Raw genomic sequence first — 72,089 nt, 5'->3', positions numbered from 1 at the left:
GCCAAGTGGAGTGATCACCTATCCACATATTCCCTATTCAATATTTTTCATAAGTCCTATAGAAAGCACCTAGGCTAGAATCCCAATGGCATCATGCTTAGAACACGTCTTTGCTATACAGGAACTCTACTTGTTCCTCTCTCTTCACTATCAGCTTTTAAGTTTTTTTCTAAAAGATTACCATCCAGGATGTCCAAGAAAGTCATTGTTTAAGTCCATGAGACAAAAGTCCTGAAAGTTACAGCCCCATGGTGTTTTGAGACATTGATTTTTGAGAGTCCCCCCAGCTACGGATGAACCTGATGTGAGAAAACCTCCTCACTCTCTCCAACTTCCAACTTCCTGTACCATCATATATGGCATTAAGTGAAAGAAAGGAATTATTCAACGTTTGTTTCAGAGCGCTCTTAAAATACACAAATATTAAATGATATCTCTTAAGGAACCTAGCATTATATAATCTTACACAGTATTGCATGAGATTTTTTTTTCCTGTTAGGCATAACCTTTTAACTCATTGCCATTTTAGAGAAAAAAAAACTTCCTTGGTCCCCTAGCTAGGCTAACTAATTACACAAAACAATATAGATGTAGCTAAGTCTATGATGGTAGTAAAAACTGTCCACAATCTCTAGCAGAAGCAGATAGAGCAGAACAACAGGACGCTCACCTGGGTTTCTGGCCACTACTTCAACTACCGGTAATCTTGGTAATTGTTAGAAAATATGTTAGAAAAAATGTTAGAAAATATAAAAAAATGAAAAGTTGACTAAAAGAAATTCCAACATGCAGCTTCCTTAAGGTCATCCTCCATGGTGGTACTCTGTGGTGATGTAGCTGTTTGTATGTCCTATGCTTCTGTAAGAAGCTTCTCCCCAGTACTTTGTAAAAAAGTCTGATAAATTTATGGTTTATTATCAATGGAATTCTGAATTCACCTTTGGACCTTTAGTCTTCTTCATAAAAAATATTTCAAAACAGATTTCAAAGAAAGCTCAAGCCCAATTCTATCCATATTTGAGAGAAACTTCAGCAGTGTAAACAAGATGTAGATTCCAGCAGCTTGGAGAGGGAACAAGATAGTGAGAAGGTGTTGTATTTTAAAATAAACATGGACTGACCCATGACTCCAGCTGCATATGTAGCAGAGGATGGCATGGTTGGGCACCAATGGAAGGAAAAGGCCTTGGTCCTGCCAAGGTTGAACCCCCAATATAGGGGAATGTGTGTGTGTGTGTGTGTGTGTGTGTGTGTGTGTGTGTGTGTGTGTAACAGGGGGAGTCTAGGGAGGGGAACACCCTTATAAAAGAAGGGAAGGGGGATGGGATAGGGGGCTTATGTCAAGGAAACCAGGAAAGGGAATAACATTTAAAATGTAAATTAAAAAATATTCAATAAAAGAAAAAAACAATATAAAAAAGACAAATATGAAGTCAGTGGAAAAGTGAGAAATGTCAGAAGGTCAGAGGAAGGTTGCTATGGGTTCTGACAAGTATACAAAACAAGAAATAATTACTTAGTGTATAACAATGAGCTCAGGTCAGAGAACTTCAAATTCTCTTGTATGCCAAAATTACATACATGTGGATAATTACATCATAGACACAGCATTGGAAATAAATGTATGAACAGCTTAATTAATTAAAAGAGGCAAACAGGAGCCTGGGAGGTGGCTGGGAAGCACTGAATTGAGGACATTTACATAACACTTGCCTCTTTAACATTTATTTACCATTATTTTTGTCAATTAGATGAATCCCTGGGGAGAGGGCTTTTTAGTAATCCCTAACTGTCCACTCCCACTATTTGGGCAGAATTTATTTACCAAGATGGGGCACAGATACATTTTACCCTTGAAAGAGCCAAAATATTAAATTCCTGTGCTGATTGTGAAATTGATTGATCAATACAGATTGCTTGAAACTCCCAGAGAACCAAGCCATGATGCCAAGGTCTGACTACTGCACTTTCTGTCTGTCTGGACTAAAACAGGATGGAGGTGACTAGCTAAACAATGACTCTCCCCACCTTGTGTTCACTGAGTTCAAACAAGGGGGAACTCTAGTGTGGGTCTGGCAGTACCCCATTATCTAAGGAAACCCAAGAAGGGGTCACACCTCACATCAGATGGCTATTAGATTTCGGATCTTACCAATTTGCCATTCAACCTGGAATACACCTGTTACTGGTCTGCAAGCCTAATTCCATTGACTACACTCAAGTGGAAGATATGAGAGAAGTTAACAAATGGATGATGGCCATTCACCCTAATGCGGAGTGCTCTGCTACCAGACCATGTTTGGTCTTTAGTACTAGACTTAAAGGATGTTTTCTTTAGCATCCATTTAGTCCCCAAAAGTCAAGATTATTTTGCTTTCAAATAGAATGACTCTGACAAAGGAATTGATGGATCAGACTCCCCCAAGTCATTACCTAGATGTCACCATATAGAAGAATGAAAATTGGTCCATATTTATTCTACTGTACAAAATTCAAGTCCAAGTGGATCAAATACCTCAGAATAAAATCAAATACATTGAATCTAATAACAGACTAAGGATGTAGTGGCTTTGAACATACTGTCACAGATGACAGCTTTCTGAACAGGACACTCAGAACATCAATCAATAAATGCAACCTCATGAAACTGACCCACTTCTATAAGGAAAAAGGACAGCACTAGTACTACAAAATGACAGCCTACAGAATAGGAAAATGTTTTAACCAACTTCACATTGAATAGAGAGCTAAGATTGAATATATATGAAGAATTTAAGTAACTAGACATTAACAAATCAAACAATCCAATTAAAAATGGGGTACAGATACAATGAGAGAATTCTTATTAGAGGAATCTCTAATGGCTGAGACAACCTTAGTAATCTTGATCAAATGCAAATCAAAACTGTTATGAGACTCCATCTTACACCTGTCAGAAGGGCAAAGGTCAAAAACATAAGTGACAGCTCATGCTGGTGAGGATGTGGAGCAAAGGGAATACCCACCCCTCTGTTGCTGGTGGGAGTGCAAATTTATACAGCCACTATGGAAATAAATACTGCAGTTTCCTTATAAAACTGGTATCTCAAGTCCCAGCTATACTACTCTTGAACATATACCCAAAGGATCCTCCAGCTTACAACAAGGACAAAAGCTCAACCAAGTTAGTTTTGGCTTTATTCATAATGGTCTTAAACTAAAAGCAACCTAGGTGTCCCTCAGTTAAGAAATGGATTAAAAACAATGTGGTATCTTTGCACAGTGGAACATTAATCAACTGTTACAAACAATGACATCATGACATTTACAAGCAAGTGGATGGAACTAGACAATGGACAATCATCCTGAGTGAAGTCATTCAGACCCAAAAAGACAAACATGATATGCACTCACTTAAGAGGATATTAACCACTATGTAAAGGATACTTGTGCTATGATCAAGAGACTCAAAGAGGCTAAATAATAAGGAGGATTCAATGGGTGATACAAATTCCTCCATGGAAAGGGGAAATAAAACAAATTTGCAGGTGGACTGGGGTAGATAAGGATGAGGTGGGGTGGTAGAATGACTGGAGAGAGAGTACTGCAAGAGATGACTAGCATTGGGTGCACTGAAAAATCCTTGGAATCTATCAGAGAACCCCAGTGAAGTCACCTTCTAATGGGAGATACGGAGCCTGAACTGGCCATCTTCTATAACCAAACAAGCATACTAGGAACTAAACTGTAACGTCAACCTACCATCAATACCTTCGATCAACAATCTGTTCAGACACTTGTGGGAGTTGCCAACTAATGACTGTTCTGCTTGTAGTCCATGGTATAAAAGGGATCTGTGGCTGATATGGCTTGGATTTCCAGTAACCCAGGCAGGTCAGCCTAGAGACCTAGGATAGAATCAAATATAACTGGCAAAAAAAAAAATCAATGAAATGATTCTTAGTAATATTCTGCTATGCTCATAGATCACTGCCAAGCCCCATTGTCATTAGAGAGACTTTACCAAGTAATTGATAGAAACAGAAGGCAGAGACACAGCCAAACATTAGGTGAGCCAGGGGAACACTGCAGTAGGTGGGGAAAGATTGTATGAGCCAGAGGAGCAAAGTACAAAGAACTCTATACCAAACCATAATAACAGGGTGCATAGAATCAACTAAGCTGGGCTCATAGGGTGTCAGATAGGTGGTGATGACAAAATAACATGTTTCCACCAAAGTACACATTGGTGAACCAACTAACTTATTGGGACTGGTTATAGAAGAGGAATTTTCTTTCCCAAAATATCTCCCACGTATGAATATGTTTGGGCTTCCCTAACAAATCCCTTACCGTTCCATTTTTTTCACAGAGCACATCTCTCTGGAAATGATTCTGAAGGTCTCCTTGCATACTGAAGGAAAAAATTCTACTCCACTCATTCATGTCCTGACTATGATTGTTCCGGCTTTGTACATTCAAGATACAGATCCATTGCACTCAGTTACAAATGCAGAAAAAAAAGAACAAAAAGGATTTGTTTTTAAATCTCTTTTCTTGTTTAGTCAAGAAGAAAGGCCTTTTGTGATCGTTTGTTAAAATTTCATGTTTTGGTTTTTTTTTTTGTTATTGTTTTAATCACTACACAAATGAGTTCAATTTTCCTTGTGCATAAATTAACACCAGTGACTACATTCTGATTTGGTCCAATCCTTTGGGGTTTCCTGAAGAAGCTTAGTTCAAAACAGCCCTCAGAAACCTTGTCGGGCAGGGGGAAAAAAACAAACTTATGTATCAAGAACTATTTGTAACATGAATATGACTTGAAAATACAATATGCAAAACAAGAAAAAACTTTAATTTGTAGTAAGTGAAATACTATTATAGCAGTGCCTTTTAATAACTATGTAACTGGCAAAACAAACAAAAATAATGAAAGAGGTTTGTTTATTATAGGGGAAAAAGGTGTTTTGAGATAGTCTCATAGAGTTAATGTTGCCCTTTGCTATCACCAAATGAGGTATATTTCAGAAAATCAGAAATTTTGGTGCGATTGATATATAGAGAACAGCACACACTCTCATTATAAAATATAAAATTATCAAAATAACATAGGCCCTTATGAAATTTAATCACATATCTGTTGTAAATGTTATAAGCAGCTCCCTCTTTAGAGTCCTTAATTTTTTAAATAAATTCATAAACGGGTTGGGAAGAAGGCTGGAAGACAATATTATTAGATTCTAAGGAGAACAGTGAAAAGAAGCTATAAACCTTGGTACTGGAAGAAATGAGGAAAATGGAGAAGAAGAAAAAAATAAGTTAGGCCTGCAAGTTCAGCAAAAACAATAAAAATGAAAATAAGAATACAAATAAAAAAGAATGGCAGACAGGGAGGATAACTTCCAAAAGATCATGAGAAATCCCCCACAGTACCAGCAAAGCCATGCCCAGGTTTGAGGCAGAATGAAAAGACAAAGGGTAGGAGAATGAAAACAGGCTTCAGTGGTGCATGAACTAAGCTCTGCAAGGGAAGACTAAATACATGATTTAATAAATTAAATAATTATTCCTCCCATCTCCTTAATATTAGGTAAATCAGTTTTATAAGGATGTAGACACCTGGTTAGATAATTGATAGGCCTAGCTTCATTAACTCTTAATTATGGAGATAATGATATACAATGTACTAACCTTTGGAAGAGATCAGAATACAATGTGTTCACAGAGGGCCAGAAAGAGTTTTTATTATTTAGACCCATAGGAAATAGCAGTCTCTTACTGTGCTCCAATAGAGCCTTGGCGTCAATACCCATTTGCCTCTAAACTTACTAACATATTTTTTCCTCAGGAGAGCTGAGACCCATAAAAGTACTTAGGAAATGAGCTAAATTTGGGGAAAAGATAAAACCTATTTTCATTATTAAAATCTAGAGCTAATTACTCAGTTCTGAAGCTGTTCATTAGAAGGGATTAGTCTTTGGAGTGAACTACTATTTCAAGAATAAAATGATAATTTATTATTATTTTACTTATTGAAGAATTTTGATGTTAGGCTACTATTTGAAAATTAGTTGTTAGTAATTCTGTATAGTAAAGAAGGAAGGAGAAAAGTCACTTCAGTGCATACTGCAAAGTGTGAAGTAAAGGAGGAAATCCATTCATGATAAAATATCTTAGAATATCAGGTGGAGGGAAATTATTCTTTAAAACACAAAGAATGTCAACTAGAAGGAGAAACCAGCCCTAATAGTGAAATATAAGTATTTCCCTACAGATTAGGAAATAAATTCTCTCTCTAAACTGTCAAAACAGAAAGAAAATAAATGGAGGAGTATGGGGTTGCATTAGCGATGATCTTAGCTGATTTAACTGTCTATCCATATATGCACTGAATTATAATTGTAGTACAAAGTAAGAATTACACATGTACATAGAAATTCAGTGTGATGGTTCTTTTCTGAGAATGTCAACAATGCTTGGCAACAAGAGCTCCAGGACATAGAAAGTGAAGATGAGACAAACAAACAGAGCAATGCTTAGGGTCCATCTTTCCTTGTTATAACAACAGATATTTGCTTTTAAAGAGATTGGAAATTTAGAATGTACAGTCTGGAGTCTAAGGGAACTAACTGGCATTGAGACATCTTTGTTTCTAAGTCATTTCCTAACTAGACAGATTTTTTTTTAAAAAAGCAGCAACGTGTTTTAATATATGTCATAAACTTTTAAGCAGAAACTTCAAGTCCCCCAGTTGCAGGCCAAATGATTTTTGTATGAGTGATAGTAGTTCCTGTTACATGCTCACAGATCGTTTGCAGATAGGTGGGCCTGGTTCCTGGCTCACTGACAAGCTCCCCACTCTGTTCAGGACCACTAAATGTTGAAATGTGGATGCATACTGAAATAAAGGCAATTCGAGGTGTTGCAAAGGGGGAAAAAAGAAAAAAAGGACTGAGCAAATGAAACACTGGTGATTCTTTCTTAGTCCATTCAAGCCTCATTAAGTTTCAAATTTTTCAAGCTAGCCATATGTACAGCAAAATTCAAAAAGACAGTGAAAATAATCACATGGCAATCACCTGGGGACGGAATTTGCTCACAGTGGTAGAATGTAAATGAGCTGAGTTGATAGCATAAGAATAACGCAAATCCTCAACTGATTGATTTGAAGTATCTTTTCCCACATATGAGCTTACTTTAATGAGAGGAATGGTGGACATGTCAACCTTTAATGAAGTACAATTTTTTAAGCCTTCTCTATTCCTATTTTCAGTCATGGTGACTTCATGCAGGATTTTCTGATAGTATATATCAGTATGATATCATCTTACTAAAATCAATAGGAAATACAGTACAAATTTATTAATCCCAATTAATTAAAGATGAATATTTATGCAAAATTATTTGTATCAAATTGGACAAAGTTGTTTTCATGAATAAGAAAGGCACACAGAGGTTAGCCGGAGTCCCAAACCCGCGGATCCCTGCCGGAAACAGCTCTCTGCTCCCAAACCCCGTGGGAAAGAGACCTCACCGCATGGTCAGGTGGGCACTCCTGAGACTGCAGAGCGGAAGAGACCACCAACACTGCCCACCCCTGCTCACATCCCTGGCCCAAGAGGAAACTGTATAGGGCCTCTGGGTTCCCGTAGAGGAGGGCCCAGGAGCAGTGGGTCTGCTGCTTCTGAGACACCACCACAACATGAAGGGACCTACCGGATAAACAGTTCTCTGCACCCAAATCCTGTGGGAGGGAGAGCTAAACCTTTAGAGAGGCAAACACGCCTGGGAAACCAGAAGAGACTGCACTCTGCACACATCTCTGACGCCTGAGGAAAACACCAAACACCATCTGGAACCCTGATGCACAGAAGCTCCCAGAAAGGGCAGCGCAGAACTTCCTGGTTGCTGCCGCCGCTGAGAGCTCATGAGCAACACCCCACGAGCAAACTTGAGCCTTGGAACCACAGGAAAGACCAACTTTTCTACTGCAAGTGACCTGCCTGGTGAACTCAAGACACAGGCCCACAGGAACAGCTAAAGACCTGTAGATAGGAAAAACTACACGCCCGAAAGCAGAACACTCTGTACCGATAACTGGTTGAAAGAAAACAGGAAAACAGGTCTACAGCACTCCTGACACACAGGCTTATAGGAAAGTCTAGCCACTGTCAGAAATAGCAGAACAAAGTAAAACTATAGATAATCTGATGGCGAGAGGCAAGCGCAGGAACCCAAGCAACAGAAAACAAGACTATATGGCATCATCGGAGCCCAATTCTCCCACCAAAGCAAACATGGAATATTCAAACACACCAGAAAAGCAAGATCTAGTTTCAAAATCATATTTGATCATGATGCTGGGGGACTTAAAGAAAGACGTGAAGAACTCCCTTAGAGAAACAAGGAAAACATTAATAAACAAGTAGAAGCCTACAGAGGAATCACAAAAATCCCTGAAAGAATTCCAGGAAAACATAAATAAACAAGTAGATGCCCATAGAGAGGAGTTACAAAAATCCCTGAAAGAATTCCAGGAAAAACAAAATCAAACAGTTGAAGGAATTAAAAATGGAAATAGAAGCAATCAAAAAAGAACACATGGAGACAACCCTGGATATAGAAAACCAAAAGAAGAGACAAGGAGCTGTAGATATGAGCTTCACCAACAGAATACAAGAAATGGAAGAGAGAATCTCAGGAGCAGAAGATTCCATAAAAATCATTGACACAACTGTCAAAGATAATGTAAAGCAGAAAAAGCTACTGGTCCAAAACATACAGGAAATCCAGGACTCAATGAGAAGATCAAACCTAAGGATAATAGGTATAGAAGAGAATGAAGACTCCCAGCTCAAAGTAAATATCTTCAACAAAATCATAGAAGAAAACTTCCCAAACCTAAAAAAAGAGATACCCATAGGCATACAAGAAGCCTACAGAACTCCAAATAGATTGGACCAGAAAAGAAACACCTCCCGTCACATAATAGTCAAAACAAAAAATGCACAAAATAAAGAAAGAATATTAAAAGCAGTAAGGGAAAAAGGTCAAGTAACATATAAAGGCAGACCTATCAGAATCACACCAGACTTTTCGCCAGAAACTATAAAAGCCAGAAGATCCTAGACAGATGTCATACAGACCCTAAGAGAACACAAATGCCAGCCCAGGTTACTGTATCCTGCAAAACTCTCAATTAACATAGATGGAGAAACCAAGATATTCCATGACAAAACAAAATTTACACAACATCTTTCTACAAATCCAGCACTACAAAGAATAATAAATGGTAAAGCCCAACATAAGGAGGCAAGCTATACCCTAGAAGAAGCAAGAAACTAATTGTCTTGTCAACAAAACAAAGAGAAGAAAAGCACACAAACATAACCTCACATCCAAATATGAATATAACAGGAAGCAATAATCAGTATTCCTTAATATCTCTCAACATCATTGGCCTCAACTCCCCAATAAAAAGACATAGATTAACAAACTGGATACGCAACGAGGACCCTGCATTCTGATGCCTAAAGGAAACACACCTCAGAGACAAAGACAGACACTACCTCACAGTGAAAGACTGGAAAACAAAGTTCCAAGCAAATGGTCGGAAGAAGCAAGCTGGAGTAGCCATTCTAATATCAAATAAAATCAATTTTCAACTAAAATTCATCAAAAAAGATAAGGAAGGACACTTCATATTCATCAAAGGGAAAATCCACAAAGATAAACTCTCAATCCTAAATATCTATGCCCCAAATACAAGGGCACCTACATACATAAAAGAAACCTTACTAAAGCTCAAAACACACATTGCACCTCACACATTAATGGTAGGAGATTTCAACACCCCACTCTCATCAATGGACAGATCATGGAAACAGAAATTAAACAGAGATGTAGACAGACTAAGAGAAGTCATGAGCCAAATGGACTTAACGGATATTTATAGAACATTCTATCCTAAAGCAAAAGGATATACCTTCTTCTCAGCTCCTCATGGTACTTTCTCAAAAATTGACCATATAATTGGTCAAAAAATGGGCCTCAACAGGTACAGAAAGATAGAAATAATCCCATGCGTGCTATTGGACCACCATGGCCTAAAGCTGGTCTTCAATAACAATAAGGGAAGAATGCCCACATATAGGTGGAAGTTGAACAATGCTTTACTCAACGATAACCTGATCAAGCTAGAAATAAAGAAAGAATTAAAGACTTTTTAGAATTTAATGAAAATGAAGGTACAACATACCCAAACTTATGGGACACAATGAAAGCTGTGCTAAGAGGAAAACGCTGAGTGCCTGCAGAAAGAAACAGGAAAAAGCATATGTCACCAGCTTGACAGCATACCTAAAAGCTCTAGAACAAAAAGAAGCAAATACATCCAAGAGGAGTAGAAGGCAGGAAATAATCAAACTCAGAGCTGAAATCAACCAAGTAGAAACAAAAAGGACCATAGAAAGAATCAACAGAACCAAAAGTTGGTTCTTTGAGAAAATCAACAAGATAGATAAACCCTTAGCCAGACTAACAAGAGGACACAGAGAGGGTTTCCATATTAAAAAAATCAGAAATGAAAAGGGAGACATAACTACAGATTCAGAGGAAATTCAAAAAATCATCAGATCTTACTATAAAAGACTATATTCAACAAAACTTGAAAATCTGCAGGAAATGGACAATTTCCTAGACAGATACCAGGTGCCGAAGTTAAATCAGGAACAGATAAACCAGTTAAACAACCCCATAACTCCTAAGGAAATAGAAGCAGTTATTAAAGGTCTCCCAACCAAAAAGAGCCCAGGTCCAGACGGGTTTAGTGCAGAATTCTATCAGACTTTCATAGAAGACCTCATACCAATATTATCCAAACTATTTCACAAAATTGAAACAGATGGATCACTACCGAATTCCTTCTATGAAGCCACAATTACTCTTATACCTAAACCACACAAAGACCCAACAAAGAAAGAGAACCTCAGATCAATTTCCCTTATGAATATCGACGCAAAAATACTCAACAAAATTCTGGCAAACCGAATCCAAGAGCACATCAAAACAATCATCCACCATGATCAAGTAGGCTTCATCCCAGGCATGCAGGGATGGTTTAATATATGGAAAACCATCAACGTGATCCATTATATAAACAAACTGAAAGAACAAAACCACATGATCATTTCATTAGATGCTGAGAAAGCATTTGACAAAATTCAACACCCCTTCATGATAAAAGTTGTGGAAAGAATAGGAATTCAAGGCCCATACCTAAACATAGTAAAAGACATATACAGCAAACCAGTTGCTAACATTAAACTAAATGGAGAAAAACTTGAAGCAATCCCACTAAAATCAGGGACTAGACAAGGCTGCCCACTCTCTTCCTACTTATTCAATATAGTTCTTGAAGTTCTAGTCAGAGCAATCAGACAACAAAAGGAGGACAAGGGGATACAGATTGGTAAAGAAGAAGTAAAAATATCACTATTTGCAGATGATATGATAGTATATTTAAGTGATCCCAAAAGTTCCACCAGAGAACTACTAAAGCTGATAAACAACTTCAGCAAAGTGGCTGGGTATAAAATTAACTCAAATAAATCAGTAGCCTTCCTCTACAAAAAAGAGAAACAAGCCGAGAACGAAATTAGGGAAACGACACCCTTCACAATAGACCCAAATAATATAAAGTACCTCGGTGTGACTTTAACCAAGCAAGTAACAGATTTGTAGAATAAGAACTTCAAGACTCTGAAGAAAGAAATTGAAGAAGACCTCAGGTGATGGAAAGATCTCCCATGCTCATGGATTGGCAGGATTAATATAGTAAAAATGGCCATTTTACCAAAAGTGATCTACAGATTCAATGCAATCCCCATCAAAATACCAATCCAATTCTTCAAAGAGTTAGACAGAACAATTTGCAAATTCATCTGGAATAACAAAAAACCCAGGATAGCTGAAACTATTCTCAACAATAAAAGGACTTCAGGGGGAATCACTATCCGTGAACTCAAGCAGTATTACAAAGCAATAGTGATAAAAACTGCATGGTATTGGTACAGAGACAGACAGATAGACCAAAAAAACAGAATTGAAGGCCCAGAAATGAACGCACACACCTATGGTCACTTGATTTTTGACAAAGGAGCCAAAACCTTCAAATGCAAAAAAGATAGCATTTTCAGCAAATGGTGCTGGTCAAACTGGAGGTCAACATGTAGAAGAATGCAGAACGATCCATGCTTATCACTCTGTACAAAGTTCAAGTCCAAGTGGATCAAGGACCTCCACATCAAACCAGACACACTCAAACTAATAGAAGAAAAACTAGGGAAGCATCTGGAACACATGGGCACTGGAAAAAATTTCCTGAACAAAACACCAATGGCTTATGCTCTAAGATCAAGAATTGACAAATGGGATCTCATAAAACTGTAAAGCTTCTTTAAGGCAAAGGACACTGTGGTTAGGACAAAATGGTAACCAACAGATTGGGAAAAGATCTTTACCAATCCTACAACAGATAGAGGCCTTATATCCAAAATATACAAAGAACTCAAGAAGTTAGACCACAGGGAGACAAATAACCCTATTAAAAATGGGGTTCAGAGCTAAACAAAGAATTCACAGCTGAGGAATGCTAAATGGCTGAGAAACACCTAAAGAAATGTTCAACATCTTTAGTCATAAGGGAAATGCAAATCAAAACAACCCTGAGATTTCACCTCACACCAGTGAGAATGGCTAAGATCAAAAACTCTGGTGACAGCAGATGCTGGCGAGGATGTGGAGAAAGAGGAACACTCCTCCATTGTTGGTGGGATTGCAAACTGGTACAACCATTCTGGAAATCAGTCTGGAGGTTCCTCAGAAAATTGGACATTGAACTGCCTGAGGATCCAGCTATACCTCTCTTGGGCATATACCCAAAAGATGCCCCAACATATAAAAAAGACACGTGCTCCACTATGTTCATCGCAGCCTTATTTATAATAGCCAGAAACTGGAAAGAACCCAGATGCCCTTCAACAGAGGAATGGATACAGAAAATGTGGTACATCTACACAATGGAATATTACTCAGCTATCAAAAACAATGACTTTATGAAATTCGTAGGCAAATGGTTGGAACTGGAAAATATCCTCCTGAGTCAGGTAACCCAATCACAGAAAAACACACATGGTATGCACTCATTGATAAGTGGCTATTAGCCCAAATGCTTGAATTACCCTACATGCCTAGAACACATGAAACTCAAGACGGATGATCAAAATGTGAATGCTTCACTCATTCTTTAAAAGGGGAACAAGAATACCCTTGGCAGGGAGTAGAGAGGCAAAGATTAAAACAGACACAGAAGGAACACCCATTCAGAGCCTGCCCCACATGTGGCCCATACATATACAGCCACCCAATTAGACAAGATGGATGAAACAAAGAAGTGCAGGCAGACAGGAGCCGGATGTAGATCGCTCCTGAGAGACACAGCCAGAATACAGCAAATAGAGAGGCGAATGCCAGCAGCAAACCACTGAACTGAGAATAGGACGCCCGTTGAAGGAATCAGAGAAAGAACTGGAAGAGCTTGAAGGGGCTCAAGACCCCATATGTACAACAATGCCAAGCAACCAGAGCTTCCAGGGACTAAGCCACTACCTAAAGACTATACATGGACTGACCTTGGACTCTGACCTCATAGGTAGCAATGAATATCCTAGTAAGAGCACCAGTGGAAGGGGAAGCCCTGGGTCCTGCTAAGACTGAACCCCCAGTGAACTAGATTGTTGGGGGGAGGGCGGCAATGGGGGGAGGATAGGGGAACACCCATAAAGAAGGGGAGGGGGAGGGATTAGGGGAAAGGGAATAACACTCGAAATGTATATAAGAAATACTCAATTAATAAAAAAATAATAATAATAAAAAGAAAGGCACACAGAACTAAACCCTTAACAAAAATTAAAATCAGGACCTATAGAAAAGGCTCATGGGTTTTCCTTGGTCTCTAGTAGAGAACCTAAGTTCAGTGTCCAGTATCTATACTTGGTGGGTCATTACTACTTGTCAATCTAGCTCTGGAAAATGGGTACCCTCTCCTACTTTTTGCAAGTACCTGTACTCATTTGTGCACACATGTACAGATGCATGAAGTAAATATTTAAAACCGCTTTTAAATATGAAAAACTAAAAAAAGTAAAAAAGAAAATGAAGGACAAAGAACAATGATTTGAATGCAAGTCATGTTAATACTGTTCATATCTATAAAAAAAGCCATTTAACATAACCGTGAAACAGCATAATTCAGATAGTTGAAATGCAGTCCCACACTCCTACCCAGTATTTAATATCAAATGATTCTCTATAGTTATCCAAATCAATATTCAAATCAATAATTTCTACAGGTGCACTTAATAGTCTTTGTTCATTAAACTAATCAAAATTTATGTTGTAGTTATTTGAAGAGAAAGAATTTTATGAATAATGTGATATCAACTGAATAAATATGAAAATTATGTATGCAAACTTTACAAAAGTTAGTTTCAACACAAAAGTATAAATTTACAATTTAATAAACAAGGAACTAATTGATCAACCAAATGTTAACAACTAAAATTCATCTATGTATGCAATAGAAAATAATATTTAAGACATAAAATTAAGACTTATGTTAGTAAAATAATGCATGTTATTTTACTTAAAAAGAAAATCTTATGATGTATTAATACAGCTAGAAAACATTAAGAAAAAAATTAATACTCTTAAAAATGGGATACACATGCACACAAATTTAGAAAAGTTTGATACATATACATTATATTATAATGTAATTTCAATAGTTAGAACTATCATTGTGTTTGTTATGAATGAAAGGAAGATGTTTCAGACCATAAAGAGAAATAAAATTTTCTGGAATTTTACATAAATAAAAGGCATTTAGAAACTAAAATTTTTAATAGCATCTCCATCATAATTAGATGGGTATGTTCCTGCCTTCTTGCAATGAACATTGAAATTGATCTCTATTGTATCAAGAAAATTGTGATAGCTGTTCGGTACAGAGAATGAAAAGCTGTCCTTTGGACAGCTCATGGTTATCACACTCATGAACCCACAGCACCTGTGTTAACACAATACTTTCACATGATCAAGCCAGCTAGAGTCAGGACTTAGATGGGGTGAACAACCCTTGCCAATGACATATTGAGGGGCTTTTGGCATTTGATGGCTACTGGTGAATGAAGAATCATTCATTGGGGGGGGGGGGGTATTGCCTTGGTAATTTGCTTGTGTTTCAATAGATTCCCTTCACGAGTGACACTAGATTCTGATTCTTTGATGAGATCTAAAAGGTAAACAGATGAAGACATGGTGTCAGGAGATGTATTATAGGAAATCTGGTGAGATTTGGTAGAGAATGTAGAGTGCATACAAGTATATTTCTTTACATAAAAAATAAAGAAAAATACGAAAGAACAAATGTTTACTTAAGAAATGTTTACAGAAGAGAGAATATCTCTATAGACAAATTCTAAATAGCTTATAAGCATATAGCTAGAAATAATAGATGAGTTTAAAAGATGTACAAATTTTCTTCACTGTTTAAGAGATCACCTTAAAAGATCATGAGAGAGAATGTAATGTATTATAATATACTTTAAAATGTAAAAGATTATAACTTTAGCTTAGTAATAAATACAAGGTTTTCCACCGACTGAGATTATGTATAGTCAGTTTGAGCTAATTCCTCCCTGTTAAATTATAAGCATTTCTAAATTCCTCAGAAAAACAACCTTAGAATAACTACTTTTAGTCCCCCAAATTCCCAGGAATAGGGGCAAAAACTCTTCAATGGTTTCTTCAAGCTGTACATAATTATTTTTATATTTATTACTAAACTAAAATTACAATCTTTTACATTGGCACAGAATGTATTTGATACAAATTTAGATTTTTAAGATTTGCTTTAATATAAATTTCTCACTGATTTAAAATTAATATTGTTACTCTGATGTACATGTATTGCGCCTATACAACACATTTCAGCATAGATGGCTTATATCCAGTCCTTTTCTGGTATTAAAAAATGAAGCTGAGATGATTAAGCACGTGAGTTTAAGGTAAAATAGCAAATTCATGTCTCTAAGTTTATTGTTAGAATGCTTTCAAGATAATTTATTAAGATAATTAGGCGCTGGGGATTTAGCTCAGTGGTAGAGCGGTTACCTAGGAAGCGCAAGGCCCTGGGTTCGGTCTCCAGCTCCGAAAAAAAAAAAAAAAAAGATAATTAATGGACAACAGTCCAGATTACTTATATAGTTAGATGGTTTCTAAAAAACACCAGAAGTCCACAGAATATGACATTTAATGTTCTTTAACTTTTATTGAGACATGTCCACTCCCACCAGCTCCCCTTTGGTATATTCAAAGAAGAAACTGAAAATCTCCACCTCCATGTGAGGTGATTTATTGTGGCAGACAGGCGCTATGCAAAAATTGCTCCAATTCTTCTACAGACTAATTACTGTCCAGGAAAGGAAACATTGCAGAATAAGTGGGCTGAAAATTTCTGCCAAGCCAGAATGATTAGCCGTTCAAAATTCAGTGTTTCAAAAGTCTGTCTGATGATCCTAGGCCAGAAGCCTGAAGACTTGCTCTCACGTGTTGCTCACAGGGGACTGTGCAAATAGAAAATTGTCTCTATATCCTGTCTCAGTTCTAGAAGCCATGCTAGGCTTCCTATATTTATAGATATATGGCTCATTCTCAGATTACAGGCGGGGTTGAAAACTTAGTATAATCTTATAACCCACTCAGACTATTTAACTTTGAGAATATATATTTAATTAGCTAGTTATCAGATAATACATAAGCTAGCCAGGATATAACAGATTTTAAGCCTTTTAAAAGCTAAAATATATAACTAAATGTTCTGTTTAACTGATAAAAATTGGGCTGGGTGTTAGGTACATCTTATACTTTTAAATTACAAAATGATAATGGTTGTGCTCAACTTATATTTGAGAAAAAGCTTCTGTTTTTTTTTTAATTAAAAGGGTAAAAGAGTAGATTGATGTCATTATTAAGGTGAAGGGAAGTACAGGATAGAACCAGGCCTGTCATTGGATAAGAAGGATGGATGGGTGGGAGAAAAGTTTTAGAGAGGCAGAGGAAGCCAGAGTGAGAATGTGAGAGCACAGAGAACATGGCAGTAGATGTTTAGATGCCTCTCCGTACATATTACAGGCTGTTATGACTATTCTCAAGGGATGGGTGTGTACAGGATTTTGTGCCATCTAGATTGGCAAATTATATCTTATCAATTGGATCAGAAAATATTGCTTGATGTGTTCTTTCATAAGGCAACTTAATTGAGTTTAAGAGAGTGCATGGTGGCCAGATGCATGGGCCTACCAAAGAATTGGGATGTGTTTGCCTGGAGTGGTGGAAACCCAACCAAGAGGGCTGTGAATGAGGGAGGAGCAGCCTGACAGGGTGCTGTGCTGGGAAGAATAGTGTGTCAGAAAGTAGATGGGGCAGCATGGAGCCACTGAGATAAATTATTGCTATTTCCAATGGCACCAGAAATATTAAGGGAGTGAGACAGCTAGGCTATACCTGGGAACCAGTTCTGTTGGGTTTTTTGTTTTGTTTTGTTGTTTTTATTTTTACTGCAGCACATATATTATGTGTCGAGTGTCCTGAAGGGAAAACATGCTTAAGTCCTTGAGTATGAAGTGATTTATTGCATCATGGCCACATATAACCATGATGGGATACTAAAGGCAAAGATAGGAGAGTGAGGATTTTTAATTTCCAAGAAATTATAGGATTTTGGTGTTTCTCAATCATATGATTTTTTTGGGGTAGGATATATATCTTGTGATCTAGACTAATAGATGAATCACAGAAAGAAAAAAGGTGGAGACAGAGTTACCATTAAAGGTTTTTGGGGCCTGGGAATCAGATGCAAGGGACAGAGAGACTACAAGGCCACAGAATGTGTTGCTTATCGATTATATTGAGAGGTTACAAAGGGAATGGCAGGTTTGAGGAAAGCAGCCAGTTAGACAGGACTGTGATCTAATACTTCCCTGCTTATGAAAGAAAATTCAAAAGTCACATCCAGCTGGAAAGTCTTATGAACACTATGAAGTACCTATTAATGTGGGGAGCCAGGACTCCCCTAGGCTGTCTGAAAGACCTGGACAAAAGAATAACTGGAACACTAGTTCTATGCCCTTACCCAGGATCACACTTGTCAAGGCCTGTCTGATGCTGAAGCCAATGTCTTAAAGGAGTCAAGGTTGAGGGAAGAGACTCTTCCCTTAGGTTGTGGTTATCAGTTCTTAGGCAGCTGTAACTGTGGTATCCATGTTCTTTTCGTCAGCATTGTCTGACTTTATCATTTGCTGACTTAGTTGTTCCCCATGTACAACCACCAGTACCCCCAGGACTGCAAATTATAAATATGATTCTACAATTTCTAATACAGAGCAAATAAATTTCAAGCAATCTTCACAAAAATGTTTACTAACAGCAATCACATTTTGAATCAAACAAACAAAAATAAATTGAACACCATGTGCTCCAGCTGTATATCCTGTGAACATAACCCCAAGACACCAAATTACTACAGAGATACTGTACAGTTTCACCCATTGTTGCTAGTTCCCAGCAGGGAGGAAATGCAATTCATATGAATCCTAATGGGGTAACCGCTCTGCTTTTCCTATCAGTTATTTTGCTCTACTGCCACTATGCCATCCTCATCGTGCAATCCTAGATAGCACAGTGATCTATGACTCCAAGATATAATGTTTGACTATGTAATTGCAAACATTGGAAGAGAAATGAAGTCTTAAACACTGCTATATATTTATTTAAATGTCCTTGTTTGTTTTATTCCAGAGACTGTGCTGCAAAAGGTATATACACACTTCTCCGTCATTTCCTCTACTGAAGGCTATGTGGCTCAGTTTTAATTCTCATGTGATAAAGTATCACATTCTCTATCCTATTTCAAGAGATGTATCTCTCTTATTCCTTTTCTATTTATAGAGTCTAAACTGTCTTTATATCAAACTATGCTGTTTATATAACAGGCAAACACAGAAATATCAACTGTGCTTCACAAGGTAAGTATGCAAAATATGGTTTTATAGAATTGCTTATAGTGCATCTACTCCTATTATTTTCTGGTCTATTTAGGTGTGTTTTATAATATCCACCTGCAGAATTACCTATGGAAAATTAGAAACAAAAGCAAAAACAGAAAACAATTAAGGTCTGTGATCAAATCTTAAGCAAACATTCACCACTCTAGGACTAGAAAATTGCTCAGTGGGTAGACATATATGGACCTGGGTGTGAATATTCAGCATGTATACATAATGCCAGGCATAAGGGATAGCTACACATAACTATTACCTCTGAATCCTGAGGGCTCGCTGACCAATTCTCCAATCCCACACTGAATTTCTAGTTCAACAAGAGAACTTATGTCAAGACCAGTGAACAGCACTAAAGAAGACGCTTGAAATCCTTCTCAGAACTCCAAAAACAGATGCACAGACGGGTAAAGCCACACAGTTACAGGCATGCACTACACACTCACATCCACCAACATTCATACAACACACAACACCACAGATACATAGAAAACGGTTAAGGGACTGCAGGGTAATTCTTAATTTGCTGTTGTCACCCAGCATGTATCTTAGATACTGACAATAACCAAGAAAAGACAAGCTGGAAGAGAGTTTATCCATAGTTTTAATTTTTGCTTTATTTTAATTTAATTAAAATGCTTTCGTAATTTTACACAAAATATTATATCCAGATTTATGGGATTCTAGAATCACCCAGGACAAAAACTTTTGAGCATGTCTGAGAGAGAGACATCAGACTGGAAGAGTTCTAGTGCAAAGGCCCTCCAGCCAGAACCTGGAACCCAGATGCCCTTCAACAGAGGAATGGATACAGAAAATGTGGCATATTTGCACAATGAAGTACTACTCAGCTTTTAAAAACAATGACTTCATGAAATTCCTAGGCAAATGGATAGAACTAGGAAATATCATCCTGAGTGAATTAACACAGTTAGTAGATACTAGTCCAAAGCTTGGAATACCCAAGATACAATTCATAGACCATATGATGCTCAAGAAGGAGGAAGAACAAAACGTGTACACTTCAGTCCTTCCTAGAAGGGGAAACAAAATACTCAAGAGGGAGGGAAATATAGGGACACAGAGTGGAGCAGAGACTTGAGGAAAGGCCATCTAGATGCTGCCCCATCTGGGGATCTATCACATATGCAGCCACCAAACCTAGTCAGTATTGCTGATGCCAAGAAGTCCTAATTGATGGGAGCTTGATGTGGATGTCTCCTGAGAGACTCTGCCAGAACCTCACTGATTTAGACAAGCAGGCTTGAAGCTAACCATCGGACTCCATGTGGACTCCAATGAAGGAGTGAAGGAAGAGCTGAATCGGTTTGCAAACCCATAGGAAGAACAACAATATCAACCAACTAGACTAACCAGTGCTCCCAGGGATTAAACTACTAACCAAATAGTACCCATGTAAAAGCCTAATGCTTCAGTTGCATATGGAGCAGAGGATGGCATTGTCTGTCATCCATAGGAGGAGAAGCCCTTGGTCTTGTGAATGTTCCTTTTTCCAGTGCAGGGGAATGGCATGCTATTGAGGTGCGAATGGGTGGATGGGAGGAAAAACATCCTCATGGAAGCAGGGGGTGGGGTGTGGGAGAGTGGGTAACTGGGCAAGGGAGTAACATTTGCAATGTAAATATATAAAATATCAAGTTAAAAAATGCTACCACTGCTCTTAATAACCCTATATAAGTTTTTAAAATCCATTTGTCAAAATTCTTACGAAGTCTGTTTTGTGTTCACACATGGACAATGATGGATTAACACCATATCTGGGAATATCTTCTCAATATTAGACATAACATCTGAATATGTGATTATTTATATCCATTTTTTGTTCAAGAAGAATCCGATGCCAAAGAAAATATCCTCTTTTTGCTTAGCATGGAAATTATATTCAAAATAAGCTAATAAAATAAAGGATACCTGAGAGTATACACATTCATATTCATATATATGAATATGTGTGTATATATTTATACATGATGTAGGCCTCCTTCACAGGGCATCTAGGCCTTAACAGTTCCCTCAGGACTTCACATTGTATCTAGGCCTTCATGTTTTACCTAGACCTTTAAGAGCCAGCAGCTTTGCCCTCTGAGCCACCAGTCTACAGAGGAATTCATAGAGAAACCCTGTCTGAAAAACCAGGGGAGGGAGACAAACAGATTAACAGATCGCTCTCTCTCTCTCTCTCTCTCTCTCTCTCTCTCTCTCTCTCTCTCTCTCTCTGTGTGTGTGTGTGTGTGTGTGTGTGTGTGTGTGTGTGTGTGTGTGTGTGTCTGTTCAACTGAGGAGGCACTGGCAAATAATGTTTGCCCCTCCTCTGTAAGCCAGGCCACCCCATTACTGCCTTTCCTTTTCCTAGTTTGTTTGGTTTATTCCAAGTTAATTGTATCTGTTTCTTTAATTCCCTCTTCATTTCTTTAGTTGAGTCAGGGGTCTTTGCACATAAGCCCTGGAAATCACTACCTGGATCAGGTCTGCAGCATGCTCACAGAGTTCTACCCACCGCCACCTCTCAAGTGATGCAATTAAAGACATGCAGCACCACACCTGGCTTCTTTTCACTGTACATTTACTTTAGTTCCAATGTTCATTCAGGTCTGAGAGAGGAGGGAGGGAAGGAGGGAAGAGAGACAGAAAGTGACAAAGAAACAGTTACAGAGAGGGAGAATTGTAGGTTATTGTTCCATCTCTTCAATCACTGTCTATTGGTCGCCATCTTGGCAACCATGCCCCAAAACCCTACCTTGGGTAAGATCAAGCTTAATGGCGGCAACCATATAATTCCTGCTTAGTCGCACTGAACACTCTGGTCATCACTACCTGTGGAGAATTGTAAGGGGGCTCCTCTGATCTAGAGAGTAGTGCCCTTAAATGAAATGAGAAGCACAACAAGCATTATTTGTTTTGAAATATAAGACATGGAAAGAACTATATGTGTGGATTTACAGACAGAAAGACAGAGAGACAGATAGACAGACAGACAGGACAGATAAAACAGAACAGGACAGAACAGGACAGGAGAAAAAAACAAGAACACAAACAAAAACTCAAAATGGAAGTCCAGTTCCAAATAGTCTGTCTGCACTGTCGCTATACTGTTGGTGGTCCAACACTATAAAAGCTTATACATGAGTGGGTGCGGGAAATGCTAATGGGTGTTCGGTTCAGGTTCAAGATTATTGAGGGTAACTAGACAACAAAGAAAGCAGTTAGACTGACTTCTACAGTGTTTGGTTTCTGAGTGTGTTATCACACAGAAGAACCTAACAGAGTATGTAATGAATTCCTGCAGTAACAGCAGAAACAACCAATGAGAAAGTGTCCTTATAATATTAGTAACTGCAACAAAATAGCAGACTAGCCAGGTAACAGTTACCTAGCCATTAACTAATCTGACAAAGGCCTTCTTCACATTGCATCTAGATAGGTCTTCCTATCTTCCTCTCCAGTGCTGAGACCAAAGTGTGATCAAAGTCATGCATCACCATGGGTGCCTTCCTTTTCATTTTTTTCTTTCATCCTAGGAAATGTGTGTGTGTGTGTGTGTGTGTGTGTGTGTGTGTGTGTGTGTGTGTGTGTGGAGAGAGAGAGAGAGAGAGGGAGAGGGAGAGGGAGAGGGAGAGGGAGAGGGGGAGAGAGAGAGAGAGAGAGCTTTAAAATCAGCACACAAGACTTTTTTCTTCCTATCCCTATCTCAATCCCCCAAACCAGCAGTAAAGCCACCAGCACCAGAGACAGAGGAAGATGAAATCTCTAGTCTGAAAAACTAGAGGAGGGAGATAAACAGATATCTCTCTCTCTCTCTCTCTCTCTCTCTCTCTCTCTCTCTCTCTCTCTCTCTCTCTCTTCCTCATAATTTGTTAAAGTGTTCCCTTTGTGCTGTGTGGATTCTACTTTATTAAGCAAGTTTCACATCGTACTAGCTCCAAAGAGGAGTCAACAGTCTCTTGGCGTGCAGGCAATTGTTGCCTGCTTTGAATATTTTTTTGGTGTGTTTGTTTGTTTGTTTGTTTGCTTGCTTGCTTGCTTGCTTGCTTGTTTCAAAACCCAGGGCCTGCCTTCATTCAACAGATCCAAACCCAGTTCTCCGAGGGGAAAATGGAGTCAAGTCCGAAGTCACTGGCATTTAAGTCATCTGCCATTGACAGTCATAGGAGATGGGAATATCGTGCTTTCTCCAATGGAGATTCACATCAACTACATCTAAGGGCAGGCCTGGGGTAGAACGGGGTGGTGGATGGGGAGGAAGGATCTGGAAAGAGCTTTGCGATGGGAAACTGTGATCAGAATGTGGCACAGAAAACAAAATTAGTACTTTAAAAAAAAAAAAAAGCTCCCGATATCTATCCAAAAATGAAAGGAAAAAAAAACTGACAGCAGAACTTTACTAACTGCAAATGTTCCATCTCCCTGTATCCAACCACTCCACTCCCAGATAGGTAGATGACAGTTTGCACTTCTGTCCCAGTTGGGCTATCGAGGTTAAGAAAAGGGGAACCACCTCTGTGGTTATGTGATCCACACACGAAATAAAATAAAAGGAGTGGATAGACGTGCCTGGCATTTTAAGATACTCAATTTGTTTGCAAGCTTCATTTTGTTTCATTCTTTCAAATGTTTATTTATTTATTTTCATTTATATGAATACACTAAAGCACTTTTCATATACACACAGCAGTAGAGTACATGGGATGTCCCTTTGCAGAGGGTTGTGAGCCACCATGTGGTTTCTGTGGAATGGAACCCCGGACCTGTGGAAGAGCAGAGCAGTGAGTGCTCTTAACCTCGGAGCCATCTCTTCAGCCCTTCACAAGCTTTATTCAACTAAACATTAAACATGAATCAGAAATGACAAACCCTGTACATATGGTCCAGATTCACCCTTACTTAGAAATCCCCGAGCTGGCAGGGCGAGGCTGGGAATTGAGAGTGAGCAAAGGGAGTCTTCCTCTTTCCCTGAGGGTGTGCTATCAACTCCATTTCCAAACAGCTAGGGGTGAGTCTAACTTGGTTTCCTTCAGTCAGTCATTTGCCAGGAGCCAGAGCCCTGAAAGGACAGCAAGCAATCAGACATTCACACTGAAATCATCACTCACTGATTTCAGGCAGAAAACTTGCCCACCCACCCCCCCACACACACTAAAGAGACACAGCTCAGCTCTGCACTGAAGCGTGCTAGGGCAGCAGCAGTATTTCCCTGACAGACATTCAGGGACCTGCATATTCTCCAGCCCCGCCCCACCCCACCCCCTCTCAGCTAGCTCCTGTCCATCCTTCCCCCTTCCCCCACATACAGGGAGGAGGCCTTGTGTGTGGGTGGGGGGGGGGGAGATGGAACTCTCTTGAGAGAGAGTTCGGGTCTCCCAAACAAATACATAACTAGAAACTTCATTTATTTACTTTATTTCATCGAGCATACCATGGAAGAGGGAAAAGGAACAAGGAAGCTAGGCCAACTGGTCGAGCTCCTTTTGAAAGAGCATACCCCTAAACGGGGACCCGCGTCTCTCGCTCAGGATCGTGGGGTGGGGTTCCCCCAGGAATCACAAGTAGCCATTCTTGATGTAACACCAAGAGGTAGCTTTTATTAACGAGATCCCTATTAGCGGGATCCCGGGTCGATACGTATCCCACACAGGAGACAGAGGAATCAACCCCGAGCCTCCAAACTCTGGGGTTTATATAGGGGAGGTTAGGGGCATTCGCGCGGTTACATATGATTGGTCAATTCAAATGGTGCACAGTTACTTTCGGCGCGAAATTACATCAGCAAGGAGTACGTGCTCTCTAGCAGCTCGGCAGGCAGGTAGGGTGGCTCATCTCACTCAGGGGGGTGAAGGAAGGGGAGGGAGTGGCTACAGATGATCAATGTCCTTGGGGCTGATAGCTGGTTTGGCAAGTCCTATCTCTGGCTCTCCCTCAGGCACGTCCGGCCCTGCACATTCCGACTCTGACAATGAGTAACCTTTTTAAAACTCTAGTTCTACACTTTCATTTAGTTTCAAAAAGGAAAAGCCAAAGAAGCAACACCCCCTCTTTTTGGTGAAAGGAACAGAATGGTGAAAGTTGAAACATCGGCTCGCCACTTAATACTTTGGCTTTTAATAAGAGACAACACATCTACCTCCTATTTGGTAAAAAAGGGAATAAAAAAACCACAAAAACGTTCTGTCAACCAGCTTCCCTTTAAACCTCTTTTATACAGGAAGACTGTTTTTTTAAACATCATTTTAAATATTTGTGTGTGTGTGTGTGTGTCTGCTTGAGTGTGTGTGTGTGTGCACGCGTGTCTGTCTGTCTGTCAGTGTCTTCTGTACGGAGAGGATGTGTTGTAACACTCGGGGCGGGGTGGTCCGGGGCCCACGGGTGATACCGCACCGCCCTCCCCCCAGCCACCTTCCCTGCCGGGCCTTTCCAGCGGTCCCGGAGCCAGTCTGAACACTGCCACGATGGAAGTGCGCCCTGCGGCGGCCAGTTGCAGACTTGGGGGGGGGGGGGCGGTTCCCCGCCAACCCCACCCGGCCCCACCTGCGCGCCCCCACTGCACCCCACGCCCGCCGCCTGAGTGCTCACCGACACCCCCCCCCCCGAGGGAGGAGCAGGGAAGGCGACGGCGGGACACGTGGAGGGGGGAGAAAGATGCGCAGGTGGAGAGGTCGGAGGAACGGGGAGCGGGAAAGATCCGCGGGGATCACTGGCACGGCTGAACGTGGGCCGCCGGGTTGAATCCTCCGGGCGGACTGCGCTGACCCCACCCGTCTACCTCTTAACGGTTTCACGCCCTCTTGAACTCTCTCTTCAAAGTTCTTTTCAACTTTTCCTTACTGTACTTGTTGTCTATTGGTCTCGTGCCGATATTTAGCCTTAAATGGCATTTACCACTTGCTTTTGGCTGCATTCCCAAGCAACCTGACCCCGGGAAGACCCGGGCCTGGGCCCACTACCAGCCTCACACCGTCCACGGGCTGGGCCTCGATCAGAAGAACTTGGGCCCCCCACGAGCGGCGCTGGGGAGTGGGTCTTCCGTACGCCACATTTCCTGCGCCAGGGCACGTGGCGGGGATTCGGCGCTGGGCTCTTCCCTGTTCACTCGCCATTACTGAGGGAATCCTGGTTAGTTTCTTTTCCTCCACTGACTAATATGCTTAAATTCAGCGGGTCGCCATGTCTGATCTGAGGTCGAGGTAGAGAGGGGAAGGGCGCGCACGGCTGCGGGCGGACAGACGGAGAGGACGGAGAGGAGAGCGAGAGGGCGCCGGGGTCCCAGGCCTGGGCCTGCGACCTCTCTACCCTGGCCAGCTCCCACATCCCTGGGGCAAGTCGCGTCAGCTCACGGATGCCCCGGCATCCCGCCGGCTGGCACCGGAGCGGTCAGCCCCTAGCAGAGTGAGGTGGGGAGGAGAGGGACCTGAGACAGGCCCCCGCGGGTGCGGTATGTCCCCCCCCATCCGACCCTCGCAGGTCGCTCTCTCTGTGCGCACTGGCGGGTGCGTGGCGGCGGCGGTGGATGTACCGAGCCAGTGTGCGAGGCCCGCCTCCCACCAGACCAGAGGCGCGATGACCGACCCCGACGACGCAGCCCCTCTCGTGCCCAGGCACCCGACCGGCCCACGCCGACAAGTCCCCACGGTGGGGGAGAGCGGGCGAGGATGGTAGCGTCAGTGGCGGAGAGAGCAGGAAGGAGCCATGAGGAGGGTGGCCGGGGCGCGGCGCCACAGACCAGGAGGACAAGGCCGGTGCAGACCCACCAGGCATGGACGACCGCCGGACCACCCACGTCTGAACTTCGGGAGAAGGAGGGCCCAGGGGAGAGGCCCTGTGATCAGAGTCCCAGCCGTGCGACGCACACCCCGCAGCGGCGAAACCGCAGGGGGGGCGCGGCGATTGATCCTCAAGTGACTCTCAGACAGGCGTAGCCCCAGGAGGAATCCTGGGCCACAAGGTCGTTCGAAGTGTCCATGATCAATGTGTCCTGCAATTCACATTAATTCTTGCAGCTCGCTGCGTTCTTCATCAACGCACGAGCCAAGCGATCCACTGCTAAGAGTCTTATTGGTATCTGGGGTGTGAGCGGACTCGTACGGGTGCTAACAATGGCACCAGCTCCCCCGCCCGCCCCTGCTGCATGGGAAGAGAGGGGCCAACAGCAAGGCGGCTCCGCCTCAGGCTGGCCAGCGGGAAACTAAAGGATACATGTGAAAAGACAAAAAAAGACAGGGTCGGGAACGGAAAGGCGGGACACACGGGACATGGGACACCGCGAACCGAGCACCCGGCGGCAGCCGGTCAATGGGCAGGCAAGTCGGGCACTCGGGCCGGGACCCCACGGGTGCTCAGAGGGGGCTCGCGACACGGCTCCCCGGCTGCCGCCTCTGGAAGCGCCGGCAGCCGGAGGATACCCGCTGAGTCTGAGGGAGCGCCAGGTGAGGGGAGGAACCGGGAAGCCCTCCTGCAGACAACCGACGGGCTGTAGGGCAACCCCCCGGGGTCTTTAAACCTCCGCGCCAGAACAGGACAGCTAGGTACCCCGACAGGAGCGGGGTGGACACGTGAGGCCCAGAAGGCGGGGCGGGGCGCGCAAGCCCACCCGTGGCACAGGCACCCCCGGCACGCGACAGAGACACCCCGGCATCGTCAGAGCCGGAGAGCGGTGGCGGAGGGGCGGCAGGTGCCCTGAGGAGAGCGAGCACGTCCTGGCCATCGCCCGGGAAGAGATCACATACCACCCCCAGTGCACACGAGATGAGATCACGGAGCCGTCCAGAAAGAGGCAGAATGACCTCCGTCCGCCAAGGGCCGTGGCTGGCTGGCCGGTGGGCAAGGGAGACGGAGGCGGCAGTGGCGGAGGCGGAGGTGGGCGCACGGAGGCGAGGATGGAGGCAGAGGAGGGAGGGAGAGAGAGAGAACGGAGGAGGTCCCTCCATGGACCAGACCCGACACCATCCCCGCACCGCTCTGTAACGACCCCCGCCTTTCCCGAAACGCTCACTTGGCTGGCCGGCCGCGGCATGCGCCACGATGGCGACCGGGACTCAGGGACGTGCCTCCGGGTGAGAGGAGGGACTCACACAGGCCCAAGAAAGGACCGGACACCCCCTCGGCCTTCTCCGTTAATGATCCTTCCGCCAGTTCACCTTCGGAAACCTTGTTACAACTTTTACTTCCTCAGGATAGTCAAGTTCAACCTTCTTCTGAGCCCTACTACAGGGCCATGGGCGGATCAGGCCTCACTAAACCATCCAATCCGTAGTAGCGAAGGGCAGTGTGTACAAAGGGCAGGGACTTAATCAACGCAAGCTTATGACCCGCACTTACTGGGAATTCCTCGTTCATGGGGAATAATTGCAATCCCCAATCTCCATCACTAATGGGGTTCAATAGGTTACCCCTGCCTGCCTATGTAGGGTAGGCACACGCTGAGCCAGTCAGTGTGGCATGCGTGCAGCCCTGGACATCTAAGGGCATCACATACCTGTTATTGCTCAATCTCGGGTGGCTGAACGCCACTTGTCCCTCTAAGAAGTTGGGGGACGCTGACCGCTCAGGGGGTCGTGTAACTAGTTAGCATGCTAGAGTCTCGTTCATTATCGGAATTAACCAGACATATCGTTCCACCAACTAAGAACAGCCATGCACCACCACCCACGGAATCGAGAAAGAGCTATCAGTCTGTCAATCCTGTCTGTGTCCGGGCCAGGTGAGGTTTCCCGTGTTGAGTCAGATTAAGCTGCAGGCTCCACTCCTGTTGGTGCCCTTCCGTCAATTCCATTAAGTTTCAGCTTTGCAACCATACTCCCTACCGGAACACAAAGACTTTGGTTTCCCAGAAGCTGCTTGACTATCATGGGAATTAAGCCGCCACATCGCCAGTCGGCATCTGTTAGTTATGCACCCCCATTTGTTTCTCTTTTTCTTTCTCTATTTCTCTTTCTTTTTCTTTCATTGGGGGAGGGGATTTTTTAATTCACATTTTAAATATTATCCCCTTTCCTAATTTGCCCTCTAGAAACCAGCTATTATTTCCTCTCATGCCTCCCGTTCTATGAGGGCAGTTCCTCACCCACCCACTCACTCCTTCCAACCTGCCCATTCTGACAGTTCCCTACACTGGGGCATCAAGCCTTGACAGGACCAAGGGCATTTGCTCCCATTGGTGCCTGAAAAGGATATCCTCTGCTTCATATGCAGATGGAGTCATAGGCTCATCCTTGTGTATTCTTGGGATGGTTGTTTAGCCCATGGAAGATCGAGGGCAGGGGTTTGGTTGGTTGATATTGTTCTTCTTATGGGGTGGCAAACCCCTTCAACTACTTCAGTTCTTTCTCTAACTCCTCTTTTTGGAACCTTGTTCTCAGTTCAATGGTTGACTGCAAGCATTCTCCCTTCTTCCCTCCCTCTCTTCTTCCCTTCCTCCCCACACTGCTCTAGGTTTGTATGTTTGTATGTTTGTGTGTTTGTGTATCTCTATGTATGTGTGTGTCTGTCTGTCTGCCTGTGTCTGTCTGTCTTTCTAAGTGAATGTCACTTTTCTTTTCTTAGATAAAGTGATGAGATAAGAGTCTTACCCAAGCTATGCAAATACATCCTTTAGGCTGAGGCCAGAATATTTTTTCCCTCTGTTCTACTATTTATAGACCTAATACTAGGAGCTTCTGGCCTCCATGTAATCCAATCTTCCAAGCTGACTGATTCAATATGGTTTCTCTTGGCATCTTCATGAGTTGTTCTGCTTGGACTCACATTAACTTGGACAATGTGTTACAATCTTCTGGATCCTTCTAATTCTCCAGCTTTTTCTGTTTTCCCCAGTGAATAGTTTGTTCTCTCAGAACCTGAATCTGTAAAAACATGTCCAGAAAACTTCAGCAAACACATGCCACACACCACAACTTCTCTTTCTTGCTCTACTTCTCTCTGTCTTTCTTTTGTCTATTTTTGTCTCTCTCTACTCTTGTGTATTCTCTTATTCCTAAGCTGTTCTCATGTGAATTGGGCATATTTTATCTGTGATACATTCTGTCACATTTTTCTTTGAATTTCTACTTTATCTGGCCCTCAATTATATGACACTTTCAAACATGGCTACTTCCTTATATAAACTAACCTTACAATGTACAATCATTTTGCTAATATCTATCTACCTAGACTTATTGGTTGTAAAGAATTAACCTTTCAAGATGCCTATATTTATGGCAGAATCTTTCTGACCTTTCATATATGATGTCTTGTGTCTCAAAGATGAGGGTATTAGAATAAAATTATTCTACACATTTTCTAGAACGTTGAAAGATTCAACTTAAGTCTTATTTTATGATCCCATTAGCACCCATCAGTCCAAAACACAAAATCACTAAAACTAATCCTAGTTGCATCAGGTAGGGTGGGAAGATATCTCAGTGATTAAGCAGGCAGGAAATGTTAGAGAGACGTGGAAGAAGATTGTTTATTGGTCTATATTTAAGGCTTGCTCAGCCTGTGTTTTTATAAAAGCTGGAACAATAAACCCAACAGTGGGACAACCTACAGGGAGCTGGGCCATCCAACAAAATTATTGATCAAGAAAGTGCCCACAGGCTTTTTCATAGGACAATCTTATGAAGAATTTTTTCTCAGTTAAGATTTCTTCTTCCAAGTTATCTCTAGTTTTATATCACATTGATAAAAAACCTTCCTATATAGTTTGTAGGTGAGACTTTGTGGGTGTATATCTCTAAGCTTGTGTATTGAACTGATATCATTAAAAATTTTACAAAAGAATGGCTAATAATAACGTGTGTGTGTGTGTGTGTGTGTGTGTGTGTGTGTGTGTGTGTGTGTTTCTTTAATCCCGCAGGCTTTCGCCCGATTCTCAGTACCGTGTCGGTGCGGGCATTGGGCACCGACAGTGTATGTCAGTGAAATTATGTGTGTATATGTGTTTCTGCATGCCCACAGATATTATATGTATCACAATAGGGTATTAAAGAGGACAATGACATAATCTAAAGAAATGCTTTAGATTATAGCACACACCAGCAAGAAAACATTCCTTTTTTGGCATGGGGTAGCAATTGGGCTTGCAACAATAAATTATGAAATATACTAGGAAGAGTGAAATAGCTCAGTAGGTAAAGATATTTGTTGCCAAGGCTGTTAACCTGGGAACATACACAATGGAAGGAGGAAATGAATGCCATAAATTGTACTCCGTCATCCACATGTGTGCAATCACATGCAGAAACAAGCAAATACTCAACTAAAAGAATCAGAAAATTAGAATTCTATAAATATAGGACTTAAAATATATGCATAAATTAAAGTAAGGAAATATATTGACATGAGAGATGGTAAGAATTCTGTAAAGCTGATAAATACCCAAACTTAGAGAAAGTATCCCTATACATATGTGTCTTCCATTTCTCCCATTTCTGAAGCAAGAAAAAAATTACATACATGGAATTTCTGCCTAGTATTACAGAGCAACAGAACATATTATTGAGAATTTAAAAAAGAATACATATATAGTTCATATGAAGGCAACTTGGTCTTGCAGAGATAAGCTAAACAACTCCTGGATACTATAAGTTCAGACTCATGAACATGTATTACTCAGATTGGTGAATCAAAAAACTTAAATATGGGGCATGTAATTTCCAGAGACTTTTCCACAGTGGAATTGTGTAACCAGGGTGACCAGACAATAGCACTTGTATTTGTATCACTTAGATTTATAGGGACCTTTCCTTGCATGGTGGAGGAATAGGCATCTACACTGAAATGTACTATATATAACTAGAGAAATAAAACAAAATGTTCTCCTTTATAACCAAATCAGGAATACTACTAGGAGATTCCAGGTTTCTTACTCACATTGTGAAATAGAATCAAGTGACCTTGTTCCAATATGATATTCTTCATTCTTTCTGAGATATGAGGTAGAGGATGAAAGAAAATACCCCAACAACCTGGGTTTAGGGTAATATATTAGTTAAAAATGTCAAGTGTATGAGTCCAAGGGGATCTGACATCCATCAGGAGTCCTGGAATACTTCCACTGGACTCTCCACAGTGGTTGCCTGTGCAGGATTTAGTTGCTGAATCAGCACTCATTTTTCAAATTTAGAAGACATCAAAATATAGACAAGAGGGATCATCCTCATATTCATTTACAAAGCACCCCCACAAGTTTTCTATTGTCTTACTTGGAAAGGATAAATTTAAAAGAGTAAAACAATATTATTATACTCAAAGAAAAAGCTTGTGTCAAAGAAACAAAACAACAATTAAAGGCAAAAGTCTATGTTTTTCAATAGAGTGACTATAAGGAAAAGAAGTACACTTTAAGCAGCAATTGTTGTTATCTTCTTCAAATTTATGGAGCATGGATGTTATAAAATGAATGATAAGATAGAATAACAATGTAGGGTAAGAAGCTAATTGAGAGAGGAGCAGAAATTAAAATCAAAGCAGCTCAGAGCATCAGAAAAGCCTGTAGTAAAATCAAATCTGCAGCAACACAATTGTAAGCAATACCCATTACGGAAAAGTAAAAGACAATTCAAAAGGCACATTAATGTATATGATGGACACTTGTGTCAACTTGGATTTAGATGCCTCTAAATCTGGAGAGGTTTGTCTCCTATTGAGAAGGCAAAATGTTGTTCCCCTTCAGAAATTTGAAGTAGATAATTTTACCCTCTTTGTCCTAGTTAAAAAAAAAATAAGGCCAGAAAATAATTTAAATTGTAAACGTGTGTATGTGGGGGTGTGTGTCTTTATTAAATTATGTGTGAGTATTTGCCTGCATAGGGTTGCCTGTGGAGGCTAGAAAAGGAAGGATACTGAAACTGAAATTACCAGTGATTATGAGTCATCTTGTTCTTTGAATCTAACATGGGTCTTCTTCAAAAGTAGTACATGTTCTTAACTTCTCCGTCATCTCTCCAGTCTCCTGTAAAAATAAGTTAAAAAAATGATTTCTGTTGCCTAAAGACGAGGAAGCTGAATGAATATAATGATTCTGAGGTTATTTTTAAAGATGAAATTCATTATGATAGACAATGTGCATAATATATCTAAAACTAAGAAAAGATAAAGTGCAAACAATAAGGAACAGTGTGCTGTATGAGAGATGTTACAGGATAAAAAATGACATGAAACTTTCTAAAGAGACTTGAGTCTGCTTATAAGGTCGCAGTACTTTGTGTATACATGTTTGTGTGGGGGTTCATCTGTCTGCAGGTGCATGTCCACAGGTGTGAATAAGGAGGTCAAAGGTCAATACTGGGTATCATTCTCAGTCACTCTCTACTGTATTGATTTTGTGACATGTTCTCAAGCTGACCATGGAATTACCAATATAGCTAGACTGGGGCTCTGTCAAGCCACAGGGTTTCTTTCTTCTCCATTTCACAGGCACTAGGATGATTAGGTTCGAACACAGTCCCATGACTTTTTACATGTTCTCTGGAGACTGCACTCAGATCCTCATGCATGTATCAGAAATAATTTAGCAGAGGTGCTACCTCTTTCTGGCAGTGGCCATGTAGCTGCTGCAGGGAATAGCATATGAGTGCTTCAGTGACAGGATTCTACTGTGGCAAGTCCATGGAAACCGCTTCTCAGTTGACAAGGTAAATTTGGTGGTCTTTATATTTAGTACCAAGTTTGCATGCCCCACAAGCTCTCCTTTCCTTCATTGTACTGCATATAGTCATTATCAAAATTGTAGCACTTCATCAGTCATGGACAAGGCCATCTGGAGTCACACAGGCCAAGTCCCTGTGGATGATTCTACATTTTTCTCAAAACTCTTTCAAGGGATAAAATGTTTTTCAACTCTTTTTGTATCTATCAATCCTCCAGATGTTACCATAAATCCTGGGAATTTGAGACTTATAATCATATCTTTATTATTATATGATAAGAAGTACCCAGTCACACTAAGCAAGTCTGTGTCAGTTGTGGAGAGAGGTAGGTCCTGCTTACATAACTGTTTTTAAGAAGCTATATCTGATCAATAGAGACATGGAAAATGCAGAGATTATGTTGGATGGATACAGACTTGAAAATGGCTCTTAGAATGATTACATCTTACAAAGATCTATATATTAGAAAGATGTCTAGAAGATCTGCTTTGTAAAATGAACTTGTTTGTCTGCAATTAAAAGGGAATTAAGATAGGAGAAAATAACTAAAGATAGTTTATCAACAAATGTTTAATTCGGCCTATCACCATGCATAACTATGTAACCATGTTTGCTACCAGACAAGTATGTCTTCATGTTTACAGGACATGCCTGGCCAGACATCTCTTTTGTCTTGCTGAAATTGTGCTTTTTAATGGAAATAAATTTAGGTGGTAACTGATCCAAAGAATGGGAGAAGGAGGAAGGGGAACTATTGGGGGTTTTGTGTAAAGATAGATCTTTTGAAAAGTGGATATTATGATTTCTTTTAATAATATAAGCAATGATATCACTGCTTGGGTAAGCACAATTGTCATTGTATAAATATAGAAGGCTCAAGTTATTTGTGGCCACTTGCCTGAAAATCAAAAGGTGGTCAGTGTCTTCACTTTTGTTAACTCCCCTTCTCCATTTCAGGACCTAAACATTATAGCCAGAACTGATATTGGCATCTTCTTGGTTCCTAAATTTTAATTTTTTAAAATTTTTTATTAGATATATTTCTTTACTTACATTTCAAACATTATTCCCCTTCCCAATTTCCTGTATATAAGCCCCCATTCCCTCCCATCCCCCTCCCCCATACAGGTATTCCCCCTATACATCCACTTTATTCCCCCCATATTCCCCTGCACTGGTGGTCCAACCTTGGCAAGACCAGGGGCTTCCCCTTCCCCTGGTGCCCCAACAAATCTGTTCTCTGCTATATGTGCAGTTGGAGCCCTGGATTATTCCATGTATAGTCTTTTGGTACTGGTTTGGGCACTGGAAGCTCTGTTTGGTTGGTATTGTTGTTTTGATGGGGTTGCATGCTCCTTCAACCCTTTCAATATTTTCTCTAATTCCCTCCAAGGGTCTTGTTCTCATGTCAGTGGTTTGCTGCTAGCATTGACTTCTGTATTGGACATGCTCTGGATGTGTCTCTCAGGAGAGATCTATATCTGGTTACTTTCAAGATGCATTTTATAACTTCATCAATCTTATCTAGTATACATATATATACATATACATATATACATATATATACATATACATATACATATATATATATATATATATATATATATCCCCTTTTAAGAAGGAGTGAATTTTGGTCATCCTTCTTCTTGAGCTTCCTGTGCTCTGTGGATTGCATCTTGGGTAATTCGAGCTTTTTGGCTAATATCCACTTATCAATGAGTGCATACCAAGTGTGTTTACCTGTGATTGAGTAACCTCACTCAGGATGATATTTTCTAGTTCATTCCATTTGCCTATGAATTTCATGAAGTCATTGTTTTTGATAGCTGAGTAGTACGCCACTGTGTAGAAGTATCACTTTTCTGAATCCATTCCTCTGTCGAAGGGCATATGGGTTCTTTCCAGTTTCTGGCTATTATTAATAAGGCTGATATGAACATAGTGGAGCATGTGTCTTTGTTGTATGTTGGACCACCTTTTGGGTATATGCTCAAGAGAGGTATAGCTGGGTTCTCAGGTAGTGCAATCTCCAATTTTCTGAGGAAACTCCAGACTGATTTCCAAAGTGGTTGTACCAGTTTGCAATCCCACCAACAATGGAAGAGTGTTCTTCTTTCTCCACATCCTCCCCAGCATCTGCTGTCAACTGAGTTTTTTATATTAGCTTTTCTGAATGGTGTGAGGTAGAATTTCAGGGTTGTTTTGATTTGCATTTCCCTGATGACTAAGGATGTTGTACATTTCTTTAGATGTTTTTTGGCCATTTGATAATCTTCAGCTGAGAATGATTTGTTTAGCTCTGTACCCCATTTTTTTTATTAACTTGAGTATTTCTTATATACATTTCGAGTGTTATTCCCTTTCCCGGTTTCCGGGCAAACATCCCCCTCCCCACTCCCCTTCCTTATGGGTGTTCCCCTCCCCACCCTCCCCCCATTGCCGCCCTCCCCCCAACAATCACGTTCACTGGGGGTTCAGTCTTAGCAGGACCCAGGGCTTCCCCTTCCGCTGGTGCTCTTACTAGGATATTCATTGCTACCTATGAGGTCAGAGTCCACAGTCAGTCCATGTATAGTCTTTAGGTAGTGGCTTAGTCCCTGGAAGCTCTGGTTGCTTGGCATTGTTGTACATATGGGGTCTCGAGCCCCTTCAAGCTCTTCCAGTTCTTTCTCTGATTCCTTCAACGGGGGTCCTATTCTCAGTTCAGTGGTTTGCTGCTGGCATTCGCCTCTGTATTTGCTGTATTCTGGCTGTGTCTCCAGGAGCGATCTACATCCGGCTCCTGTCTGCCTGCACTTCTTTGCTTCATCCATCTTGTCTAATTGGATGGCTGTATATGTATGGGCCACATGTGGGGCAGGCTCTGAATGGGTGTTCCTTCTGTGTCTGTTTTAATCTTTGCCTCTCTATTCCCTGCCAAGGGTATTCTTGTTCCCCTTTTAAAGAATGAGTGAAGCATTCACATTTTGATCATCCGTCTTGAGTTTCATTTGTTCTAGGTATCTAGGGTAATTCAAGCATTTGGGCTAATAGCCACTTATCAATGAGTGCATACCATGTGTGTTTTTCTGTGATTGGGTTACCTCACTCAGGATGATATTTTCCAGTTCCAACCATTTGCCTACGAATTTCATAAAGTCATTGTTTTTGATAGCTGAGTAATATTCCATTGTGTAGATATACCACATTTTCTGTATCCATTCCTCTGTTGAAGGGCATCTGGGTTCTTTCCAGTTTCTGGCTATTATAAATAAGGCTGCGATGAACATAGTGGAGCACGTGTCTTTTTTATATGTTGGGGCATCTTTTGGGTATATGCCCAAGAGAGGTATAGCTGGATCCTGTACCCCATTTTTAATAGGGTTATTTCACTCTCTGGATTCTAACTTCTTGAGTTCTTTGTATGTTTTAGATATTAGCCCTGTATCAGATGGAGGATTGGTAAAGATCTTTTCCCAATCTGTTGGTTGCCATTTCATCCTATTGACAGTGTCTTTTGCTTTACAAAAGCTTTGCAGCTTTATGAGGTCCCATTTGTCGATTCTTGATATTAGAGCATGAGCCATTGGCATTTTGTTCAGGAAATTTTGCCCAGTGCCCATGTGTTCCAGGCACTTCCCCATTGTTTCTTCTCTTAGTATGAGTGTATCTGGTTTGATGTGGAGGGCCTTGATCCACTTGGACTTAAGCTTTGTACATGGTAATAAGAATGGATCAATTTGCATTCTTCTTCATGCTCACCTCCAATTGTACCAGCACCATTTGTTGAAAATGTTATCTTTCTGCCATTGGATGGTTTTAGCTCCTTTGTCAAAGATCAAGTGACTATAGATGTGTGGGTTTATTTCTGGGTCTTCAATTCTATTCCACTGATCTATCTGTCTGTCTCTGTTCCAATCCCTTACAGTTTTTATGACGATTCCTCTGTAATACTGCTTGAAGTCAGGGATGGTGATTCTCACAGAAGTTCTTTTAATGTTGAGTATAGTTTTCGCTATCCTGGGTTTTGCAAATTGCTCTTTTTATCTGTATAAAGAATTGAGTAGGGATATTGATGGAGATTGTATTGAATCTATAGATTGCTTTTGGCAAAATGACCATCTTTACTATATTAATCCTGCCAATCCATGAGCATGGAAGATCTTTCCATCTTCTCAGTTCTTCCTCAATTTTTTTCTTAAGAGACTTGAAGTTATTGTCATACAGAGCTTTCGTTTGCTTGGTTAAAGTCACACCAAGATATTTTATATTACTTGGGAATATTGTGAAGGGTGTCATTTCCTTAATTTTTTTCTCAGCCTGTTTATCCTTTGAGTAGAAGAAGGCTACTGAATTGTTTGAGTTAATTTTATACCCCGGCACTTTGCTGAAGTTGGTTATCAGGTTAAGTAGTTCTCTGGTGGAACTTTTGGGGTCACTTAACTATACTATTATATCATCTGCAAATAGTGATAATTTGATTTCTTCTTTTCAAATTTGTATCCCTTTGACCTCTTTTCACTGTCTGATTGTTCTGGCTATGACTTCGACTATTAGATTGAATAAGTAGGGAGAGAGTGGGCAGTCTTATTTAGTTCCTGATTTTAGTTGGGTTGCTCCAATTTTCTCTCCATTTAGTTTGATCTTAGCTACTGGTTTGCTGTATATTGCTTTTACTATGTACAGATATGGGCCTTGAAATTCTGATTTTTCCAGGACTTTTATCATGAAGGGGTGTTGAACTTTGTCAAATGCATTTTCAGCATCTAATCAAATGACCATGTCATTCTTATCTTTGGGTTACTTTATATAGTGGATTACATTGATGGATTTTCGTATATTAAACAATCCCTGCATCCCTGGAATGAAGCCTACTTGATTATGATGGATGATCATTTCGATGTGTTCTTGGATTCCGTTTGTAAGATATTTATGAGTATTTATGCATCAATAATCATAAGGGAAATTGGTCTGAACTTCTTTTTCTTGGTTGGGTCTTTGTGTGGTTTCAGTATAAGATTAATTGTATAATCTTATTATACAATTATTAATTCATAGTGAAAGGAAAATTATACGAATTTAAGGTTTAAAATTATAAAATTAAAAGAGTAAGCCCCAAAAGCCACAAACTCAGGGCTAAGCCCTGCCGCCAGGAATAGCAGGCCATAAAGATAAAGAAAAGGAATACAAGAGAACTACTTTGCTTATCACCCGGTGTAAGTAACTGTTCTTTGTTCTGCCCCTGTAATGTTTATTTCAGCCCCTACTTGTGCTTTCTAGCCATTGCGTCCTACAGAGAGCACCCCAGGAAACCAGTGGCCCAAGCCTGAAAGACCTCCGGAGAGGACCTTTCCCTCAGGAGGAGACCCCAAGCGCCCAATGACCGAGCCGAGACCACTCAGATGCAATCAGCAAGAGGGTTTATTGGAAAACACAGGTACTTGCGGGCACACAGTCTCTTCGGAGGACTTGCGCGCCCAGCAGCTCCAGCATGGGTCTTTTATAGGGTTTGGGGAAGCAGAAGCGGGCATACAGAAGCAGATGCATAGTCACGGGGATTGGTGGATTTAAACGAGGCATATAGACATGTTCACATATGGTTGGTTATTTCACATGATGAGGTAATAAGGTATAGCTACACACATTGGCAGGTTTGCATCATATTTGAATGAGGTTGTAACTGAAAGATCCCACGCAGAGAGACCCTTACTCAAGTCTTGGGAAATTGCGGACCCCAGACACAGAGAGACCATTTTGGATGTAATAAGCAAAGGCGAGGTTTATTACGGAGACCTATTACAGAGATCTCCGGGCTGACACATATCCCACACAGGAGACAGAGGTGTCGCCCTGAGAGGCTGGGAAAAAGAGTATTTAAAGGCAGAGGCTGTGAATGCCAGGGGATGGGGGATGTCAAAGGGGAATGCACCACAAGTTACAAGATTATTTTATGGCTCCAGGAGATAAGGGGATGTCAGAAGGTTTTATGGCCCCCTGGTTCCTGGAACAGAACTACTAAATCAGGAGAAGGGTAGGGTCTTCAGGTCCTCATTATTTTTAAAAGTTTGTCAAAATTGATGGAGCATTTTTATTTGAAACACCTCTAGTTAGGCTTGGGCTGCCCGGTTTCTTGGAGTGCTCTCTGCAGGACACAATGGCTGAAAAGCACAAGTAGGGGCTTATCAGGGTCTGGAGGACATCTGGTTAAAGTATGACTCTGAGTAAGCTGGGGGGATGTCTTTGGATGGTTTATGGGTCAGTCCTCGATAGCCTGAGCTGGTTTTTGTATTCCTTTTCTTTATCTTTATGGCCTGCTATTCCTGGCAGCAGGGCTTAGCCCTGAGTTTGTGGCTTTTGGGGCTTATTCTTTTAATTTTATATTTCTAAACCTAGAATTCGTATAATTCTCTTTTCATAACATGGTAAAAGAGTACGTGCGGGCTGGGACGTCCTGAATGTTGGGGGCTAGGGGCTTATCCCTTCCTGCCAGATCCGGTACTCCTAGTCTGTTCTGTATTCCTTTCCTTTTATGGTCTGTTAGTTTTAACAGTGACTTGGCCCTAGGTATCTGGGTGTGCCTGGGCTCGTTCAAGCCTGTTGCAGCTCTGAGTTAAGACTCATGGGGTGGGTCTTTCAAGCCTAACCAGAGGTGTTTCAAATACAGATGCTTCATCAATTCTGACAAACTTTTAAAAATAATGAGGACCAGAAGACCCGATTGTTCTCCTGATTTAGTAGCTCTGTTCCAGGAATCAGGGGGCCATAAAACCTTCTGGCTCCCCCTTATCTCCTGGAGCCATAAAACAGTCCTGTAACTTGTGGTGCCTTCCCCTTTGACATCCTCCATCCCCTGGGCTCACAGCCTGTCTTTAAATACTCTTTCTCCCAGCCTCTTGGGGTCGACACCTCTGTCTCCTGCGTGAGAAACGTGTCAGCCTGGAGATCTCTGTAATAGGTCTCCGTAATAAATCTCGCCTTTGCTTATTACATCCAAAATGGTCTCCCTGTGTCTGGGGTCCGCGATTTCCCAAGACTTGAGTAAGGGTCTCTCTGCGTGGGATCTTTCAATAGAAGGAATTTATGTGTGTTCCATCTGTTTCAATTCTGTAGAATAGTTTGAACATCTTAGTATGAGGTCTTCTGTGAAGCTCTGGTAGAATTCAGACCTGAATCCATGTGGACCTGGGCTCTTTTTGGTTGGGAGACTCTTAATAACAATAACTGCTTCTATTTCTTTAGGAGTTATGGGGGTATTTAAATGGTTTATTTGTTCCTGATTTAGCTTTGGTACCTGGTATCTGTCTAGAAAACTGTCCATTTCTTCCAGATTTTCCAGTTTTGTTGAATATAGGCTTTTGTAGTAGGATCTAATTTTTTTTTAATTTCTTCAGATGCTGCTGTTATGCCTCCCTATTCATTTCTGAGTTTGTTAATTTGGATACACTGTCTGTGACCTCTGGTTAGTCTAAGGGTTTATCTATCATGTTGATTTTCTCAAAGAACCAGCTCCTGGTGAAAGACCCCCGAAGGGAGCCCCCCACTCAAGTCTCGGGAAAGACGCGCACCCAGTAGGACACAGACACCGACCTGCTGTAATCACACGAGGAAGATTTATTGTGAGCGAGATGAAACGAGAGCTCAGGCCAGCATGCTGGGGTCGAGACTCATACACCACACAGGGAGTAGAGGAGTTCGACCCCGACCTGAATTTTCACAGAGCTTATAAAGGAAAAAACCACAAACCAGGGGGATCAAGAGGGAGGGAGGAGGGGAATTCCAAAACCATAAACTGCCCATACAATTTAGGACTTTGTGACATTGTGATTAGGGGTAGTGACATTTTACAGGGCCATTGGACCATTGTGGCCGGAGGCTATGGGTCATTGTGGCTGTTCCAGGAAACCTTTCATGCAAGAATGTTCCGGGAACCATTGTACAGCAAGGGAGGGGCGAAAAGTTCATGTTCTCACAGACCCTACCTCTTCTTTTTGGGTAGCTAGGCGGCTTATTATTAATTTTTAATCCTTCACTGGTTTTGCTGATTCTTTGTATACTCATTTTTGTTTGTACTTGGTTGATTTCAGCTCTGATTTTGATGATTTCCTGCCTTCTACTCCTCTTGGGTTTATTTATTTCTTTTTGTTCTAGAGCTTTTAGGTGTGCTGTCAACTGTGGCCCTTAGAATTGGGGGTGACTTGGAGGGGGCGTTTTGGGTCTCCTTGGGTATTCCAATGTCTTTATAGGTGATATCTTCTGTCCTAATGTGGTCTTTATCTGGTTGGCTGTTTTAACAACTACCTCTAAGGATAGATCTCCTTAGTTGGATGGGGGGAGGTGGAGTAAGGGGAGAGGCAGGTGGAAGCTCCTTTGTTTTTTTAATGGAGTCTTGCCTTGGGGGTGGGGGAGAGGGAGGAGCAGACAGTCTGTTTAGTGTCTCCTTTGAAGCCTTCTGGGTTTTCTGCATCAGCTCAGCCACAGGGCACATCCCCTAGGTGATACAGGACTTAGAAGTTTGACCACAGTTACCCCAAACTGCCACAGGGTGGGTGTTGGGCTGTGGAAAGCTGCAAGAACACTGCCGGGGGGTGGGGGGGGTGGTGCAGGAACTGAGGATTTTTTTTTTAATGTTGTGTTTTTTTTGTGTGTGGGTGTACTGTCTGTTACAGAAAATAGGAGAAACGTTTTGTCCAATGGGAACATTCCCTTGGCCTATCAGCCTTGGGGGATTCCACTGAAGTCCGAAAGGTTAAGCCTTCCTGCATATTAAAGAACGAGCAGGTGCCCTGCGGCCTTAAGTGTCTGCTGCTTTACCAGGTTAGATAGGGAGTCTGCCAAAACCAATTGCAGGCTGTTTTGCAGGCTGTCAGGATTTAGACAGGGGCTAGAGGGACCTTCAGCCAACTCCAGAGAGTAGCTCTGGCCAGGAGCCTTCAGTTGCCCCTTCAACTTGACCTAAGCTTGAGATGGTGCTGACTGAAAACTCAGCAGGAAAAGATAGGTTGCTACTCTCCAGAGTTGGGGGAGGTGACTCACCTTCCTGCACTGCAGTTTTGTTGATCATTGTTCGAGCACTACATTTTAGGGCTCTGGTGCCCGAGTGCTCTCCGCAGTGATCTCTGACCAGGCTGGCTAGTTGTGTGGGTACAGGTAAAGGGAGAAAGATCTCAGGCCGGGAGAGGGAACATTTTTTTGCCACCCCAACTGCCTGCCACTTTGGTTACCTGGGCTGGGCTGAACCAGCAGGGGACTGACTAGCAGTGAGGAGTGCAAGGGAGATTCTGGCAGTGATGATTTCCAGAGAGCAGATCTTATCTCCAAGTCGCAGAGTAACAGCTCTTATAACAGAAGCTCTTAGACAATGGAATAATTCCTGCACGCCTTTCACTGTGCTTAAACAGTTTTGTGAATGGGTCAGTGTCTGACAGAAGGTACTTCCTATTGGTTTGTCCTGAGAGCTTGGGAAGACCTCCTCATATACTTATTTGTAGGTGTGGTCCTGCTTCTACCTCTGATCTGTGGTGAAGGGGCTTGCAGCATTGCCCTACATGACTGGTCTGTCTCAAACCTCTGTAAAGGGGTGTTTGGGGGGACCTGATATCCTGGGAAATTGGGAAGGCACCGACAGTCCCCTTTAAGTGTCCTGGGGATTCAATCTATCTCTAGCAGGAATCAGGGTACCTTTCACTGCCTGCCCCTCTAGTGAATTACATTGATGGATTTCCATATATTGAACCATCTCTGCGTACTTGGGATGAAATCTACTTCATCATGATGGATTATCATTTTGATGGTTGCTTGGATTTGGTTTGTAAGAATTTTATTGAGTATTTTTACTTTGATATTCATAAGGGAAATTGCTCTGAAGTTCTCTTTCTTTCTTGGTTTTTTGTGTGGTTTAGGTATAAGCATTGTTGGTATCAAGTGTTGCCTTTAGCAGTAACACCATACATTCCCAGAAGACGTTTTGGCTCAAGTCTCACATCCACATGGGCATCTTTACCTCACAGTACAAATAAAAGCAGACTCCCTCCACCCTCACTCTCTTTTCTGTTCTTTCTCTGGCCCCTTCCCCTTGTATTTAATAAGGGAATTATTAAATCTCACCACATGGAACCGTGTTGGTATTGGTTTGGTGTGCTCTTTCTGGACGGGCGCAGCCAATATTTAATAGCAACAAGCATAATGATGGTTTCATAGAAGGAATTGGGTAATGTTCCTTCTTTTTCTATTTTGTGGAATAGTTTGCACCATATTGGTATGATATCTTCTATGAAGGTCTGATAGAATTCTGCACTAAATACATCTGGTCCTGGGCTTTATTTTGTTGGGAGACTTTTAATAACCGCTTCTATTTCTTTAGTAGTTATGGGACTGTTTAGATGCTTTGTGTGATCCTTACTTAACTTTGGTACCTGGTATCTGTCTAGAAAATTATCCATTCAATACAGATTTTCCAGTATTGTTGAATATAAGCTTTTGTAGTAGGATCTGATTATTTTCTGAATTTCCTCAGATTCTCTTGTTATGTCTTACTTTTCATTTCTGATTTGTTAATTTGGATACCCTGTGCCCTCTGGTTAGCCAGGCTAAGGGTTTATTATCTATCTTGTTGATTTTCTCAAGAAATCAACTCCCACTTTTGTTGATTCTTTGTATATTCCTTTTTGGTTTCTACTTGGTTGATTTCAGCCCTGAGTTTAATACAATTTCCTACCTTCTACTCTTCTTGGGTGCATTTGATTCTTTTAGTTCTAGAGGTTTTAGGTGTTCTGTCAAGGTGCTAATGTATGCTCTCTCCAATTTCTTTTTGAGCTGTGAGTTTTCCTCTTAGCACTGCTTTCATTGTGTTCCATAAGTTTGGGTACATTGTACCTTTATTTTCATTAAATCCAAAAAAGCCTTTAATTTATTTCTTTATTTCTTCCATGACCAAGTTATCATTGAGTAGAGTGTTTTTCAGCTTCCATGTATATGTGAGCTTTCTGTCACTATTGTTGTTATTGAAAACAAGCCTTAGTCCATGGTAATCTGATAGGATCCATGCAATTTCAATCTTATATCTGTTGAGGTCTGTTTTGTGATCAATTATATGGTCAGTTCTGGAGAAGGTACCATGAGGTTGTAAGAAGGTATATTCTTTTGTTTTAGGATGAAATGTTCTATTAATATCTGTTAAGTCCACTTGGTTCATAACTTAGGTTAGTTTCTCTATGTCTCTGTTTAATTTCTGTTTCTATGAGCTGTCCATTGATCAAAGTGGGGTGTTGAAATCTCCCACTCTTATTGTGTGACATGCAATATATGCTTTGAGCTTTAGTAAGGTTTCTTTTATGAATGCAAGTGCCCTTGCATTTGGAGCATAGATATTCAGGACTGAGAGTTCATCTTGTTGGACTTTTCCTTCAATGAATATGAAGTGTCCTTCCTTATCTTTTCTGAAAACTTTTAGTTGAAAGTTGATTTTATTCGATATGAGAATGGCTACTCCAGCTTTTTTCTTTGGACCATTTGCTTGGGGAATTATTTTCCAGCAATTTACTCTGAGGTAATGTCTGTCATTGTCACTTATGTGGGTTTCCTGTTTGTAGCAAATACTGAGTCCTCTTTAAGTATCCACTCTGTTTGTCCATGTCTTTTTATTAGAGAAGTGAGTCCATTGATATTGAGATATTAAAGAATAGGATTGTTGTTTCCTGTTATTTTTTGTTGTTATAGGTGGAATTATATTTGTGTATTTCTCTTCCTTTGGTTTTGTTGCAAGAAGATTACTTTTGTGCTTTTTCTAGGGTTAGTTTTCCTCCTTGTGTTTGAGTTTTTGATCTATTATTCTTTGTAGGACATAAATACCTATCTTAAAGAAATACAGCACAACACAGGTAAGGAATAGAAGCCCTTAAAAAGGAAACACAGAAATCTCCTGAAGAACTACAGGAAAGCACAAACTAACAGGTAAAGGAATTGAACAAAGTCATCCAGGAATTAAAAATGGAAATAGAGACAATAAAGAAAGCACAAAGGGTGACAACCCTGGAGATGGAAAAAGAAGGAAGGAGATCAGGAGTCAGAAACACAAGTATTTTCAATCAGAAATCAAGAGATAGAGGAGAGAATCTCATCGGCAGAAGATAACAGAAAACACTGACACAACCATCAAAGATAATGTAAAACCCAAAAAGCTCCTAACCCAAAACATTGAGGAAATCCAAGACACAATGAAAAGATCAACCCTAAGGATAGTAGGTATAGAAGAGAGCTAAGATTTCCAAAATAAATGTCCAGTAAATATCTTCAACAAAATTATAGAAGGAAACTTCTCTAAAGAAAAGAAAGACATGCCCATAAACATACAAGAAGTTTACAGAACTCCAAATAGATTGACCAGAAAGGAAATCTGTCCCATCACATAATAGTCAAAACACCAAATGCACAAAATAAAGAAAAAATATTAAAAGCAGTAAGGGAAATAGGTAAAGTAACATATAAAGGCAGACCTATCAGAATTACACCAGACTTTTCACCAGAGACTATTAAAGCCAGAAGATCCTTGGCAGATGTCATACAGACCCTAAGAGAACACAAATCTAGGCTACTCTATCCAGCAAAACTGTCAATTAACAAAGATGGAGAAACCAATATACTCCATGACAAAACCAAATATACAAAGAACCTATGCATTTATTATGTGTATCTAACTGTGTGTCAGACAGACATCTATATACCCATGTAAATAAATTACATATTTACTAAATTACTCAAAAACATTTTACAATATTCAAGTAGACATATGTACACACATGCCTACACATATACAGATATACAAGTGTGGCTGGTATATACCCACGGGTTAGGTGTCTTTTTTGCACATCTGTCTTTATAAATGTATGTGGTCTGTGGGGGGGCATGTGTGTGATGTGTATATATTTATGTGTGAATGCACACCCTTTTGTGTGGAAACACATGTGAAAGTCAGAGGAAAAGGTCATGTGTAGGTTCTCACCCCTTACCTTGTCCTGGGCAGGCTCTATTACTACTACCACTGAGTAGTGAAGGCTACCTTGATCAGAAGCATCCAAGACTTATCTTCTTTTCTCTTTCCACCTTACCATGTGACCTGTGGTATCCACATCAACCATGCCCATGCTTATTTCATATGGATTAGTATTTGATATGGTGGGTGTTTGCAGCAAGGTCTTTTCCTTAATGAATAAAGATTTCAGGGCACCAATCACTGGACATATACTTCCAGGTTAGACTTCCAGGTTGGAGGGAGAAAGAGAGGATGAGAAAAGGGACTTGTGGATTGTTGGATTGTAGGAGAACTTGGGGTAGGTGATATAATAAACTAGAGCCGCCCACTTAGATTTCTGATCAGTCAGGATCAGCCACTGAAGGATTTCATTTACTATGGCTTACTAATAAGGAATGTTAGTAGTTGTACCCAGTGATTGAATTACCTGTTGATTCTAAACTAAGTTTGTGTGGTGTTTGCCTTCACACAGCTTCTCAACTGATTTCCAGAGATATGTCCAGCCCCACTCCCACCCACCCCACCCCCCAGCCAGCCGATAAATTTGGATGCTCGAGTCTGAGGTTTGTCATGGTAGTGACTTTCTTTTTTTTTTTTTTTCATTTCTCTCTTTTTTTTTATTAACTTGAGTATTTCTTATATACATTTCGAGTGTTATTCCCTTTCCCGGTTCCAGGCAAACATCCCCCTCCCCCCTCCCCTTCCTTATGGGTGTTCCCCTCCCCACCCTCCCCCCCATTGCCGCCCTCCCCCCAACAGTCTAGTTCACTGGGGGTTCAGTCTTAGCAGGACCCAGGGCTTCCCCTTCCACTGGTGCTCTTACTAGGATATTCATTGCTACCTATGAGGTCAGAGTCCAGGGTCAGTCCATGTATAGTCTTTAGGTAGTGGCTTAGTCCCAGGAAGCTCTGGTTGCTTGGTATTGTTGTACATATGGGGTCTCGAGCCCCTTCAAGCTCTTCCAGTTCTTTCTCTGATTCCTTCAACGGAGGTCCTATTCTCAGTTCAGTGGTTTGCTGCTGGAATTCGCCTCTGTATTTGCTGTATTCTGGCTGTGTCTCCAGGAGCGATCTACATCCGGCTCCTGTCTGCCAGCACTTCTTTGCTTCATCCATCTTCTCTAATTGGAACCACCTTGTCTAATTGGCTTTATATGTATGGGCCACATGTGGGGCAGGCTCTGAATGGGTGTTCCTTCTGTGTCTGTTTTAATCTTTGCCTCTCTATTCCCTGCCAAGGGTATTCTTGTTCCCCTTTTAAAGAATGAGTGAAGCATTCACATTTTGATCATCCGTCTTGAGTTTCATGTGTTCTAGGCATCTAGGGTAATTCAAGCATTTGGGCTAATAGCCACTTATCAATGAGTGCATACCATGTTTTTCTGTGATTGGGGTACCTCACTCAGGATGATAGTTTCCAGTTCCATACAATTGGCTATGGATTTCATAAAGCCATTGTTTTTGATAGCTGAGTAATATTCATTGTGTAGATGTACCACATTTTCTGTATCCATTCCTCTGTTGAAGGGCATCTGGGTTTTTTCCAGTTTCTGGCTATTATAAATAAGGCTGTGATGAACATAGTGGAGCACGTGTCTTTTTTATATGTTGGGGCATCTTTGGGTATATGCCCAAGAGAGGTATAGCTGGATCCTCAGGCAGTTCAATGTCCAATTTTCTGAGGAACCTCCAGACTGATTTCCAGAATGGTTGTATCAGTCTGCAACCCCACCACCAATGGAGGAGTGTTCCTCTTTCTCCGCATCCTCGCCAGCATCTGCTGTCACCTGAGTTTTTGATCTTAGCCATTCTCACTGGTGTGAGGTGAAATCTCAGAGTTGTTTTGATTTGCATTTCCCTTATGTCTAAAGATGTTGAACATTTCTTTAGGTGTTTCTCAGCCATTTGGCATTCCTCAGCTGTGAATTCTCTGTTTAGCTCTGAGCCCCATTTTTTAATAGGGTTATTTGTCTCCCTGAGGTCTAACTTCTTGAGTTCTTTGTATATTTTGGATATAAGGCCTCTATCTGTTGTAGGATTGGTAAAGATCTTTTCCCAATCTGTTGGTTGCCGTTTTGTCCTAACCACAGTGTCCTTTGCCTTTCAGAAGCTTTCCAGTTTTATGAGATCCCATTTGTCGATTCTTGATCTTAGAGAATAAGCCATTGGTGTTTTGTTCAGGAAATTTTTTCCAGTGCCCATGTGTTCCAGATGCTTCCCTAGTTTTTCTTCTATTAGTTTGAGTGTGTCTGGTTTGATGTGGAGGTCCTTGATCCACTTGGACATAAGCTTTGTACAGGGTGATAAGCATGGATCGATCTGCATTCTTCTACCTGTTGACCTCCAGTTGAACCAACACCATTTGCTGAAAATGCTATCTTTTTTCCATTGGATGATTTTGGCTCTTTGTCAAAAAACAAGTGACCATAGGTGTGTGGGTTCATTTCTGGGTCTTCAATTCTATTCCATTGGTCTATCTTTCTGTCTCTGTACCAATACCATGCAGTTTTTATCACTATTGCTCTGTAATACTGCTTGAGTTCAGGGATAGTGATTCCCCTGAAGTCCTTTTATTGTTGAGGATAGTTTCAGCTATCCTGGGTTTTTTGTTATTCCAGATGAATTTGCAAATTGTTCTGTCTAACTCTTTGAAGAATTGGATTGGTATTTTGATGGGGATTGCATTGAATCTGTAGATCGCTTTTGGTAAAATGGCCATTTTTACTATGTTAATCCTACCAATCCATGAGCATGGGAGATCGTTCCATCTTCTGAGGTCTTCTTCAATTTCTTTCTTCAGTGTCTTGAAGTTCTTATTGTACAGATCTTTTACTTGCTTGGTTAAAGTCACACCGAGGTACTTTATATTATTTGGGTTTATTATGAAGGGTGTTGTTTCCCTAATTTCTTTCTCAGCTTGTTTCTCTTTTGTGTAGAGGAAGGCTACTGATTTATTTGAGTTAATTTTATACCCAGCCACTTTGCTGAAGTTGTTTATCAACTTTCGTAGTTCTCTGGTGGAACTTTTGGGATCACTTAAATATACTATCATATCATCTGCAAACAGTGATATTTTTACTTCTTCTTTTCCGATCTGTATCCCCTTGACCTCCTTTTGTTGTCTGATTGCTCTGGCTAGAACTTCAAGAACTATATTGAATAAATAGGGAGAGAGTGGGCAGCCTTGTCTAGTCCCTGATTTTAGTGGGATTGCTTCAAGTTTCTCTCCATTTAGTTTAATGTTAGCAACTGGTTTGCTGTATATGTCTTTTACTATGTTTAGGTATGGGCCTTGAATTCCTATTCTTTCCACAACTTTTATCATGAAGGGGTGTTGAATTTTGTCAAATGCTTTCTCACCATCTAATGAAATGATCATGTGGTTTTGTTCTTTCAGTTTGTTTATATAATGGATCACGTTGTTGGTTTTCCGTATATTAAACCATCCCTGCATGCCTGGGATGAAGCCTACTTGATCATGGTGGATGATTGTTTTGATGTGCTCTTGGATTCGGTTTGCCAGAACTTTGTTGAGTATTTTTGCGTCGATATTTATAAGGGAAATTGATCTGAGGTTCTCTTTCTTTGTTGGGTCTTTGTGTGGTTTAGGTATAAGAGTAATTGTGGCTTCATAGAAGGAATTCGGTAGTGCTCCATCTGTTTCAATTTTGTGAAATAGTTTGGATAATATTGGTATGAGGTCTTCTATGAAAGTCTGATAGAATTCTGCACTAAACCCGTCTGGACCTGGGTTCCTTTTGGTTGGGAGACCTTTAATGACTGCTTCTATTTCCTTAGGAGTTATGGGGTTGATTTTTTGAATTTCCTCTGATTCTGTAGTTATGTCTCCCTTTTCCTTTCTGATTTTGTTAATCTGGACACACTCTCTGTGTCCTCTCGTTAGTCTGGCTAAGGGTTTATCTATCTTGTTGATTTTCTCAAAGAACCAACTTTTGGTTCTGTTGATTCTTTCTATGGTCCTTTTTGTTTCTACTTGGTTGATTTCAGCTCTGAGTTTGATTATTTCCTGCCTTCTACTCCTCCTGGGTGTATTTGCTTCTTTTTGTTCTAGAGCTTTTAGGTGTGCTGTCAAGCTGCTGACATATGCTCTTTCCTGTTTCTTTCTGCAGGCACTCAGCGCTATGAGTTTTCCTCTTAGCACAGCTTTCATTGTGTCCCATAAGTTTGGGTATGTTGTACCTTCATTTTCATTAAATTCTAAAAAGTCTTTAATTTCTTTCTTTATTTCTTCCTTGACCAGGTTATCATTGAGTAGAGCATTGTTCAATTTCCACGTATATGTGGGCATTCTTCCCTTATTGTTATTGAATACCAGTTTTAGGCCGTGGTGGTCTGATAGCACGCATGGGATTATTTCTATCTTTCTGTACCTGTTGAGGCCCTTTTTTTGACCAATTATATGGTCAATTTTGGAGAAAGTACCATGAGGAGCTGAGAAGAAGGTATATCCTTTTGCTTTAGGATAGAATGTTCTATAAATATCTGTTAAGTCTATTTGACTCATGACTTCTCTTAGTCTATCTACGTCTCTGTTTAATTTCTGTTTCCATGATCTGTCCATTGATGAGAGTGGGGTGTTGAAATCTCCTACTATTTTTGTGTGAGGTGCAATGTGTGTTTTGAGCTTTAGTAAAGTTTCTTTTACGTATGTATGTGCCCTTGTATTTGGGGCATAGATATTTAGGATTGAGAGTTCATCTTGGTGGATTTTTCCTTTGATGAATATGAAGTGTCCTTCCTTATATTTTTTGGATGATTTTTAATTGAAAATTGATTTTATTTGATATTAGCATGGCTACTCCAGCTTGCTTCTTCCGACCATTTGCTTGGAAAGTTGTTTTCCAACCTTTCACTCTGAGGTAGTGTCTGTCTTTGTCTCTGAGGTGTGTTTCCTGTAGGCAGCAGAATGCAGGGTCCTCGTTGCGTATCCAGTTTGTTGGGGAGTTGAGGCCATTGATGTTGAGAGATATTAAGGAATACTGATTATTGCTTCCTGTTATATTCATATTTGGATGTGAGGTTATGTTTGTGTGCTTTTCTTCTCTTTGTTTTGTTGCCAAGACGATTAGTTTCTTGCTTCTTCTAGGGTATAGCCACACTCCCACCCCCACCCCCAGTCAGCCGATAAATTTGGATGCTCCAATCTGAGGTTTGTCATGGTAGTGACTTTCTAAGGTGACATAGCTAATTGGGTGAAGAGATTTCTGGAGCTACAGGCCAAAAAGTCTGTCAAGATGAGAACAGCCCACCAGGGCCAAATGACCCATTGGTGCCATGTGACCTGCTGGTGCATGGGGTAATATGGGATGGTGCCCTCTTCAGTATTTCATGCTGCAGGTGTTCAAATTCAGTTTGAAGCAAAATGAGTACTTTGGTATTAAAGCCTAAGTTTTAACCAATAACAATATTCCAGCACTGACATTATATTTCTTAGCATAAAGCATCCTATGGGATCTGTATGGTTCAGAATGAGTTCTCTGTATTTGCTCTTTTCACAAGATTCAACCCAACTCCCAGCTCCTTTGGAGGTCACCAACTATACTATAGGCTGTTCTCCTATGGCACCCAACCTGAGCATAAAATGTAAAATGTTATCAGGTTGATTGAAATCCAATGAATCCATTTCCTTTCACTTTCCTCTTTGTTCAGCCACTAATGGCTTTTGGTTGTCTTTTTAAGTAGCCATACACATACCACCTTTTACATTGTCTTTTACAGAGAGCCTCTATGGCTCACGTCTGGACAAACCACACCAGGCCAACAGGGCTCCACGTGGAGAGGTTTATTGGAATGGTAGAGACAAAGGCCAAGGGGTGAAGAGAGGTAGGAGAGAAAGAGAGGAGAAAAAGGGAAGAGAAGAGAGAGAAGTGGAAGAGGGCAGAAAGGATCTGCCTTTTATGTGAAATGTGGTGTAACTGTAACATGAAATGTATGCTGGAAATGGATGACTGTTGCCTTGACAATAGATGCTCAGGTGACCAGATGACATCATTGATGGAGGCAAAAGCAGTTCCTGATACCAACATTTGGAAATTTAGGTCACCAACTGGGACCCTCCTTTGTACCTGTAGCATACCTGTCTAAAAAACTATATCTAACCATGCAGGGATGGCACCTTGTGTTTGTACCTTAGCAGCTGCTGAACTCCTTATTCAAGAATAAGAAAAACTAACATTTGGGTTGCCTGTAATGGTCTTCTCCTCTTATACCATGTCACAGTTCCTACCATTCAAAGGTTTACAGAATCTACCTCCCTCCAAGTTTCTTTCTCTTCAGGTAGCACTAATAGAAGACTCCACACTAACCTTTCAATCACACCTGCCTTTCCAATATTCTTTCTCCACCAAATACTAACCACTCCTTATCTCACCCCTGCACTAAAACCTTAGAGGAATTATTACCTCACCCTTCCCACACACAGGAGGGCAATTTGCCTCAGACCATCTATACCTGGTATACAGATGGAAGCTCCTTTCTACATGAAGGAGCCATAAGAGTCAGCTGCCCCATAGTGTCAGACACTGAGGCACAGGCCCTTCCTGCTCATACCACCAATCAACAGGCTGAAGTAGTAGTCCTTACCCATGCCTTTCAACTGGCACAGGGACAATCCCTCAACATCTACACAGATTCTAAACATGCTTTCCATATCATCCTGACCCATGCCACTAACTGGAAGGAGCATGGGGTACTTATGACTAAAGGAGGATCAGTAACTAATGCAAACCAAATTATGGCCTTGCTAAAGGCCTCCCATCTCCACACAGCTATTGGGTTTGTCCACTGCAGATCCCACCTGACGAATGACTCTATTGTCTCCAAGGGAAACAACAGAGCTGAAGAGGCAGCCAGAGCTGAGGCCCTTAGGGGCCTACACATGTCTCACCCTCCCCAGGACATTCTTACACTGCAACCCACATCCCCACTCTCACTCCCTAACACTCGTCAAATTCTGTCCTATCTTCACCACATCTTTCATCCTAACAGCAAGGCATTGTCTTATTTTGTTAAAACCCACCTGAAGCCTACTCCTAAGGACTTAAGTTTCTTAAAATCCATCACTGCCTCTTCCAAAGTCTGTCAAGTGTCAGACTTCAACCTCTGGTATTGTAGCACCCCTTTTTCTACCCATCAGGCCAGCGGTTCCCTTCCTGGAACTGACTGGCAACTTGTCTTTACCCACATGCCAAATGTGCCAAGTACTTCCTAGTTTTGATTGACACATTCTCGGGGTGGGGGAAGGCATATCCCACAACTAACAAAAGGGTTCAGACAGTTTCTGAGCTCCTCTTCCAAGAGATCATCCCCAATTTGGTGTCTCGGCCTCCCTTCAGTGAGACAATGGTTCCAAATTTACTTCCCAAATTTCTCAAATTCTGTCTAAGGCCCTAGACATCACCTCGCATTTTCATATTCCATACCACCCTCAATCTTCAGATAAGGTAGAAAGAACTAACTGCTCCCTAACAACCACTCTTGTCAAACTGTCACAGGAACTTTGATTGGACAAAACTCCTACCTCTGGCTCATTTTAGGCTACAAGCTCTCCCCAAGTGACCTCTCTTTGTCTCACCTTTCAAACTCATGTATGGATGTCAGTACTAATTCCTGGTCTTTCAACTAAATGTGCTCCCCTCCTAGACCATTTACTTACCCCATTACTTTGTCACCCCCTTTCTCTCCTATGGAACTTTACTGACCACCACTGACTAAGGCCACACGCTGTCTCCTGTCCACTACCTATCAATATTTGAGACCAAGTTCTTCTGTCCCCTCCAGATCAGCAGCTCTTAGCTGTCTCTCCTAAATGGTAGGGCCCTTCATGGACCCTGCTCTCTTAAGCTCCACAAGATGTTGAGACCACCCACCTTGTGCCCAATCGCAGAAGAATGAGACTCCACTCTAGCATCTGCGCTCCACTCCACTGGATTAGACCTGGGCTTCTCATCTGATCGTTTCCATCCATGGTATCACTTACATCTAGAGATTTGAGGTTCAAGGAATCCCTACTGATAACAAACAGACTTTCCCAATAGGATCAGGAAACCGCTCCATGCTGGGAGCCAATCCAAATTGCTGTCATCCCTATATCTGTCATTCATTCAACATATTATGTTCTCTTTGTCTGCTTCCTCTTTGACCAGACAAAAGATGATTGCAAAAAATGGCCAGACAAATATGGGGGCTGCCCATATTGGTCGTTCCAGATACATATATTAAGATCAAGGACCAATCACTTCTGTCAGCAATGCAAGACCCTGTTCTATATACCATACCCATGGAATCCCAGGTAGAAAACAGGAGTTGTTGGTAAGCTCTAATGTAAAAACAAGCAGGGTCTCTAGTGAGTACTATCCACATCCAGAGAAATTTTGTCCAATTTCCCAAACTCTAGATATCAGAAAAATAGGAGAAATAATCAAACACTCCTCCAAGGTCCTTATGTCCTTGACATCCCCCCTCACAAATGGTACTAACTTGTCATTTAGCCTTTTGATTCAGACCCTGACCTTGGTGTACCAACTCCTTTTGGCACCCAACCTGGTCACTTTAAAGACTGCTAGCTACGCAGTACCCCCCTGAAACTAATTCACAATTGCCAATTACAGCCTCTTTAGTGATACTGCCCAATAACCTTACCCCAGCTTTTATCAGCTGCCCTGACTCCGATGCTGCCATCGCCCCATACTTTTTTACATCCCTCTTTTTGGTGTGGCAGTTTTATGACATCCACGACATGTTCTGAAGGAAAACTCAGTTCCCTAGACTGCAATAGAACCACAATCCTTAATACCCCATCTCTGCCGCAGTGCCCTGCAGTCCAAAACACATCAATTCTCTGTGGCACTGGTATATATCATCACCTACCTGCCAGCTGGTCAGGAGAAGTTTGCACACTGGTGTTCCTTCCCTGAACTAGGAGTAATACATGGCAAAGAATCTCTACCAATTCCAGTTTTTGTCATATACCTGTCCAGCATAAGAGGGCACTGCAGGTTGTGCCATTCCTGGTTGCTGCAGGAGTAGCTACAGGTGCTGTCACTGGAACAGCAGGGCCGACGACTTCCCTAACCCTATAGAAGAAGTTCTTATCCCAGCTTTACAACAGTTTCCAAGGAATGTATGAAACCATGCTCATCATCCAGAAAAAGGTTGATTCTTTGGCAGCAGTTGTGCTTCAGAACTGACAGGGACTAGATGTCCTGACAGCTAAAGAAGGTGGTCTTTGTCTGTTTCTCCAGGAAGAATGCTGTTTCTATGTCAACGAATCTGGGGCAGTAAGAAATAAATTCCATCAGCTGCAATCAGACATCCAGAAATGCAGGGAACAGCATGAGGCCTCCAATTCCTCGGTTTTTCAAAACCCTACATAGAAATAGGATACTGCCTTCCTTAATGCCTCTTCTCCCCATTTTCCTGGAGCTACTATTTCCTCCCTGCCTCATTAATCTTGTTTCCACATTCCTTCAAAGACAAATTCAAAATTTTCTAACCAAAGAGTCAAACAGTTCCTTTTACACAACTATCAAGTGGGCCCGGATGGTGAAAGTCAGCTACTCCCCAAAACTGATAATGCTCCTAGACAGCAGGGAGCAGTTTAAGAGGTCTAAAGCCCCTATTTCCCTTTTAGCATCGGCTTCCCCTTTTTCCCTTTTTTCTTCTTTCTATGATAAGAAAAAGGGAGGTATGTTATCATCAGAAGTGGTTTACAGCTAGCCTCTGAATCCAGCAATGACATCATCCTTAGGTAACAAAGACCTGCTCGCTTCTGTTGCCACAGCAACCACCACACTCTCAAGGCACATGCCTCACTCACATTAAAAATACACACACACTCACATTAAAAATACACACACACACACACACACACACACACACACAAATGAGTATTTACAAACAGATAAGTAAGATAGAGTACACTATTCTTTGTATTATTTTATACTATCATGTGTATTTATAACTATGCTCACATAAAGAAAAACTATTATAAGTAACTAAACATTTAAAAGATGGTAAGAAGAAGTCATACATATCTATATAAGCAATGGAAATGGAGAAAAGTACACAATTAGAGTGAGAAATTATCTCTTTTTAAATTGTTTTTAATGAGTTTTTAAATAACCATACCACTAACTTTCAATTTAAGTCCCCAGGAATTAAATTCCTAAAGCATATTGTACCATAACTGACATGGATAAATCCTACCTCATAGTAACTAGTACTTTTTTAAATAGGCAAAGACATATTTGTATCCATGAAAATACATTGTTTCAGGTAGCACAATTTAAATTTTCAATTTCCTCCTTCCTCTCCAGCCTGTCAACAGCCTTATTTTCAAATGTTTTCTTATTTCCCATCCTTTCCTTTTCACTTCCTCAGTCAGGTTCTTCTAATGAAATTTAGGTCTTATACGCAGTATTCCTGCTTGGAATAATCTTCTGTGAATATGTAAGAGATATACTCCTTTCTATGGTCCTTCCTCTTATGTTCATTAATGGACCTGGTGAAATTCAATAAAAACACACTAAGAAGTGAAATAAATGGTCTAGTGACTTGTTTTCATATAAATCAAGGATGTAATTACAAAATATTAACTTTAAATTAATAGGCTAAATAACAGTTTTGTGCTACAACAAATAAAAGCAGTTTTTCAAAAAAAAAAAAAAAACCAAACCAAACAAACAAAAAGCAAAAACAGGGTATGTTACAAAACAAAGCAGGTGAGCCCTAAACTATGACATTTAGGAAGCAGATTTCGTTCTGAAAATATTTCCGCCTATAGTAATGGAACCAAGATCATACATGGTTTAGAACCAAGAAGTATACCTTTTGAGTGTTCACAGTACTGTAATCTGTATTGACAATAAGTCAATATTACTTCCTGAATCCTATTTGAGCCGATATAAAGGTAGGGGAAGAAAAGTATGAAAAGGGCGGCCATCACACTCTCAAAGTTGAAAAGGTAAGATATTCCAAAAACAGGTACAAAACATTTATTGAGAGTCAAATCCTGATGCTGAAACCAAACAATCAGAAAAGAAAGTCATACACCAACATCTCTGATGACCATACGTGCACAGGGCATTAATAAAATACATGTAAACCAAGTGCAGTAACACAAACAGATTTCCCATTAGGCTTAAGGCAACTTCATCCCAGAGATGGAGGAAAGCGTCAATACATGAGAATTAACATAATCTACCACATAAGTACAAGTATCACCCTATTGCATACATAAAAGACCTTTGATAAAATACAGCCTCCGTTTGTGATGAAAGTCTTGCAGAGAATAGGGATACAAGGGATTTATCTCAACTTGATAAAGGCAATATACAGCAAAAGTCATCCAAAAGAGAGAAGAATTCAAAGTATTTGTGTTGGAATCAGGACCAAGACAAGGATGCTCACTCTTCTCACTTCTCCACATACTTCTTACAGTGTTAGGTCAAGCAATTAAACAAGTCAAGGTAATGAAGCAAATACAAATGAGAAGGGAAGTAATCAATATATGTTTATTTTCAGGTTTTAAGATTCTATACATAAAAACTAAATCATAAAAAAAAACTCCTAGAGCTGACAAATATTGATAAAAGTTGAAAAACACAAAGTTAAAGCACAAGAATCAGTATCCTTTTTATGTACAAAAGACAAACACAGAAAGCAAGGGGACAATACTACTCTCAAGAAACTAAAACAAAACAAAACAACAACAAAATACTTGAAATAAATATGACAAAGGAATGTGTGCCATGAAAACAGTAAAACACTAAAGAAATTCGCTGAACATATTCCTGCTTAAGAAACAGCTACAGGTGTCTCTTACCCTCTTGCTAAGAGCAGAATAAATAATACTCTGTTAGTACTCAGTGGCTTCTGGGATTTTCCTAACATTCACATCACCACAGAGAACTACAAACAACTAAGAAACCTCTTAAGTTATTGAGAAGCAAATCCCAAGCTTCATGCATTTTTCATGTAAATAAAATAAACCATTTAAGTATAAAGTTTAAAATGGAGATAGGATCTCGTATGCACCCCCCCCCCCCCGTTACCACAGTCCTGGTAATCAGTGTGACAGCTCCAAGGACTATGTGTCCTGAGAGCTATGTGTCCTGAGGACTTGATGCTGTTATGCTCTTATGGAGTTCTGCTCTGTTCACTGCCAGCATGTTCCTCATAATCTAAGAATTATGGGAAAACTCTAAGGGGCCTCAAATCACTGGCCAACATCTCTGGCACTAACAATTGATTTCTTATACAAATTTTTGCCCTCAGCTTCCTGATGAGATTTATTAAGAGTTGTTCTTGAGTAGATACTCATTCTGAGGATTTAAAGTAGATATGACTGATTTTTATATAAGTGGTTAGATCTGTGAGTCTTTTAAGAATACTTTTTAAGGATAAATAATGAAATAATTACTCCTGTCTTTGTCTAGAAGAAAACTAAAACAATTACATTGTAATTTAATGCTGCTTGAAAGATTTGGCTGGGATAGATAAGTGATGGAACAAAGAATAAAGCACAAGGGTTAGGGCATCCATCAACTATGTGTATCTGTTAAGGCTTTTGTATGATGGGCTGGAACACTGTTCCTTCTACCATCAATTCTGTGTGTGTGTGTGTGTGTGTGTGTGTGTGTGTGTATTTTCTCTCTTCCCTGGTCTTTCTCACTGACCCCAAAGAGTTAAGAGTTCATAGGTTTTTCGCTGATCATAGAGAGTGCCAACCCCCCAGTAACTTAAGCTTTGCTCCCTCAGAAAACTGTCTGTTGAGTAACATCTCTAGTGGCTGGCTGCCTGTGGCAGCATCCCCATAGGTGTCTGAATCCACCCCCATCAATAGCTTTAAGCACTGACCCCAACGGCTGCCTGCCTCATTTTACCCACCACACAGATGCCAACATTGGTCATCAGCAATGGTAGAAAATAGTTTACTTTTAATTTAGAAGAGAATCGACTTTCAGCTTAATTTTCTGTGTGTTTTCTTGAATGTATATGACCGTGTCTGTGAAGAGACGGACTGCCCAGAACTGCAGTTATGAACAGTTGTGAGGCGAGTTTTTCTTATTTGTAAAGACTGACAAATAAGGCCCCGTCAATGCCATTCAATTAAAAAAAGAAAAAGAAAAAGAAAAATGTAGCTTTCAATTTCTTACCATTTTATACCTGAAGGAAGATAAACATGACAATGCCTATTATTATTATTATTATTATTATTATTATTATTATTATTATTTTGGTTTTCCCTGGAGGATCACTCGGGACTATTATGTTATTTAAAATTCTTTGCATGGTAGTATAGATGAAGGACTCAGACTAAAATATTTACTTTTGTAATATATATTTCATATGTGGAAATTGTAGAACTGACTTGTGAGGCTGAATCTTTCTAAAAATATAAAAAAAATCAACTATCCATTAAGAAATAGAACTCACTTAGCTTCTCCATACCTGCCTTCATAGCCACAAGAAGCAATTTCATCTCTTGAAAAAAACAGAATCAATTCAATTTCTTTGCATAGAATCAGGATTCTTACTCACTGATGAATCTGATATTAGGTCTGCATTAAAATAAGATTTAATCATTATGTTAAAATATATTTTCCTTAAGTTTTATTAAGGAAATATGGTTTCTATTATTTTCAGGTGCAAATATTTAGGTTCCAAACACCTGCATGAATGGCCATTATTTCTATACTTAGTACAAAAACTAGTAAAATTGTTTTTTTATTCTTCAGCAGTGTTCAGACAAAAACGCATCACAATAAACTCATGGTATCATGTTTTAATAAATGTAAACCATTCTGTTACCTTGTAACACAGTCCCTGGGGTAGGCAAGGATGAAAGTGGTAAGGAGGATAAAGTCTACCTCCTTGCTTAGGAGAACTATGCAGCTCACTATAATAGGAAAAACAGAAAAGAAGTTTCTTGGAATGGTTATTTTTTCTTTCCTAAAAGAACTTTCTATAGAACTTAAAACTAATATGTTAAAGAAATTTCAAGTTTCTGCCAGCCATTTGATTAAACAAAAACTTACTAATCATTTTTAGAAAGTTTGGTTTCCTGTTTCCCATATCCAGAAACTAAGTCAGTGTAACTAGATGATCTCATCTATACACTACATCCATACATACATGCGTGCATACACACACACACACACACACACACACATACACACAAATATATATACACATATAAATATTTTATATACTATAATGACACTTTATCTTAAACATTAAGGTTTTTCTTTTACACACACGTAAAAACAGTCTAACAGCATTATTTTCTACTTGTCATGAAACAAGTGCACCTTCAACTAAAAAACCTGAGCTCAATTTTATTCAGTAGTAACTGCTTTACAGAACATAATTCCAGTATCGATAGAAAAACAGCTTACCAGCATTTGTAATATCCAAACCAAATTTGCAGTCTCACCCAGATGTATAAATGTGCCCGGCACCTGAACCATAAGGAAGTCCATTAATAATAGATAAGTATATTAAAGAAATTGGTCATTGTCTCTGGATAATACTATTAGGTTAAGCATGATGTGTGCTTTTATAGAACTTTTTCTGCTACAAACAACACTGTCAGTAAAGCAAGACCCAAAACTATCACTTTAGCTAATTCCAAACAAAGCTATTCTGTGTACACTGCAGTAGCACATAGTTAAAAAAAACTACTCACTGCCTCTTTTTCACACATATTGAAACACCTCAATGCTCTATGAAAAACAGCAAAGTTATTGCACCACCAGAAATACACAGTACAATATCTAACTTCATTTCAGTAGAGCATGAGACTTAATCTCAGGGTCAAGGGCACCAATTATAAAAGGAATTAAACACTCTAACTAGTCCAAATAAAAGACACACAATCCAGGTACTTTATTTACAAGTCATAAGCCTAATTGGGCAGGTATACAGCTATACTAACCTATTTCCATGCCATAATGTCCCTTGTTACTTGCTCTTTTTCCAGGCCATATGCTCAGGGTCCATCTCCTCACATGGTGGCTTCCTCCTCCCTAGGTCTCCTCTCTTGTTCCCCCTTCTCCTCTCTCTTGAGACCCTCCACTCCATCCTCAAGTCCCAACTTTCTTCTTCTATTGCCCAATCACAGACTCTATCCACTTTTGATGAGTTAAACTAAGAAGCAAAGTTTACAAAGCATCACTTGGGGTACCTGAGGATCTGCTCCTCACGGCTTCCAGATCTTGGGAGCCAGTATGTAGGGAGCATTTAAAGACAAGCAGCATCAGGCCAATCCCACCAATAACTTTTCCTTATCTGACCAATAACCATCAACATCTTTACCTAACACAGCCCATACAGATATTTTCAGATCCTAGCACCCGTAGCTATGGCTTCTGGTAAAATGTAAGTACGTGTCACATTCTTACACACTCAAGACACACTGAGCAGATCATCCAGTGTTTTCACAACAGTCCACTATTTAATCTGCAAGAATTTAAGGGTCATCAATAACAAACCAACAGAAAATGCCACTAAACAAAGACAACAGCCATGATACATTATATTCCAAAGTTACAACCATGAATTAAGCTTTAAAAGGAAGTTACATAACCTTTATATTTTAAGGACTTTTAAAATAAGAGTCTCACTTGGAAATTATGCAAAGTTCATCTTTGACTACTGAGTGTGGGCCATGCACCCCCACTGCCCTGGCCTGAGAGGCAACACCAGAGTGTTCCTCTTCACTGGGCTAGCTGACCTGTTCCACAGTGCAGCAGAGTGCATGGGTCTCTCCACTAGCAGAGTGATCTACTCTATGTGAGATTCGTGGAAATGCAAGGATACACGGTCCTCACTGGAGGGCAAACTAGACAAGCACATGGAGAAAGGATGTGGAAGAATAGTTGGAGAAATCAGAGACCAGGACACAAGATTGTGAAAGAGTAATCACTGAGAATCAGTCTGTGACTAATAGAATTTTTAAACTGTTGCTCTTGTAGAATGAAAAGTAAAGTGGCTAACAGGGCAGAAAACATCTGCATCCTGAGAACCCAGGAAGGGTTTGTAAAAGGCCCCAAACATGTGCAGAGATTAAATAGCTCTAAACGGAATCATCAAAGAGATGATTCAGAAAACAGCACACAAAGGAAGTCACAGATGGATCAAATGCTCTGGTTACATTGACCTAATTTCTTAATATAAGGAACAAGAAATCAGTTTCCAAAAATCACGAAAGATGCTTCATCTAACAATACAAGTCAATATTAGACCTAAGTTTTATAGAGCTAATGTGTAGAAGTCAAAGGTACTAACTTCTAAAATGACTCTTAGTACATTTAATTTTTGTGCGACGTCTAATAATGACTCAGAGAATGTGATATTGGAAAAAAGTAGAAGAAAGGCATTGGAAAAGGAGTTTTAGGCACAGGTTTGGCTGTAAATTTAGTAAAAGACAATCTAGTCCTTTTACATCTAGCAAATACTTTTACAGGCTCCAAATGGGTCAAAGACCTTAAGATACAAAAATCAATGTCATAAAGTTAAAACAAGAATATAGTATCAAGGTATTATGACCACTTTTTTTTAAATTTATTTAATACTTAATAATAATTCTTTGGTTTCCGGGCAAACATCCCCCTCCCCTTATGACCACTTTTTTAAAGGAAAGGAATATTTCACTTTGTCACTTTTCAATAGCAAGTGGAACTTAAACATTTCCTCTAATATTTGACTTCTGGTGGCCCATCCAAAAGAAATGAAGAAAATATGAATTATAAAAGGATGTTAAATATTTTAAAAATCAGTGACTACTAAGATGCAGCTAATGAAGTAAGCAAAGAAAATATTCTGCTGCAAAACCAGGCTTGGCCAGCCAGTGATGGAAAGCAAGACAAAAGAAGATTAGTTTCCTGCTACTTTCAAAGAACAAGCACCTATCCAGGTCAAAATCTAGATGGAGACTATTAAAACAAGCAGCTGACTTGGAGTCTACCCACCAGACTGAGCAACAAAGGAACTTAGAAACACCACCAAACATGCACAACTGTTTTTTTTCCCCTAATTTTGACAGATGTTCACTAAGTATTTTCTGAGTGTTCAGCATGGGACACGTACTGTGTACTTCCTTCAGTTACACATCCCTTGCTTTCTAGAACTTAAATTTTTAATCTGTTTAATAATACGAAGTAGGAGATTCAGAAAGAAAAAGCAACCTGGTACACAAGTATGAGGAAGAAACTGACCAGAGACAATGAAACAAAGACTCAACAAGCTCAGGAAGTTATCCCAAGGTCTACTGACACAAATCACTAAACTCAAAATTTTCTGAAAACATTTAGCAGCTAATAAGAACCCTAGAAAACTTGAAAAACTGATACACATATAAAATATAAATGTGTGTCTACAATCACCCTTCCTGGTGCACCGTGTAAGCAGATGATGGCAACCAAGAAAGACTAATTCCAGAAAAGAAATGCAAATGGCCAGATTCTGTTTTGCCTCAACAGGGTCGTTTCTAAAATAACCATTGTTTTTTTTTTTTAAATCTGACAAAACAGGAAACAGAAGTAACTGGGATAAAACCAAAATCTAGATACTTTCTACTGTGCTATATGTCTTTCTTCTTGTTAATGTGTTCCTAAAACAATTATTTTTTTTAATATTTGTGGTTTTACAATTTATTCTACAAGGAAACCAATGGGAAAGACTTGCCAATTTCTTTGGAACTGTAATGCAGGGTAGTAAAACAAATGAAGATCTTCTGGCTGTAAGGAGACTAATTTTCCAAGACAGTTATGGAAATATTTTTTGTAAGAAACCAGCTTACTCAAATGAGGCATTTAGACTCTGGTTCCTATAGTTGTTGTGTCCTTCCTTGAGTCAGGGTTCCCTGCTCTGTAGCCTTCCCTTGAAAGTTCTGTTCTCTTGGTGTCATCTCCTGAAAGCCGAGATTAGGTACCATGGTGTCTGCTTTTAAGTTCTAAAAAATACTGAAGAACATAAACTTCAGTGTATGCACGGTGACATAAGCCACATCGCTAATAGCTCATCTAGTTAATATGAAAAAATCATGCTTTCACTCCCAACCTAAGTTGGGATTAAGTTCCAGGTGAACATCATCATCCAGTTCCAGAAATCAAAAGTATACACTGGTCATTGCTCAGATTTAGAGTTTGTTTGGATTCATGTTGTCACTTGTAGAAGTTTGGACCTGGTTCTTCCTCCCAGCCCCATGCTCCCAGAAATTAGATGGAGACTCAAAATATATTAACAAATACCTTGGCCATTGAGCTAGATTCTTCTCTGACAAATTCTAACCCACTTACTCAAATCTACATTCCGCCATGTGGCTTATTACCTGTGCTCAGGAACCACGAGTCTGTCTGGTCACATTTTCCAGGGCAAATCTCTCCGACCTGGCTCTATCCCAGAATTCTTTCTGCCTCCTGGATGTCCCACCTTCTATTCTACCCTTTCCTATAGGCCATAATTTTTTTTAACTGAAAGGTGATATATCCATACAAATGCACAAGATACTCTCTCTACAGTCACTAGCATTCTTAAAGCCTTCAAAGAGCTAATTATTCCAATTCTACTTTTACTTCTAATGCACCAACACCAACACCAACATTCAGAGACCATCCATGGGAGGACTATTGCTTTAAAGAACTTATGTGCACCTGCTTTTCCTTTCAGTTTATTCTGGTAATAATGCTACTCAAGCTGGGTGTTAGCATCAGGATGAAAAGGTGTTCTATGTAGATCAGGCTGGCCGGGAACTCATAGAGGTTCACCTGCTAGGATTAAAAGCTTGCTCCACCAAACATGGCTCTGATGAACTGACTCAATCTAACAGCGGCAGAGTCAGTTTTCTGTGGCCTTTGATTTCTTACAATGAAAAACAGGCCACTCGGATACCAGGTTCAGATTGTAGGTGAAGAAAATGAGACAAAAAAACTACAATCAGACTTTCGTAATTCTGGTATAAGTAGGTATAAATAGATTTAGAGAGCAGGGGACTCAGAACAAAGAAACACATAACACACAAGCTCTCCTGCCTCACTACATAAGCCAGACAAAAGAACAATAGACCAGAAGGTAAGTGTCCCTAGGCTAAAATCAATTCCTTTACATTCAAAAAAATCCCTTTCAGAGCTGAGTCAAAACTACCTAGAACAAAAATAAAGCCTTGTTGGGAATCTAGAATTTTCTAGTATTTTCACATAAGAGAAAAACTGACTTTCAAATGAAACTGCAAATGTAGGTATCTTGTCCAGAAAGAACTAAATAAAATGCTAAGTAAATGCTTCTAATACTAGTAAGTAGTACACACATAAACCTGAAATTTCATTTGCAAAACAGACTGCCCAGTTGACTCAGCTCAATGATACAGAGTTATCCAAAACCCAGAAGTTAGTATGTTTACCTACATTAAGGGAGGAGAGTTATTTGAGCAGAAGAGAAAGTCTGAAGACACAGTATAGCAGAAAATTCCCCTTAATGAGCAATAAAAAGATATAGAAAATATCCAGAAACTCTCATCTATGTGAGATAACAGAGTCCTCAATTTAAGATACCCTTCTCTGTATATTTCAACTTACACTAAAGCAGTAGTGTTCTAATTTCCCTATACCTGTGATAATAAAGGGTAGCCAATTAGAACAAATGAATAAATTTAACTGAGAAAAAACAAAATACTTTCCAAAGAATATATTGTTATCAATTCAGATACACACACACAGACATACACACAGACACACAGACACATACACACACACACACACACACACACACACTCTTATGTATCAATTTTTTTAAACAAACAAAAATACAGATTTTTAAGATCTGTTACACTTCTTACACCCAGGAGACAAAGCAGAAAACAGTATCAACATGCCTTCCAGAGCTCTGATGTCTGGGTGCCCTCAATACTGACATATTGCCTAAACGGGAAAAAAGAGCATTCAAACCCAAACTAATTCTTCTCATTAAAAACATATGTAGTCAATTTTTAAAAAATCACATTTAAGAATAATGTTAACATAATATAGAATATATTATGGACTGTACGCCATACATTATACAATTTAGTTATGTATAGTTTCACCTATTTAGCTTTGATAAACTCCATTCTGCACAACTCTACAAACTTTATTTAATGAAACAATTACAATGGCTACTACTACCCAATGTTCCTGATAAGTAATAAAACACAAGAGGTTTACAAGGAGTTCGATTAGTTCTCACAACACTATAGGGAAAAATTACTATCACCCACACCTTTTATATTAGTAATATATGTTCAACAGCTGGTGAGTGCCCAAATTGGAATTTATTTCCAGTCAGTCTGATTTCCAAGCTCTTAAATTATCATACTTGTTGTTATTAAGATCTCATTGTAATAAAATACCCACCACACCCATCCAAATAGAGCACACAAAACTAACACAGTTCCACTTAGTGAGATTTAATGGGAGAACAAGACAAGGGAAAGGGGCGAGAGAAAGAAGAGAAAAGAATGAAGAGAAGAGAGAGCATGAGGGCAGAAGAAGTCTGCCTTTCATTTGGAATACGACATAACTACTCCTAGGTGGAGTTGGGATTTGGACCAAAGGAATACTGGGAATGTAGGGCTGTTGCCATGCAACAGTTACCATGGTGTCGCTGCTCAAATCAATTCCTGATACCAACAATACTGCTGTTATAATTCGACATATTTCAAAAAGTAGTTCACAAAAAAAAAAAAACCAAAGTCTATATACACAGGCAATTTTTCTTTCATCATTAGCTGTTACTAGTTCTGCCGCATGACTATTATATTTATGGAGATGAAAGTAAATATTATCTCATAAGGAAAATTACTGACTTAGAAAAACCAGAGATTGTTAATAAGGATTATTATAACCCAACTATTAGGATAACACTACTTTATAATAATATTACTTCTAATAATCCCCCTGGTGTTCCAAAATATGATAGTACAGGTCCTAAAACTGCCACCCATTTCTACATGTCTCAAGCTCTGGCCGAATCTTTCGTGCACTGTGACAGCCAATTCTGTGAACAACTGACTCATAAAAGGCCAGTGAAAGAACACAGACTGGAAATAATTAAAAGAAAGTCTATTCAAATCAAAGGACACCTGCCTGTTAAGATAAAGGACAGAGCAAGCAGTGAAGATCCAGGTAAATATATTTAAAATGCAAATTATACCAGCCCTCAACAAACACCGAGAAGTCAACAAAATGATCTAAGTATTAAAAAGAAAAAACAAAACAAACAAACAAAAAACCCCAAAAACCCCAAACCACTCTTTCTCTTCAACAAGGTGGCCAAGTGGCAGATGCCAACATGCAGATCTTCATGAAGATCCTAATGGGCAAGACCATTACTATTGAGATCGAGCCCAGTGACACCATCAATAATGATCCAAGAAAAGGAAGGCATCCCACCAACCAGCAGAGCTGATATTCGCTTCCACACCCTGTCCAACTACAATATCCAGAAAGAGTCCACCTTGCACCTGCTGCTGCGTCTGCACAGTGGCATCATCGAGTCATCCCTTTGTAACCTTGTCCAGACTTACAATTGTGACAAGATGATCTGCCACAAGTGCTACTCATGCCTGCACACAGTGTAGTCAACTGCTACAAGAAGTTCAGCCACACCAACAACCTGAGCCCCAGAGAAGAAGGTCAAATAAAGCTGAGGCCATACCTGGACTGTGACCCTGTGACCAAATAAAATCCATTGACTGGGGCAAAAGAGAGAGAGAGAGAGAGAGAGAGAGAGAGAGAGAGAGAGAGAGAGACAGAGACAGAGACACAGAGACACAGAGACAGAGACACAGAGACAGAGACACAGAGACACAGAGACACAGAGACACAGAGACACAGAGACACAGAGACAGAGAATATGAAAGAAAGAAAGAAAAATATCAAGCTGGGCACAGGACTTAAACCCTAGCATTCAGAGACAGAGGGCAGGCACATCTCTGTAAGTCTGAATGAGCCTGGTCTACAGAGTGAGTTCCAGGACAGCCAGGGCTATACAGAAAACCCTGACTCAAAAACAAAACAAAATTCTGACAATTAGCTTTCCTGTGTAAAACCATTATGACTCTTTAGCATATCCAACAAAAATTCATGTATTGGTGGCAAGAAAATACACTGTTAACTATGAATACTCTATGCTGGTAAAGCACACCAGACAAACCCACATTTGGAAAACAGCTGTGTAAGAAATATAGTAAGACACACATTTAAACAACTAACATTATTGGATTTTGTACTAAAAACTGAGATCTTACGAGTAAACTGTAGTGGTTTGGCTTGATGCTGCTTGTATATTATTGTTCATATTGGTTCCTCAAGAGGGGTTGCCCCCACCCCACAAGCAGAGCATCATGTACTTAGGTGATGCTATGTGAACCTTCTCTCCGCTTTAATAGGTCAATAAAAGGTTAGAGCCTATGATTGGGTAGTGGATAGGAAAGGTGGGACTGGAGGCTCAGGAGGGGGTGGCAGGTAGAAGGAGAAAAAGAGAGAAGGAAGAGGAGAGAAGGAAGCTCCTATGCACCAGAATATGTGGCTGGGAGAAACCAGAAGTAATAAGAAGTCTTAGAATTGGGAAATAAGTTAGTATTGTATTAGATATGCCCAATCTAGGCATATAACTTATGATTAAAATATTTGAATTGTGTGTCTTTTACATGGGCTATTAGGGTTGGAAATTTTAGTAACAAATTGACAAACCCATGTCTGGCTTAGAACCGAAGTAACTCGATACGGAAATCCAACCCCATCCACTCAATATTAACAACTAGGGCTTCACTCTAAAGCTCCTTCAGGGTGGAAATTAAGCATGAGTCTAAAGGGTGTACAGAGAGCTGAGAGGCTCCCTGCCCAAGCTCCAAGCAAACCTAGGCAACCAGAGGTAGCACACTAGCCCTGAGCTGGGACACAAGGTGGCGCCAATGCCACAACATAGTTGGGGTTCCCTGAGTCTGAGAGAAAAAAAAGGACAGGAAGTCAAGGTTGCCTGAGATGAGGCCTTCACAACTGAAAATTAACAACTGAAAACACAGCAGGTATCTTTCCAAAGCTTTCGAACAGATAACAATGGGCTGATCTAGGCTCTCTCCCAAGTCAACCTTCCTGTGCACACTTTGATTTCCGACATCCCTCCACTTCTAAACAGGGAACACAGGCAGCAAGACCAGCTCTCTCAACTGCTTACACTGCAGGCTGTGTAAGATCAATACACAGGCTGAAGGCTATACAGGACAGTCAAAAGACCTAAAGGGCTCAAAACACAAAAGCCAAGGGTCTTTGTACAGTCAGCCCCTCCCTACTAGTGAAAGAATCTGAAAGGACCTTAATGTCCTAAATCAAACACCAGAGGGAAACAAAGATAAAAGAAACTTTAGACCAAATATAAGAATTAAAATAGTACAACTGTACTCTTTTCCTCCTTTGTTTTTTCCCACATAAGGTGCTATAGAGAATTGAGGAGTTTCTTAAGTAGTGAATATAAAAAGCAGTGATTTTGTTTTTAACATTCTTAGCTTCTCAGAGTATATATGACCAAAGTCTAAGAAATTAAATTTGCCAAGGTATGTTGAGGAAAATTTTTGCACTTTCTATAGGCTAACTCTAAAAGCTATACCAGGATCCACTCTGAAGTAACACTTTACCAGCAAAACTTGTAATTATAAACAGTATGATCTGCTCTCATTAAGCAAATATCTTGATTGATTAGTACTTAACTTTAACTCAATGAATAAATAAAATAGTTAGATTCAGTCATCACAGAGACAACAACAGTACAATTAATACAGTAATGAAAATGTAGCTTTACCTTGTGTCTATATAACAAGGAACTATAGTAAGGACTAAAGAGGGCTAATATTGCACATACCTTAAGAGGCATGGACCTGGGCAGGAGAGATAGCTCAGTGGATAAGAGGTCCTGAGTTCAATTCCCAACAACCACACGGTGGCTCACAACCATCTGTAATGGGATCTGATGCCCTATCCTGATGTGTCTGAAGACAACTACAGTGTACTCATGTTAATTGATTAATTAATTAGCCATGGACCCAGAGAAACAAGGTGAAATCATCTAAACCAGTATGAAGACAACCAGGCAATCAAGCACAGTGATATATGAAGAGATGTTAAGTGACAAATATGTATCTGTCAACTGCACGGGTTAAAAAAATGACACTGACAAACATATTGACAGCAATTTGCTGTCAATTGGGGGCAAACATACACAACTATGACCATCAAGAAGATTAAAATTAAGAAAAATTTGGGTAGTAATACTCAATAAAGGAAGACAAGTGCTAAAGTGATCAGAAAGGAATAAATCTAGATTGGGTAAATGAAAACTCAGAAAGAAATTATTTGGTATCAAAAAAAAAGGAAAATAAAATTAGTTAAATAAATAAATAATTGGGGGCCAGAAACAGATGGAACAATCTCACTGGGCAAAAAAAAATAGGTGAGTAGGTGTCTTACAGTTTTACTGCTGTGAAGAGACACCATTACTGAGAAAACTTTGATAAGGAAAACTGACATTGGGCTGGCTTACACTCTCAGAAGTTTAGTCCATTATCGCCATGGTGGGAAGCATGGCAGCATTCAGGGAGGCATCGTGCTGGAGAAGGAGCTGAGAGTTCTACATCTTCATCTGAAGGCAGGAGCAGGAGACTGTGTCGACACTGGTCATAGCTTGAATATAAAGACCTCACAGCCTACTTTCCCAGTGACCCACTTCCTCCAACATGGCCACACATAGTCCAACAAACCCCACCTCCTAATAGTGCCACTCCTTATAGGACAAGCATTCAAGCATATGAGCCTATGGTGGTCATTCCTATTCAATCATCACATCAGATAAGTCTTCAGTCAGGGAGTTCATAGCTAAAACTATATAAAAATTAAAATTTCCAGATATCTTCACTAACCCACAAGACAAATTACTCATTCATTCCAGAGACTAGACCCAGGAAGAGTAGATAGAGCTGGTAGAAGAGGCAACCAACACAAAGGGGTAACTTGGTGATACCCTTTCTAGACTGACAATTATGGCCCTTTCCTGACCTTCTTTGACAAATCCAAAAATGTTCTCTGCTATGGATGTACCCTTTCTCAAGCAAAAAAACCAGATCTTTCTCTAGGAAATCACAAAGGACCTCAGGGCCAACCCTAATCCTGAGTTCCTGCATGAAGACCCTGAGAGATGAAGTGAAGCCTGGGATACTTGTACAGACTCCAAG

At 40.4% G+C, this 72,089-nt stretch overlaps 1 non-coding gene and 1 pseudogene across 1 annotated transcript; both read right to left on the bottom strand.

Moving 5' to 3' along the window:
- Positions 1-27,071: 27,071 nt before the first annotated feature.
- On the bottom strand, positions 27,072-27,224 carry LOC148005605 (5.8S ribosomal RNA). Its single transcript, XR_015621507.1, has one exon. It is a non-coding gene; the product is annotated as a 5.8S ribosomal RNA (ribosomal RNA).
- Positions 27,225-28,286: 1,062 nt separating this feature from the next.
- On the bottom strand, positions 28,287-29,191 carry LOC148005604 (18S ribosomal RNA; annotated as a pseudogene; the record flags this gene model as incomplete).
- Between the last annotated feature and the right edge of the window lie 42,898 nt (positions 29,192-72,089).

The sequence above is a fragment of the Rattus norvegicus genome, chromosome 5 (assembly GCF_021556685.1).
Source record: "Rattus norvegicus strain SHRSP/BbbUtx chromosome 5, alternate assembly SHRSP_T2T, whole genome shotgun sequence".
Classification (NCBI taxonomy): Eukaryota; Metazoa; Chordata; class Mammalia; order Rodentia; family Muridae; genus Rattus; species Rattus norvegicus.
This window is presented reverse-complemented; position numbering and strand designations above follow the sequence as displayed.